The 72,089-nt window shown below is 44.8% G+C and overlaps 1 protein-coding gene across 2 annotated transcripts; it reads right to left on the bottom strand.

Moving 5' to 3' along the window:
• Positions 1 to 15,422: 15,422 nt before the first annotated feature.
• Positions 15,423 to 61,737, bottom strand: LOC147625461 (sodium/hydrogen exchanger 1-like). 2 transcript variants are annotated; one of them, XM_086818797.1, is made up of 14 exons: positions 61,007 to 61,737; positions 60,495 to 60,613; positions 28,872 to 28,969; positions 28,708 to 28,767; positions 28,543 to 28,589; positions 21,175 to 21,369; positions 20,973 to 21,019; positions 18,346 to 18,412; positions 18,133 to 18,233; positions 17,811 to 17,912; positions 17,554 to 17,692; positions 16,431 to 16,493; positions 16,204 to 16,275; positions 15,423 to 16,123 (listed from the first exon to the last, which is right to left on the bottom strand). In XM_086818797.1, exons 1-14 carry the CDS (start codon positions 61,238 to 61,240, stop codon positions 15,761 to 15,763), a joined length of 1,707 nt encoding a protein of 568 aa, XP_086674923.1. In that variant the 5' UTR covers positions 61,241 to 61,737; the 3' UTR covers positions 15,423 to 15,760. The 2 variants fall into 2 exon arrangements, with proteins under 2 accessions (XP_086674923.1, XP_086674924.1); XM_086818798.1 differs by having other exon boundaries at positions 21,229 to 21,369.
• Between the last annotated feature and the right edge of the window lie 10,352 nt (positions 61,738 to 72,089).

Here is a 72,089-nt window from a genome sequence, read left to right as displayed (position 1 = left end):
TCCAACGTAAGAGAGTATTGGGTTGCCAAAAAAATAGAGCCATAGAGCCAAGACAAGGAAATAGGACACTTAAAAGTGTGCTCATCCATGAGCCAATCATTAATGTGAATGACAAGAGAAGAGCCCATATTTATAGAAAGATTTCAAAATGTTTTGAACTACAGACTATGGTGATGGACTTAAATACTCAAAAAACGATCTTCCAAACAACTCATCCTCCAAGGATTTACAACCTCCACAACTAACCACCATTGAAACAGTATTGGCTTCAGATATCTGCAATACTTTAAATCAAGTGAAGATTCCATGATCATCAGAAGATCTTTTCTTCAAGAGATTATCTCTCATGATGTCAGTTAATTCTGATGATACTAGATTGGAAGTTGCAAAAGCCGAAAATGCATGTGGGGTTTATAGAAAAAACTTGTATTCAGCAAAAGTGCATTTATCAAATGAAGAGGATGGAGTGCTATCCTTATCCACATGTTAAAAATAGCCACATACCAGTGGAATCAACCTATGGTTAAGGATCTTATTTTTAAATTTTGGGAATCAACGACCCGGGTCTCTCCAAAAATAAGAAAGATGTTTGCCATTGAAAAAAGATTTGTCATGAAGTATCCAATTCATCTTCTTGATGAGTCTCAAGTTAATTATTGTTTTGAACTGCTTTAAAGCATTTGAATACATCTTAATAGTGCTTTTTACTACTTTACATAGACTTTTACTCCTTTTACATGCATTTAGTTGGTTCAAAAAATGGTTATTACCATATTAAAGCAATGCTCTTCTTTCTTGTGCTTTTTAGTGCTTTTAACTACTTTACAATGCTTGTTATTGCTTTAAAGCAATTTACTGGTTTCATGTGCTTTGCAGTATTTTTTCATTACTTTAATGCAGTTTGATTCTTTCATGTGCTTTTTAGTGCTTTTAACTGCTTCCCATCGCTTATCGCTTAAAAATTTGGCTACTTTCATGTGCTTTTAATTGCTTTGAGTACTTTAAACTGCTTTAAAGCCAGCAGTTGGCTACTTTCATGTGCTTTTAACTTCTTTATAATGCTTATCATCACTGCTTTAAAGTAGTTGGCTGCTGCTTTCAAGTGCTTTTCATGTACTTTTAACTACTTTGAAGTGCTGCTACCTACTTTCATGTGCTTTTAACTGCTTTAAATCAATTAGCCACTTTCATGTGCTTTTAACTGCTTTTAACTGCTTTAAATCAATTAGCCACTTTCATGTGCTTTTGACTGATTTAAATCAATTACCTACTTTCATGTGCTTTTAACTGATTTAAATCAATTAGCCACTTTCAAGTGCTTTTAACTGCTTTAAAGCAGATTGTTACTGTTAAGTGCTTTTAACTGCTTTGCAATACTTATCATCACTACTTCAAATCAGTTGGTTGCTTTCAAGTGCTTCTCATATGCTTTTAATTGCTTTGAAGTGCTTTAAACCACTTTAAAGTGATTGCCTACTTTCGTATGCTTTTAACTATAAGAATATGGCACAACGAAAAGAGAGATAGCAAGATAAAGCACAATAGACAATGCGATAGATACACAATGGAGAGAATTAAAAATTTTGATTATACCAAAGAGGTACAAGTGATGGTGTTGTCCACCTGTGCACTCTCAAGTAGAGCTTAGATGGTAATCTAGGCAGACTCTAGATGGAGGATTGACTAAGTGTAAAAGGGGGTGGATACTCACAAGTATTGGATGCCTTAGCTTATGGCAACCATGTCCATATACAATGTTGTAAGCAGTGTGGTAGACACGTATACAATGAGGGAGGTTACACTACATAGACATGGTCACGGCCCGCGCATCAAGAACATGGCCCACCAACCACCGACCACCGCCCACTAATGATGGACCTAGTATTTGATGGAATATTCCTCATACCAAACCCCCACCAAGGGGCTGCTAGCCCCCCTGGGACTCCTTAGCTGACACGATGCCCTGGGCCCCAACTATAACACTCGTACCCCTGACTATCTCCTAACCATCATTAATGGTCACAATAATGATCCCATCGGCGTCTAAGCCGGGGTTCCCACTAAAGACATATGCACCATGGATACTCCTCATAATGGGGGCCTAACAAATGTGCATTATACATCTAAGTGAGATACATACTGAGAGGCAAGCATTGAGTGTATACTAACACCCCCCCCCCCTCAATGTCCACCTGAAGATGAACTAGGTTTTTGGCCCAACACCAAGTCTATGAAGATGCCAAGTGAGCTGGTCCTTCCCAAGAGCATTGGTGAAGATGTCAGTGCAATTTTTCTCTGTAGAGCAATACTCCAGCTCCAATATCTCATCTCTATCAACTCCCATACATAATGATACTGAATCTCAATGTGCTTCGTGTGTGAGCATGAAACACAGGGTTCTTGGAGATAGCTATGCAACTCTGATTGTCGCACCACAAGAATGTAGCCTCCCTGATATGAACTCCCATGTCAACCAAGATTCTCCTCAGCCATACTGCCTCACATGTAGCAAATCGAGTTGCCTTATACTCAGCCTCTGTGGAAGAAAGTGCCATTGTAGATTGCTTGTTGCTAGTCCAAGAGAAAGCATGAGAACCGAGCGAAAAACAATATCCAGAAACTGATTTTCTAAAATCACAATCTCCTGCCCAATCTGAGCCACAATAACCTGTCAGAGTGGCACCCATGTTGTAAGTGATGCCATACTACTCAAGAGTACCTTTGATGTGCCTAATTGCCCTCATCCCTTCCTTTCAATGGTTCTCTCGTAAGCTTGTTTTGGAAAACTTGCTCCACACCAATTGTGAAGCTAATATCAGGTCTAGTGTTAGTGAGAAAAATCAAACTCCCCACCAACTTCTTGTACTTCCTCATATCAACAAGTGATGAAGAATCCTCTACAGAAAGCTTCACACTCACTTCCATTGGCATAGACACAAGCTTGCAGTTTATCATCCCAAATGTTTTGAGAATCTCCCAACCATACTTTTGCTACGAAATGAAGATTTTACTTGACGCTTGCCAAACCTCAATCCCCAAACAAAAATGCATAAGACCCAAGTCTGTCATCTCAAACTGATGGCTTAGCATATCCATTGTCTTTTGGATCATCTCTTCATTGTCACTTGAAATGTGTTTAAGTCATCTACATACAAGACAGCCAAAACAATCTTGCCATACCTTTTTAGAACATATAAGTTAGCATCACAAGCACTTCTTATAAACCCAATCTTTTTGAAAAATTGGTCTATCATGTGATACCATGCCCTTGGGGCTTGTTTCAGCCTGTACAATGCCTTCTTTAGCCTATAACACCATATTGGGGAATATGGGAATTTTCCACAAGTTTGGGACACGTGGTCAAAAGTTTGGATTAACCATAACTTGAACACCACTAATCGAAAATGAGCGCTTTATAGCTCTTTAGATTCCATTTTTCAAGCACTTTCCAACGATAGGTCATATGATAGGGTTTTGAGAAACTTACAAACATGTTATCCATGTCCCCTTTTTTAAGTATTCAAAAATGGGAATTGGGAAATTCCCAAATTCACTAATATGGTGTTCTATAAACTTTGTTTTCTGATCCGGGCATCTCAAAACCTGGTGTGGCTGAGCTACATATACCTCCTCCTTGAGATGGCCGTTCAAAATGCTGATTTGACATCCATATGAAAGACTGGCCACTTTTTATGAGCAGCCAAGGCAAGTACCGCTTTGATAGTTGTCATACGAGATGTGCGAGAAAAGGCTTCATCAAAGTCAAAACCCTCTACCTGTGCAAAAACCTGTGCAACCAACCTAGCTTTGTATTTTTCAAGTGAGTCATCAGCCTTATACTTAGCTTTCCAAACCCATTTGGTACCAATTACCTTTCTGTTTGGTGGTCAGCAGTCAACTAGCTCCCAGGTGTTGTTCTTTATGATGCTGTCATACTCAGACTACATCGTGGCTTTCCACTTTGGATTTGCTAAGGCTTCATCCAAGGTGTCTTTCTCCTTCACCTTTCCCATTCTCCCAGCCATCAAGGCCATATTGACAACAATGAGATCAGATGCTCTTTTATGCTCCTCTATGCTCCTTTATTATCTGTGTGGTCCATCTGCTGAAGAGGTACTGGATTACGCTTATCAAAGAGCTATTGTGCCCACTTTGGAAGTGGCTTTCCTTGTGGTGCAGCAGCAATAGGCTATTGTGATGTGTGAGAGTCTTCATCCTCTGAAAACTCCTCCTCTTGAGAGGAAATCTTACTGGTGGGTTGGGTTCATGGTGGACTATTTCTCTGGCTGATAATAGAGTTGACAGACCTCCTTCCTCCACTGAGTGTGGCTATTTATTAGCAAATACCACATCTTGACTGGCCAGAATCTTCTTTGCCTTTGTATCATAGAGCTTATATGACTTCAACTCTTGACTATATACAAGAAAGATACACTTCTTGCTTTTGCCATCTAGCTTGGTCTTGGATGCATATGGAATATGCACATAGCATTCACAACCAAATGTTCTGAAATGTGAAACTGAAGGTTTCTTACCAGAGTAGGCCTCTTGAGGTGGTGTAACATCCTTGAGTGCCTTTGTGTAGCTCTGATTGAGGACATAAACTGCTCTGTTGACTACTTCAGCCCAAAAAAGTATTAGGCAAGCCCTTTGCCTTCAACATGCATCGAGCCATCTCCATGACAGTTCGATTGCAATGTTCTACAACACCATTTTGTTGAGGTGTGTGAGCAATGGTGAGTTGGCGCTTGATGCCATTCTCCTTGCAGTAGTTGTCAAATTCCGTTGAAAGGAATTCTCATCCTCGATCTGTACGAAACTTCTTCACCTTCTTTCCTATCTCATTTTCCACAAGCTTATGCCACTATTTGAACTTGCCAAGTCTTATCTCGAAGGAAATAAACCCACATCTTCCTACTATAATCGGCGACTAACATCATAAAGTAAGAAGATCCCCCTAATGCAGTAGTAGACATTTTACCACAAAGATCAGCCTGTACCAGCTCCTCTAGAGGAGTCTTTGCTTGATTACTGCTTTTCTGTGGAAATGCCTTGTGTAGTTGCTTGCCCATCATGCAAGCTTCACATGGTTCTTGCAATTCTAAAAATGTAGGGAAATTTAGCTACCATACCCTTTTTCTACATCCCCTTTAGCACTACAAATCCAATGTGACAAATCGCTCATGCCAAAGCTTGCTTGTGCTTTTATCAGTAGACACTGTAAGGGCACTCAGCTTGTAGAGATTGTTGTGCCTTACTCCTTTGCCGACTACTTTGTCAACAGCATCTGAAAAAGGATGCTTCTCAATATGATAGTCTCTTAATTCAAAGCTAAACTCTAGGCTTGATAAGCTATGCCGTACTTGCCCACTACTTTAAACCACTTGGCTACTTTCAAGTGCTTTTAACTGTTTTGCAGTGCTCAACACTGCTTTAAAGTATTTCGTTGTTTTCAAATGTTTTTCATGTTCTTTTAACTGCTTTGCGGTTCTTGTCACTGCTTTAAAGCAATTGGCTACTTTTATGTGCTTTTTGGTGCTTTTAACAGCTTTTTGGTACTTTGAACTACTTTGCAAGACTGCTTTCTACTACTTTAAACTACTTTTTAGTGCTTGTCACCACCTAAAAGCACCTAATAGTTGTTAAAACCACTCAAAAGCACCTAAAAGAAATGTCTTGAGGAGGGCACTTTACCTCCCTAGCACTCAAAAGCACTTCAAACCACCTAAAAGTAGTAGAGAGCACTTAAAAGCACAAAAAAGCACTTAAAAGCACCAAAAGCCGTGCCTTGACCAACCCACTTTGTCTCTCAAGCAATAAAAGCACCTAAAAGCAGTGTATTGAGGAGAGAACTTTGCCTCCTTAGTGATAAAAGCAATTAAAGTCATCTAAAGCACCTAAAAGTAGTAGAAAGCACTTGGCCTCTTTGTTATGGCTCACCCTAACCCCTCTTGAAACACATCCAATAAGAGATTACCTGATGAACCGCAACTATCGTGTGAGGATCTTTCCAATGGCCGAGCTCGTAACCCTTGAGGTCTCTAAGCTTTACAACTTGTTGAGAAGCAATTGCCTCCCGCAAGCATTGTCACACCATCGCGTTGCACTACGGGTACTCGTCCCTCCTCTCACCTCACATCACTCACACATACTCACACCAACAAGAGATTACCTGGTGAACCGCAACTATTGTGAGGATCTTTCCAATGGCTGAGCTCGTAACCCTTGAGGTATTCAATCTCTACAACTTGTTGATGAGAAGCAATTCCACCATGCCTCCTGCGAGCGTTATCACACCATCACGTTGCACTATGGGTACTCGTCCCTCCTGTCACCTCACATCACTCACACACACTCACTAGCATGTATTAGGGAGAGAGATTAGCAAGAGGATTAACAAGAGCGAGACTTAATAGCACAATGGGAGAGTTTATTGTATTATGACAGAAATTCACTTATATACATGGCAATAAGTGTTCACACTCACTTAAACTGTGTGGCTGGCTGGGCACTTTAGGCTCATAAGAGGCCTAATGCTATTACCATGACTACTCTCATAATATATCCATGAAGTAAATCACTTGGGACTTTATCCTACATACTACCACATGCTCTTGAAAAAGCGAGAATTTTCATAAATACTCTGTCACCATTATGGGCGCACGTCCAAATTGTAGATGCGGACACCATTGCTGTATATCTTGAATGTATGATCCTTTGGTGTATCTACCTTGACTCCTTGATGTAAGATAATGGTGGTAGCTCTTGCACATGCAAATTGTAGATTTGGACACCATTGCTTCATATCTTAAATGTATGACTCTTTGGTGTATCTACCTTGACTCCTTGATGTAAGATAATGGTGGTAGCTCTTGTTAACCCTAGGAATGGGTTAACATCCCCCCCTTCCTGATGGCAATCGCGTCCTCGTGATCGCGTTGAAGACCTTTTGTGGGGAGAATGGACAAGCTTTGTCGATGGTTTTGATGTTAAGTGATGTTCACAATGGTCTTTGTCCCTTTTTTGAAAGGAATGAGAAACGTTAGTTAGTGAATGAAAAGGTTAGTGGTTTATTGGGAATTCCTAACGGGGTAGGGGGGTGGGGTTTTTTGCGAGTGATTACATTTTTATATTTTTTGCAAGCTCTTTTTTTTGTTCACTTTGTTTTTAGCAATCATAAGCAAGGTTCCATGTGATTTGTGTTAGTGGGGATGCTAAGAGATATTAATAATGGGAGAGAAGAGAGGGGAGGATCCGAAGGAATGTAGACATAATCATCAAAATGAGATGGTGATTCTCAGTTCCTCATTTGATTCATTGAAGCGACATTTATCATTTGAAGAAATTGGCCTTTGATGATGTCCCTTTGTGTGGCAGGATTCTTGTCAAATGTTGTTAAGTAGGATATATTCCTACATACTTCTTCCCATGTGCTTTTTATGTTTTTATATATATTTAAGTGCTATTATGAAGCAGATATACATTAAGTACAAGATTTGAGTCAAATAGGCTCTTATTGAAGTGCTCTGTGTTGAAGTAGCCACTGGTTGGTGAGGATTGAAAGAATTACGTCGACTTGCAAGGCTAATATAGATATCTTCACTAAGGATGGTAGCGTCATTTGTGAAGATGGTAGCGTCATTTGGAGAGGTTTGTAATTTGAAGGAAAATTCCAGGCGATGGGTTGTATCATTGATTTGTGAAGATGGTAGCGTCATTTGGAGAGGTTTGTAATTAGAAGGAAAATTCCAGGCGATGGGTTGTACCATTGACCTGGCTTTCGCCCACCATGGCCCCCCCATCCAGAGATATACCTAGAAGTTGTTGATGGTGAGGCTTTGGTGCAAATGTCCTCCAGTGCATGAGTATGGATATGTACTCATGGAGTAGCTGCTACATTAACTTACCCAAAAGAATAGTAAGCTATAAGCTTAACAAGATATAATGGCTATTGAAGATCCTTTAGAGTTACTTGTGACTTCTAGGTAGGCCATATGTGTGACTGCCTTGAGTTTGTGTTTTTTTTAAAAGCTACCACCTTATGAGCAACAGGTTCTTATGGCTACTCTGCTTTTTGAGAGAATGGATTCTTTTGTCTACCGTGTAGCTTTTGCACTTACACTTCACATCCCCAGAAGGGTGAAAAGAGCATTGTGAGTTTGTCTTTGATACACTCATAAGTCTCTGTTATTTTTGCAAACGTGGGAATTGATTCTTGAATTTTTGGCTCAAATTGTTGTCAAGGTAGTAGGTAAGACTGCTGGTTGGTTACCATCGGGGTTGCTAAAACACACAAGCTCTTGTGTAGGTACTGAATGCACAAAAGTGGTTGAGTGACTTGCTTGGTGTTTCTTGGGCCTCCATTTTGTCGAACTTTAGGTGAATCTATTGGGGTTGAAGTGGTGAGGCTTTCTTCATATTTTTTGATTTTGGCAACCATATGATGGGATTACCATCATAGTATCTTTGTTGTTGAAGCACATGCACAGGCACCTATCTTTGATGTACATTATAAACTTGTGGCTGATGCCTTTGGTGCTGAGGTTTGTTTCTTTGAACATGTTGAGGAGACTTTTTGATGTGCTTGGGAATCCAAGCTTTGGTATTATCTTGGTAGTACCCATGTGCTGGTAGTAATCTTTTTGGTACCCACACTTGTGGACTTGGTGGAGCTCTTTGAAGAACTCGCATAGGCTTTTGTGGACGACGACGATGAGCTGTGAGTGTTGGTTGACCTAACAAATCCCATAACTTGAGGGTCATGATATTGTGTTCTCATGTTGGATAAAGTTGTGCTTGAGCTGTGGTGATTTTATTGGAAAGTTCCAATCCAACCAGCATCGTAGTAGGGATATTTTCAGTAAGATATGTTGGAAGTTCTAGCTCCTCAAGGCATGTGTTCTAGCAGTTTAAGAAGGAGCATGCAAACACTTCATCACCAAATGTACCACTTGCATGCCAACGAAGTAGTGGAGTTCTTCCTCCAAGAGAGAGAAATGTACTTGTGGATAGTGAAGAGGAGTACGCATCATCCAATTCCTCGGGGGGATGATACTACCACTAGTGATAGCGGAGGACTCAATAGTAGTGTGAGAGCTACACTGAGCAAAGTATGATTTTTTATTGACATTCCAGTCGTTAATATAAGACTCCAAATTATGGCATGAATTTGTAGTTTTATTCAAGAAGTTGTCAACTTTTCAAGCAACATTTTGTTAAAAAAAAAATCTCAAAATTTTGAGTTTATTTGTCATTTTGTATCATGTCACATTTGTACATAGTGCCCAAAATTTTATCATTTTTCAGACATGCTTTACTCTCATGAGTACAATGTTTTCAAAAAACCCTTTAAAAGGTTCTTTTTTGGAAGGAATCTTTGAAAAATGCCAAATGTTTCTTTTTTAAGAAAATATTACCTATTTTACTCGCAAACGTGTTACGCCTCTAATACCTTAAATAGCTACTATCATCGTCGTAAAAAATATCAATCCATAATCATCATCAGTTACGTCTGCTTGACACCCCCACCCTCCATGCCAAACGAACTTCATGCATCAACTTTCCACCCCAAGCCTCATCCCTGACCGCCCTTCCCTCTCTTTCCTCCACACACCACCCCTCCTCACTTATCCTCGCCACCTCGTTCTCTTGATGCCACCCTCACCCCCTCTTTACATCGGGTTGGGCCCGCCGATGCTCTTTTATGATAAACTTTCATCATCAACGTGCCCACCCACCCTGCTTGATGCATGGCTCTGTACCCAACCCTCTACCTTGACAACCCCTCCCCACTAGGAACCCCAACCCCAACAAATCCCTATCAATAGTCCCCTCGAGGAAGGCGAAATCCCCCCCACAGCCACCACAAGACCAAGAAGAGGTGGATACCCCACCTCTTCTTGGTCACACCGACCCTCTGGATCACACTGAGTTCAAACAAGCCAGCGTGGTCGCCAACTCCCTTACCAAAGTCGCAGATTGTATGGACATAATGTCCTACGATTCTACATCGACGCCAAGGAGGATGCATGGAAGAAGCAACACCCGTGAAGGTAGCAAGGGGGATACACATGACCCAACCCAGACACACGGCCATCACTTTTTCTCTCATGTTCGAACAACTTATCTAGCGACGCCCCTTTTGAAGCCCCACATCTCTTTGGAGTATTGCAAAGCCCCACGGCATATTAACAGCAACCCAACATACCTCCCAATCTACCCGATGATGAGCATGGGACCTGTTTCGCGCTAAGAACAGTAGAACCCAAAGATCCAATTAATCTTCCCATGGTTTAGTCCCCCCCCTTCCAGCCACCCTTACACAGAAGACATCATGATCGCTCAGATGAAAGCCTTCAATGTTAAATACAAGCAAGTGCCTAATCCGGCCATCATCACCACCATCCGATTCTTTAATCTCATCATCACCCTATTAGCCGAGTTTCCAACATGGCATCACTATGATGAAGGCGACCAAGGAATTACATTTGACATCAACAAGGGCCCCACCTCAAGAAACTCGTCGGGTACTACGAGCGCATTCAGTGGATGCCAGCCTCGCAACTTTAAACCTTTGTAGACATGATGGAGACAGGCTTCTAGACAAGCTACAAATCTTTCCACCACTCCCCCCAATACCCCAGATCATGGTACAATTTCGTCTACACCTACTCCCTCTACTATAGCCAGTAAGCTTTTATGTAAAACCGCACTAAGTGATTCATGTAAAAAGATATGGGATGACCGAGATTACGACATATGTAATGTCGGCCATGAGCTAGAAGCTTAAATATACATAGAGCTAGATAACTAGTTTCGGGTCCCCAATAGTCGTAAAAAGTGTAAAAGTGAGCTCTTGTATATAAGCACCTTAAAATAAATATGAAAGGAGATACAATCCCATTATCACATTTGAGTCTTCTTCTTCTTTCTTGCTCTCTTGTGTGGTAATGATTGCGAGCTTGTTTACTTATGCATGCTTGCTTGCTCGATTGTGTGTGTGCTTATAGGTTATACTCTCCATCTCCTCTCCATTCCCTTCTTCTCTATCTCTCTCTCTCATCCTCCTTGCACACATGAAGGTATTGAGGTAGAGGTTAAGCTTTCCATAGCTCCTTCCCTCTTTTCTCTCTACCTAGCTAGTGGTACAAGCGGTGGTGGAATGAGCCCCTAACAGCTTCACATCGAAGAGTTAACCCTCATAGGGTTGGCAGAGTGTATGAACGATGTTCACCAAAATGAACAATGAGGGAGAAGCTAGCAAGCTTCCTCTCTTCTCACTCACTCTCTCTCTCTCTCTCTCTCTCTCTCTCTCTCTCAATCACCTCCACACATAGTTAATGACCTAGTTAATCACCCTCCACACCTAGTTAATCATAACAAGTAAGAATCAAGCAAACTTACTTTAAGCGCGCGTGCACACGCACACACACACTCAAGCACTCACACATGCAAGCAAGCAACTCCTTAAGACTCCATAGCTAACGACAAACATGAAAGCATGCAGTAATTAAAAAGAGATTAAGATACGCAAGAATGAAGGAGCTCGCATACTTGAGCTCAAATATAGATTGTATTATGAAAAGTACCTTTACACACTCCCATAAGTTACTTATATGCGGGTGGGCTTTTCCCAGCCCTCTGCCCACAATTATGGGGTGACCAAAACATGTTCTCATTACAAACTCAAGCCTTATATGGGCCGGTTTTTGTTACAATTGTAGGTCTTTGGCCATGTACAATGTGAAACACCAAAGCTAGGGTGGGGATTACAAGAGGTGCAAAAAAGCAGTAACACTTGTTTTTCCCTCATCGATCCAACACACTCTCACTCTCTCTCTCTCTCTCTCTCTCTCTCTCTCATGTCTATATAAGCTATTATCAGCCTACTATGTTCGAGTTATAGCTTGTGTGTGTTTGGAGCCCCGCATTGAGAGCTGAAGGGAGATGAAGCCGCTATTATATGCAAGAAGCTCCCCGTCCTTGTAAGAATCTTGTGAGCTCTACGCCCAGAAGTGTGACTTCTCTTTTCAAAGACGTTAAATAAAACATGGAACTATGCTATACAATAGAGTGAGGATGTTACCTCTACGCAACAAAGATGTTGTGAACTTCTTCATAGAGCAATATTCTTATTTCCATGTGTCAACCATTCATTAGTCACACAATGACAACATTTTGTGAGTGGAGGTTGGAGTGGACAAAGAAGTTCATTCTACAAAAACGTAGAAGTTGCTTCTCAAGTATTGTATAAGTAGTGGACTCATGGGTGGGTAGCTGCTACTACTAGTAATGATGGCTAAACAAGTAGAGCCATTGGGCTAGACGGGCACTGTTGGAGTTTATTAAGGAGTGGGAGACAATCTGACCACCTCATGACACTTCAGCTAAGGTGGATCCCACTAATCAACACTTGGCACACCCGCTAGTTCTGCTTTTGTAGCCTTCTAACTTTACCAAAGAAAGGAAAGGACTGGTATAGAGGTGGAGGTGGTGTCACTCCTCACTTGGAAGCAAACAAAGTAGTTTGCAATCTCCTCCTAGTTGGGTACAAGGAAAAAAAAGCATGTATAATCGTTGATCAAAATTGGCAGACAATGTGTTACATACTCTTAAGTTATTTGTGTAACATTAGCCTTGAGCTTGTATTTATTTGCTTTTTCATTATATATTTCTACCTGCACCTGTAGAATTCTTTTACTTGTGCATCCACTGGCACATATAGGTTACGGAAACAAAGTTTTCGTATCAGCGGCTAATGCGGATTCGTTGGCGTCAAGCAGATCTTCATGCATTTGCATTTTCACATCCGACTGCTTTTCTAATTTCAAATGCATTTTCATGCCAATTGCATTGCTCTCCTCCTTTGAGTGATTTTCAATGATGTCTTGTGATTGTCTCTATATTCTTTGCTTAAGGCTCTCGAGTTCAGCTGATCTCATTTCTTGTATGACCCGCATCGTGTTGTTGGAGTCAGTATTGTTTGCACTATCTTTTTGCCTTAGTCTTCCTCTTGTTGAATTATAGATTTTCAATTTCTCTTTTGGCTTTCTCTTTTTCAGCCTCAAGGCTTTTTTTCTTTTTTCTTTCTTCTTTTTTTGGGTGTAAATTCTGTACTGACTGCTCGATGGCTATTCAACTAATTTCTTGTGCTCTCCGAATCTTCCACAATGTTTTACTTTGTCTTGTGGGGGCATGAGCAATGGCTTGCATATGGGAGAATCATGAAGTCCTAGATTAGCTTTTCCTGTTTTCCTCCTAGCATGCTCTTTGTGTCTTTGTAATCTCTTATTCCCATACCTGCATCATTTATTTCTAAGGGCAGTTGTGTACTACGCCGATATCTTTATCTTCATTTTTGACTCCTGGATCTAAAGCTTAGCCTTCGTGGGAACAACTCTCTTCTGTCTACTTCTGTAGCTGGCTCCCCATTTTGGATTATTTTTGTGACATGGTCAATTTATTTTTGTTGTTCTGTCTGCTTATGTTGCCATCTGCGTTTCGGCTTCTCTTAGCTTTTGGTGGAGCTCATTACTTGAATCTTTCAGTTCATACACTACAACCTCTAGCTCATCCTCCTTTGCTGAAATGGTCTGCTACTCTTTTTCAAGCACTTTTACTCTCTCTACATCAGCTATAGAAAGTCCTTTCTTTTGAGCTATTACCTCTGCTCAGCAGCCTTGGATTTTGCTTCTTCCACATTTCTTCTAAGCAGTTGTACTTGCTTCTCCAAGTTCTAGACTTGAGCTAAGATTTGTGTGATTCCCGAGTGTTCCATGATGTGAGAACCTACAACACAGCTTGAGATGCCTCCCCAGGGTTCTCGAGGATTTGTTGCACCCCTTCATTGGAGTGTTTACGGGTAGTTGGATTTATCAGGGTAATGGGCCTGCACACTTGAGGTGCTAATGTTGTATTTGCATGCATCCTTGAGCGTGATGCACTTTATGTAGGTCGGTGGCGGATTCACCACTTGCTCATCTTTATCTTGTTGCTTTTTAGGGTTGAGGGCCTTATGTAGAACGGTTTTGCCAATGCCCGCCATTTGAATTTTCTGATGTTCTCTCTTCTTGCAACTTGGTCTTCTTTGGTTTATGTGTGACAACATTCTCTGTCCACACACACAATCTTTTGCCAATAACTGCGTTGGAATTTGGAGACTTGCTTCTTCTGTGTGCATGAGCAGTGCCAACTACAGGATCCCAAGAGTAGAGTACACACGAGATCAGGTGACTCATAAAACACAATTGAACACACAACTGATCACAACACAAATTTGGAATTTAAGAGGCCCACTCATCATGGTAGTAATTTGCTTCCTCCATGAAGCTCTTTCTCCTTAATGATATTGGCATTTACTTTTTAAATGATAGCAATACTTTTCATTGTGGTTGTTTTTCCCACAATGTTTGCACGGCTTCTTTGAATAGCAATCATTTTTTGTACGATTGTTCCCCCTACTTCTTTGTTCTCTGTCTTCTCCTCTTCCTTGATCCCTTCCAAGGTGAGACTAGGTAGGTAATGATGAGAGTTTCATAAAGTTCATCTGACAAACTTCATTCGCACAGCTATGGCCACATCATCTTCCTCAACTTTGGCTGAGTGCAGCAAAGCTGGTTCATCAAAGACTTCATCTTGTTCACATGAGAAGCTCTCATGTGGTTGCACCATCACACCATAGAACACTATTTGTGCAGAGACTTTAGAGTTCTTTCTGTGTGCACCAAAGAGCATACCCAACACCTCATAAGCTTCTTTTTGAAGTCAAGAGATCAACAACGTGGCGCATGAAATTGTTGGACAAGCCTAGGGCCACCTATTTTGGGGGGGAGGGGGGATTGGGAGGGTTAGAAGGGAAGGCATTTTAAGCCACCTTTTCCTATTTAAACAGCCACAATAGCATTCATCTACTTATACAATCAACAACACTGTCAATCGGGAGCTCTTTATTTTGTCATACAATAGGACAAGTCCTAACAAGACCCCTGCACATACCACCAACCCCCGCCTCAACAACTTCAGTGGGCGAGCCAATCTCCCACACCAACCCCTCAGGTTGGCACTAGTCCTCCAGCTCCCAATCTTACAGCTGGCGCCATTGTCAACTACGAGAGCTTGAAGATAAGGAAAAAGGCAACCATGGCCAAGAGTATGAGTAAAATGAATCGCTCAAGCCATTTGGCTACATAGGTGGCCAAAGAGTCGTCGCCCTAGTTGACAACAGCAATACGGAGGACGTGGTCACGGAGCTGCTCAGCGAGCTCGTTTTCCGTTGACCTTGGTGGATAAGCAAGTGAAGGGCTTTAGTGCAAGCATGACAACAAAACATGAAAATAGTTGTCCAACTGTTCTTTTTTGAGACTTTAATTAATGAACAACAAAGATACCCTAACATGTTACTCAGTAATATCTCTTGGATTTGCTCATTGGAACAACTTGAAGTCAAAAGTATATTACTTTAATTCCTACATTCAAAAGCTCAATTGCATATTTAATATTTATCGAGGACTTCAAGAGTCCAAGCAAGGAGGAACGTGTTTATTTGAGCAAAACAAGGCTTCATGTCCAGATTTATGTACATGATTTACGCTACATGTTGCCTTTATCTTGTGACATGATGAAGAGTGTTTTGATGTAACGAACCTACCCATGCAACACTCATAAACAAGCTTACAAATCTCATACTTATGCCCATCAAAAGACGCTGTCAAAACATATCTCCTCGAGGGATACTAATACACGATGTACATGAAATGATTTGCTAGCTTTGGTTGCTCATGTGATCAGATAATCTAGAGTCTTCCATCTCTTTGTTATGTGATCTGGGATGGGGTAGTACAAAACCTCTACCTCCAAACATAGGGCGCATATAGGAGTCATCAAACTTCCTCCACATATGGTGCACAGTCGAAGAAGATGGGGTGCGCAGCAGCATTCGAGCACTGGTATCTCTGTCTATGTTACTGGGCTGCTGCAGTGACTCGCTCTCTTCTAGAAGAGGGACTTGGATTCCTAAACTGAAGCTGGGATTTTTGGGGGTAGCTGGTTCTGAAAGATCCCCATTATGTCTAAGGTGTGGGGGTAGTAGCCATCGCAACAATGGCTTTGTCATAAGCCCGAAAACCTGTGCAAACATCATATTAACACTGAGAGCATGTCCTTACTGATCTAAATAACAATATGAAACCATGGCATCCAACTTACCACTGTGCTGAAAAGTACCACAATGATAGTGCTTGTAATCATGGTTGCATTTATCGAACTGTTTGCCGTAAACTGTGTGCAAAAGACCACAAGATTCTCCACACTAGATAAAAGTGTCTTTAAGAGCTTGACTACTGTCCATTTACTTCAGCTTTCAAGTGCATATAATCTCAAAACTCAGTAGAAATTGCGGTCTTCTGTCACTTAATGCAGCCTTGTTAACTTACTTTATTATAAGCCAAGGCAATAGAAACAGCTCCTCGCATAAGGCCAGCCCACCAAATGATGACCTACCACATTCACAAGATCACATTGCTCAGTTCAAGTACATATAAACAAGTGTGTGCATGTGTGTGGCACATGCACACATGTGTCTGTACCCAGCATATATATGTATGTAATACGTATGTATGTACATGTATATACACACATGCATACATACATACATGCATGGGCCATGTGCATGCATGTATATATGTATGTACACTTACATGTACGTATGTATACACACGTCGTATGTATGCATGCATGTATGTAAGTCATAGTAACAATAAATGGCCATTTTCTAGCCAAAAATGTGGAAACATTTTCTCTCTTCGATCGCCATTTCCGTTTTTGCTTCCCATTTCCTAATCACCTCTCCATTGAAGGTTTCTCTTGAAATTTTTTTCTTCCAAGTCTCGATTTTTCCTCTAAGTTATTCTCCACTATTTCTCTAAACTTTTTCTTTCACTTCTACTAAATTTTACAATTTAAGCTTTCATATAGACTATATAATGTAAAAGACTCGGCGTTTCCTAGACAATTCCATTTTCTAGTGTCAAGCCATTTCCATTTGTGTTTCTGTTTCATGCGATTATAATGTTATGTATGTGTATGGCACATGTGTATTTAATGCATGTTTTTATGTATGGATGTATGCATGCTTGTATGGATAGATGTATGGATGCATGCATGCAGGTGATTGTGTGGATGTATGTACATGTGTATGCATACATATCCACTTTGCATATATACATGCACGCATGTATATGTGTATTGATGTATCCGGATGTATGCATGTAAACATGCATGTGTATGCATACATACACACAAACATGGATACATAATTACATACATATATGTGTATGGATGTATGCATGCATGTATGGACGGATGTATGGATGCATGCATGCATGTATATATGTATTGACGTATGTGTGGATGTATATGTATTGACATATGTGGATGTATGTATGTAAGCATGCATGTGTATGCATACATACATGCATGCATAAACACACAAACATGGATATACATAATTACACATTTATGTCGTCATATACACATAAACACCAGAACGATAATTACCTGCTGACGAGCACTAATTTCTGTGCCAATAGCTCGCCTTATCATGTTGGACACGGCAGATAAAGGGAACACAAATGCTGCTCTACCAACAAGGACTACCAAAACCAAAGTTGCAGACAGTCCAAGTGAGGTTGCAGGACTGCATGGGGCAAAAACACAAATGCAGAAGGATTAAAACCAAGAGGGCAATTCTAACAGGGAAGAGCATGAAGACTTTTTGTCTACACAGAGTTAGTGAAGTATCTTGGTTTGCATACCTTACATCTGTCATATTCCATTTGTCTTTATCCAGTGCATCCATACCAACATAGAGAAATATGAAGGTTTCGGCAATGAATGAAAGTGTTGCAAAAGTATGCCTGGAACCAGAACAAAAAGCAGTGGGAGCTCAGATAACATGACAATCAGACTCCCTCCTGGAAACATCTCGAAGTATATCCTCATGCATCTGAAGAATTATGTGTGTGGCCATCTCGAAGTATATCCTCATGCATCTGAAGAATTATGTGTGTGGCCATCTGATTCTGCATGGTCCATTGGCATTAAAAGTAATCCACTTGTGCCGATTATATACCTCACCTTGTTGTTATTCTTGAGCTCTCTGTCACATTGTGCCATGTATAGTGGGACATAACAATCCCACAAAAGAAGACAGTGAGAATCCCACTCAGATAAAGCAGCTGCAAGAACACACAAGTCTGTGTTAGCCTATATTAGCAATTGAAAATAAAATATTTTATTTTTCTCAAGCTTGACTTTAAAATCTTGACCGAAGCTAAGCTTCGCAATCACCTCCGCAAGCATGTAAGAAAGATAAGCCATAAGTATCATGACTGCAATCTCATGGTCTGTTGAATGCCTGAGTAGACGAAGTATATATATAGAAGCTTTGATTAGAGTATGTTCATACCAATCCCAAGCAATGAAGACAAGCAAAAACACATACCTATATTCTGATAGGATCATATGATGACAATTCAACTCTCACAAATTACTTGACCCTTTTCTAAATGTATAGAAAAGGGTGGCTAAGGCACATCAATGATCTTAACAAGCTGTGCAAGCGTCCCATAGGCTTGATGCATATTGTTGGTAGACTTATGGCCTTGTGTGTGTGTGTGTGTGTGTGTGTGTGTGTGTGTGTGTGTGTGATATCGGCGAAAGTATTTAGCTGTACTTCTGTTTTCTGTGAAGTATTGGTTCACAGAACTTCAGCTTCAACTCTTTTTGCTGCGAGCAACTTCTCCAAGCGCTCTCCATCAGCTATGGATGCAGCTGGTTTCTCTCTTGACACCATGAGAGGTAATCCACTATGAAAGAAGACATGAAAAGTTGACGTCACAAATTCCAAGAAGCCAAGAGACATGAGGAACCTGCTTCGCAATTTCTTTATGATGTGCTGCATCAGGATTTTCAAGGTGCGAAGTCTGGACTGCTACAGGAATCGATCCATTACCAATCAGTAACCAATCGATCAGCACATTGGAAGTCACAGTATCTGGTTCTCCCGCGAATGAATGCACGCAGGTAACAGCACCAATGGTGCTTCGAATTCCCAAAATTCGGTAACAGTTGAAAGGCTTGCTCGCTTAGAGACGGAGAAGCCAAACCCACACTGAAGTGCACTTTCCCAAAGAATGTAATTCTCCCCAAAGTAAAAAAGTTATGTGATTCTCTTCTTTCCAGGCGGGGTGCCCTCTGCAGAGGATGTTGGACAGTGATTAAACATAGTGCCTGCAGGTTTACATGTAGAAGGTGTCTACTATGCACCCATGGCTTTTATGAAGTGGTGCTCAAGTAGCTTGATTTCATGCAGCAATTATTTCAAAAGTCTCCTTTGTTTTATAGTCAACAGCAGATGGTCCATGTGCTACCTCTTGGACCCCTACTATTGAATATCAGGCGCTTGTGCGGCATCGTTGTCTAGTTTGGGTGTCTGTGATGCTCTTCCGTACCTGGCCAACCAAAGTCTTGGCACAGTTATCTGCCCCCCCAATGTCATGGGTCAGTGTAATAAATTCTGTGTTTTGTGGGACATGGATAAACCAACCCTTGAATTGATTAGTATGAAAGTGCATGATGTGCTTATATGGAAAAGATGTTTTGAGCTTAAATGGGGAGCATTTGCAAGAGCTTATTTTCACTATCACAAATTTGGACACTTTGCATATGACTGTCCTACCCTCAAATTACACCCACCTACTGATTCTTTGACGCCGGCAGCTTTGGTTAATGATAATGCCCCTCCATCTAAGATGAGTCAAACAGGACCTATGATTGGTATACAAGAGGAAAATCAGTTGTGCAGCCCCAATTAGCACCCCAACAAGCACAACAAGTAGCAGTGCAAAAAAACATACCTTCTAAGGACAAAGCTGCTCTAGATGTGCAAAGACTTGTTTTGATAAGGACAGATGGCAAACCCCTAATGCCAAAAAGATTATATGGCCACTTCAACTACAACTCCGTCACTAGTCTGATCCTTCCTCTCCATAGACTCGTGCTTGTGCTTCATCTTCTGGTATTGCATCTACCTCTGCAGAGATAGATGCTGGTATGCTCTGGTCTAATGTGGTGAAAGGTGGCATTCGGGCTTTGCAGGGTGATAAAGATATGATGGTTACTTAACCAACTATTTTTTCCTATTCATGATGAATGTATATCATACAATGTACAAGGTTTGTGTTCCTCTGACAAATGGAGACTTGTTTGGGAATACATACATAAGGTTCATCCTAACATCATGTTTTTTAAGAACATAAACAACATAAATTTGCTGGGAAGACCGGTTTCTTTCGTGGTTACTATATATACTAAGCTGGCTTGAGTATAGATCCGTCTATGTAGATAAGTGGGCTTGCGGTCGTGGTGGCATGATTGGTATTTTGGCAAGCACTACCTTCTCCGATCATGCATTGGTTATTCTTTCCCTGGAGGACACTTGGTGGCAGCCCGCAATCGTCCAGTTGGTGGTATGGGCTTCCAGCAAAAGCCAATTATGGATTTGAATGCCCGATAGCATGTCTTCCAAATCTTGGGGATAAGACTGCCCGAGGCTACAAATTTGGTGCTTTATGGCAGGGAGCAAGACAAAGCCCTAGAGCAAGGCTTATTAAGGCCAAAAGAAAGGTCCTCCAATATAAAGCTGACAACGTAATTGAAGTATGCATACAGGGATAAGATAGAAGGCATCTTTACAATATATCTACCATAATCATGTAGAATTTTGTTCCCCTTATGTGTGCACAAGCTTCTGTTTTCCCCCTTACATGAATTGATGCAACTACTCTAGAATCACAATTCGTTGAAGGCGCACATTAAGGGAACTTTACTTTAATCCACGGATCAGATCTAGAACAGAAAGGAACACATGTTTTCTTAGAATTGAAAACACAAAAAAGGATTTCAAACGTGCCTACCTTCCAAAGTACAGCTTCTTGATGACATATGCACTCAAGAGCCCTACCTGCAGACAAGGGCAGTGAATTTTGAGAATCAGCCTTAGATGCCATTCATAGATAAATCCAAACAATCCACGTTGCAGTATTCCTTGAAACGAGTCGTTCCACTCATAGAACCCTAAAGGAGAAGAAACTTATAAAATCAGAAGTTAGGACTTACAACAACACCCAAAAGTGTACTTGTAAGGTAGAGATAGACAAACTCCCCCAGCACCTTTAGGATGGCTAAAGCATCAACTTCAGTCAGATCAATATTTTCCACAGCTCTGAAGAGTACCACAGAGGTAGCATCATTCACAACACCTTCACCAAAGACCAAACTGTAAAGAAGAGGTGTTTCATCTTGATTAAGAACCTGGAATCACATCAAAAAGGTTCAATATGGGCATGAGTCATGAAGATAATGCCAGAACTCACAGCAGAAAAAAGTTGTTGAGCTTGGAACTGAAAGCGCCAGCGCCCCCCCCACCCCACCCCCCCGTCTCCTGCACTGCCCACCCGCTCACTCACTGGCCTCCCTGCCTGCGCCCAGCTCCTCGCCCCCGCCTCTCCTCCCTCCTTCAGTTCCCTCTTTTCTTTCTCTATAGCCCCTCCCACCCCCACCCCCCCCCGGTTCGCTTCATCCCTCGCATGGGTGGCCGGGATTCCATCCCTTCGCGTCTGTATTGCCTCGCCAGAGATAGTGCCTCATGTCAGATCCATTCCTTGCCTTCGGGGAGACCCCATCATTCAGTGGGTGGAGTACTCAACCCTTCTCGGCCAATATTTCATTTGCAGGTAGAGATGGGACACCTCACCAAAGCTTGCCCTCAGTTCAAATCTTTACCAAGGGGTAGAGAGAGAGGCAAGCTCTCGAGCAACTGAGCACCGAGTCCCAACCGTGGACAACTCTGCTACCGCAGAGTGGCAGACCGTTGGCCCACGCCAAGGCCATCAGCTGACTACCAGAGGTAAGTGCGCCGCTGCGCACGCCAGGCTGGCAAAGTACAGGAGGATTTAGTTCTGTCAAAGAACTGTTTCGAGCATTTATCGCAGCACCCACCCATCGTCGGCGATGGGCCCCCTCCAATCACTGCAAGGGTCCCTCTGGCCCCTTCGGTTTGGCAACCATTACCCCGCCGAGATTCCTCCTCCGGTTCTCAGTTTCCAATGAGGCCAGCTGGCCCCACTGAACCCCCGACGAGCCCCTCCCAGCACCCTCCCTCTCCGATGGATCACTCCCAGCCGCTCGCATCTCCCTCTTCTCACCCTCCCCCCTCCCCTCCCCACCCCACCTACCCCCCCCCTCCTCCTCATCCTCGCCTCCAACTCTTCCCACAACAGTCCCTCCTACCTCGTCCTCTTCCTCTGAGCCCACACTCCCTCTGCCTCTCCAAAGCACTCCCGTCGCCCTCCTACAGTGCCCGACCCGGAGTGGAGACAACCGGCGAGCCCCGTCCACTGCTTGATTCATTCGATTCTCGGAGCCGATAGAGATTACCATCGCCACTTCCCCGGTGAGGGCTCTCCCAACACAGCCCCCAGGAGGGCCTCCCAAGATCTTGGGGATGCCAGTGGATTACAATTTCTTCAGATGTCTTTTGGTGGAAGGAACTCATATTTTTGAGGAGACAGCGACTCCCATTCAGATCTGTGTGGTGTTTCATCATTCCAGACCTTCTATGCCAGAGAGTGGCACGATGATCTTCTCCTTTCCCTTGAGTGCAGCCCTAGGGATAGAGTGGGATTCAACGTCGGTGGTGGCTGCCGCCATCCAAGGGCAGGCAGTAGAGCTCTCACACCATCTTCATGATCTACGCACCAACGTGCTCACCCACCTCTGGTCCCTGGCTAGGATGGAGCTAGGAGGCTCAAGCCATAGAGACAAGACGGGGAGCTGGTGTCCTCCAGCTTGGAGGTGCTGCTCTTTGTTTTCCTTCACATCTCAATTGCAATACAACTCTCCCCCTTACAGATACCTCCATTGTGATCAATGGAGCTCAGAGTATGCCTACTCTCACGCTCCGATATAGTGGTGACATCTAGAGGACACGATCCGTGCCCACTTGGCGCACCTTTGCCCCAAGACTGATTGCGATTATTTCCCATCAAAACCCACACCCAAGACTCTTCAAGTGGAGAGCAGTTTCGATAGTCCCGCCTCCCATAGAAATTGATATGCGGAACTATCGAAACTGCTCCCATAGAAATTGATATGCATGGAACATTCAAGGTTCAGGAGGGCCTCAGTGCTTTCAGAGGCGAGACGTCCTCAAAGGAGAGCTTCATAGAGCTACAGTTGGGAGACCCATCGACATTCTTTTCCTCTAGGAGCACCATCTTTCCGAGGGGCTTACCCACCGCGACGAGAAGATTTTACCAAGCAGGAGCCACACTCTCCCTCTTTTGGCCCCTCAGGAACGCAGGGAGGAGTTTGTATTGCTGTCAGTGAAGCAACTCTTGCCGACAGTGACGGGCTCAGGTGTCTTAGTCTATGGGCGTGCCCAGTGGGTTACCAATATGATCGGAGAGGACTCCGTGGGCTTCCTCAATGTTTATGCCCCGAAGGCCGCAGCAGGTAGAGCCATCTTCTAGAGCACAATCCGTCAACCCCTGCGTCAAGCTGACTTTTGGTGCATGGGTGGAGACTGTAACGTGCGGAAGCTCTGGGAGTCTTCTTTCAGCCCTAAACACTCTTGAAAACCTTCTGATGCAAAAACGCACCATCTGATGCAAAAACGCAGGTAGAGAGAGAGTAGAGAGAGAGAGTGAGAAGTGCTGGAATTTCAGTATATACTATGGTACAAAAAGGTACATATCTTTGCAGCCCTTGGCTGCCCTCTTGAAAAGGTGATAACACACCTAAAATCTGCCCTAGACTAGGATCCTAATGACTCTCACCCCTAGTGGGTGGAATGATTAATGCTATGAGCACTTGGTGCCTTTTATAGAATTCTTGGACAAGGTAGGAGCTGGCCGACTGCTGGTCGGCCAGTTCTGAATTCATTAAATGGCTTTTCACTCAGCCGACTTGGTTATCTTAGCCTTGTCATCATGCGCCTTCAGCCACCTTGTTTCCTGGTACTGCCGACAGCTCCTGTACTCAGCCGACTGCCCCCTGGTGCTTCTCCAAGTCCAACCTGGCCACTTCTGTATCTTGTGCTCCACATTCTGACTCTATCTGATTCATACTATTTATCTGTTTGCCCCTTCTGGATTTAGCCCTAGAAATGTCCATGGCATCTGTGATGCACATGACATCCCCCTCTGCTAAACTTGATGACGGGAATCCAACCTGCTCTTGGATGACTGTCATCATCCCAATCCTGTTCCGAAGTCCCTCTGTCATCATCCATCCCTAGCAAACCTTTTTCTCTGAAAATCCGATCTGTTCTCCAAACCACTCTGTCTCTGATGAAGATCTATGCATCTGGTCTTCCTCTAGTCCACAATCCATTCCTGCCCTGACTCTGAACACCGTCTTGGTCTTCGTTCCTGGAACTGAGTCTGGCACTCTCACATCACCCTTGGAGGATCAACCTCCCTTGGGACCGTTCCCTTAGAACCTATCTGGCTCACGGAACTGCCATCCCCATCTGGCACTGTGGAACACCACCAACAAACCTCCTGGGAGTTCTTCCCGATCTGTGTTCCCGCCTTGGGCTTCGAATCCGTGTACTGTCCTGTACCTTGGACTTGTACACCATCATCTGGGACTGAATCAGTGTTTAGCTTTGCTGAGCCTAATGCTCTGATACCAATGTAACGTGCGGAAGCTCTGGGAGTCTTCTTTCAGCCCTAAACACTCTTGAAAACCTTCTGATGCAAAAACGCACCATCTGATGCAAAAACGTAGGTAGAGAGAGAGTAGAGAGAGAGAGTGAGAAGTGCTGGAATTTCAGTATATACTATGGTACAAAAAGGTACATATCTTTGCAGCCCTTGGCTGCCCTCTTGAAAAGGTGATAACACACCTAAAATCTGCCCTAGACTAGGATCCTAATGACTCTCACCCCTAGTGGGTGGAATGATTAATGCTATGAGCACTTGGTGCCTTTTATAGAATTCTTGGACAAGGTAGGAGCTGGCCGACTGCTGGTCGGCCAGTTCTGAATTCATTAAATGGCTTTTCACTCAGCCGACTTGGTTATCTTAGCCTTGTCATCATGCGCCTTCAGCCACCTTGTTTCCTGGTACTGCCGACAGCTCCTGTACTCAGCCGACTGCCCCCTGGTGCTTCTCCAAGTCCAACCTGGCCACTTCTGTATCTTGTGCTCCACATTCTGACTCTATCTGATTCATACTATTTATCTGTTTGCCCCTTCTGGATTTAGCCCTAGAAATGTCCATGGCATCTGTGATGCACATGACAGAGACTTTAACATGATCAAGCCAACAGAGGACAGACTCGAAGACAGTCTCAAGTGCAGAGTACTCTGCATGGGAGGAGTTGATCCTGGCACTCAGGGGACATCACCCATGGCATCTAGCAGAGTTTGGGCGTAGTCTCGAGAGCCTGTGCTTCTCGCGGTCCGATAGGAGGAGCACCGGCCCCAACCTTTCTGGACTTGACAGGTTCTATGTGGATGAGTGGGTGTGCGGTTGCGGGGGCACGATCGGCATCTTGGCGGGCATCACTTTTACTGATCACGCTCCGATTATTATGTCCTTAGAGGATCCCTGGAAGCAAGACAGGCATGCAAGCGCTAGGATTCCGGACAACCTCACACACGACCCTGAGATCTGCAGGAGGATAGAGCAAATATGGGCGGGACTAGATTTTATCTCAAGATCTGCCACGTACACCTTGCATGTGGGCCTTGGGGAGATCAGCAGTGTTTTGCAAGAGGCAGCACAGAGCAAATTGGAGGGATTTCGTGAGCAGGAGAGGAGCCTGAGGAGGGGTCTTGCTTCTCTCCAGTGACTTCAGGAGAGTTCCCTCGATAGCCCGTGGATTGAGTGTCAACTTGATGCCGCCCATATGGAGATCAGATCCATTCAGAGGAGGGTGGAGTACAGGTACCATGCCATAGCTTCCTTTTGGACCCAAGCCGAAGATAGAGTCACGGGGGCCTTCTTTGAGATTGTAAGCCCCCATAGACGGACTCCGGAGAGATGGTATTCGTAGGCTACGTTGCCCATATGGAGCTATTGTTTCTGACCCCCCACCATGTGAGAGCCATCGCCACTGATTTTTTCCCATCCCTCCTCACGGGTTCCCCATTATCCCCACAAGTGATGGACGCGAGCGAGAGGGTCTGGCGACACACGAGATAGGTGGTTCCCCTTGCTCTACAATCCTTCTTATTAACTCCCTTCATAGCAGAGGAGCTGGCAGAGGTATTGATGGCTCTCCCTAGGAGCGAATGCCCGCGAGCGGACGAGCTTCCTGTTTCCTTCTTTCTTCGCCACTGGGATCTCATGGAAGGCAGCCTTCGCCTTCAATGAGATTATGAACACAGGTGCCATGCCAGAGAGGCTTTCAGAGGGTTTAATACAGTTGATTCCTAAGGAGGGTGGTGACAGATTGGAGATCCGACATTGGAGACCCATCACCCTTCTTGGGACCGCCTACAAGATCTTGGCCAAGGACATCAGCCAGAGACTTTCCTCCCTGACTTGATCCATGACACTTAGACAGGTTTTGTTCAGGATCGGAGCATTCTAGACAACATCTTCACCTTTTGGGAGGCGACTGCTTCGCCGAGGTCATGAGCAGTTTCCTCTCAACTCAGGAGACAAAGCATCAGGGATTGCGTCTCCCCCTCCGTACTCAGGAGCTGTTGGACTCAGAGTTTGCAAATGACACAGCAGCATACCTATCCGGAGATGTGGGGAATCTCCAGAGATTCGCTGATGCGATCGAGATCTTTTGTAGCGCATCAGGAGCGCAAATCAATTGGCACAAGTCGTGTGGTTTCTGGGTAGGCACTACACCCGCTCCAACTTGGCGCCCAATTGAGGCTTTCCAGTGAACCCCGAGCAGTCCACTATCTGGGATGTCAAGTAGGCATTAATATCTCTCCGGAGCAACAGCTTGTTCCTCTTCTTCTGAGCATTCGGAAGAAGCTTTTGTACTGGAGCTCTGCGATTAGCCAAGTGGTGGTGGTGAACCAGGTCCTTCTTGCCACCATGTGGTACATTACTTCTTGTTGGGCCTTCTCCTGAGCATGCATTGGTCAGGTACAGCGGGTTGTGGTTTGCTCACTTTTTCTATTGGTCCCATGGCAAACTTGGGAGATCAGAGTCCCCTCTGGAGGATTTCAATGGTTGCACCTTACACAGGGTGAGCGTGATTAGATTTCAAGCACATGAGTGGCACATAGACCCCACATAGACCCCCCCCCCCCCCCCCCCCCCCCCCCCCGGCGGCCAAGGTGGCTAGAGAGAGACTCTGGCGGTTATGGATTTGGGAGAGCTGGCCCCTCACACGCCTCCAGTGGGACCCGAGGGAGTGGACTTGGCGTGATCCAGCTGATCGGGAAGAGACTCTGGACACACCCTTTTTCACATACACAACACGGCTAGGCCGCAAGATTCATATGCTAGAGGTTGATGGCACCCCGATGACAGCAGTATATTGGCAATCACATGGTCTCTCAGAGTGATTTCTCTTAGATTTTTGGAAGAGGCTCTGGGACAGTTTTCAGCCTCAAAAGATCACCCTCTTTCTTTGGCTGATGGCACAGAGTAGCTTGGCGGTTGGCACGTGGTTGGCCATTGGTGATCAACCAGCAGCTTGTCCAAGGTGTGGCCACCCTTAGGTGTCTCAACGAGACAGTATCTTTGGGATTGCCCGAAGGCTCAACAAGTTTGGCAACGGATTCGCCGCATCTTCATGATGAAGAGGACTTCGACCCGTATCATTTCATGGGACACTGTCGCTTGGGCCACAAAGGTTGAGGTTGTCATGGCTTATGAGGAAGGTGGGGGGCTAGCTCTTCAAGTCTCTCACCTTTGCATTTCGGCAATACCAATCCCAATCCCATCTACTAATCGCTGGAGTCCAAGCTCATGCCAGAGATGGGTGATTTGCAGTAGCATTGCAACTTGGCACATATGGAGAGCTAGATGCAACGAAGCCATCGAGGGTACCCACACTCCACCAACGGAGTCCATCAAGAGCATTTGGCTCGACATCATTCATACCCTCCGCGGTCAGTGGGGGAAATTGCAGGGTGGCTTTGACCACATGCGGAAGTGACGGGAAGCTTTCTTGATGCTTTGGAGGCCTGGCCCTTTTCTCACAGATGGAGGTGATGATCCCACTTGGCATTATAGACCAGCTATGTGTTTACCACCCCCCCCCCTCCCCCCTCTCCCCTGTATGAGATAGCCTTCTCCTCATAGAGCGGCCAGCCGGAGGAGAAATGCATCTTTCTCCACCTTTTGATTTTTTGATCCCCGCCCCATACATGGAGGCGAGTTTGTATCTAGCCCTTCGTGGTTGTATTTAGCACTTCGTGGCTAGTTCTTTGTTACCTAATAGAAGGATCTTTTTCTTGAAAAAAAAAAACTCACAGCAGAAAATAGATACTGCAGCACTTGCCTGCAGAGTGCAAACTGAGTCTGTTGCAGAAAATATAACGCCAAGAGCTGTGGCAGAGAGAAGACATTTAAAAGGATTAAAAAATGTCCTATCTGAATCCTTTTCAAATCATATCAAATAATGATTGAGCTATCAAATGTTAAAATAGGGTGCACAATGGCCTACCCATGTAATCTCTAATTCCTAAACCTTCCAAGTTGAAAAGTGGGAATATTAGCCTGCATCCTGCAGCAAGGTTACTGATGAGCTTAGAGACACTATGTTTGATGTGCCATACTTCAAATTTCCATCCACATCTATAAAGCCATTTATGAGATTATTGCATTTACCAGAAGCAATTATTGCGAAGGATATAAAGACACCAGTAACTCCAAAAAGTACAATGACTACAAAATTACGGAAAAATTGTTTCTTCTTTACTTGAAACCTGCAAAAAGGCCAAACAGCTAGTAAAGCTATGAAAAAACTAACATGAGGACTCCTAGAAAGTGGGTAAACAATGAAAAATTAAGCAAAACCAGGAAAAAAATGAAGCATCCTTCATCCTTCATATTGCAAGATAGTCCAATAGAAGGTGGCTCCAAAATCCACCATACTAGGAAGCTGGAGGATACCACACTTCAGTGGCCCTGTAGGTGAACACTATACCTGTACCAATTCTGCAGTATGCCTCAATTGTGCCTGCTTTGGCATCTAAGAAAACAACACAACTCACACAAGTAGACCTCCCTTTTTTAAATCTATAAGTAGAACCTCTCCCCCCATAACATGCCCTATACAAATCTTTTGGGGCAGCCAGCCGAGGAAGAGAAGATCAACCCTTAGTAGTAACAGAAGCAATTAATGCAGATTGTCTGAGGCTTCCTATAATAGTAAAATCTAGTGGTTGGGAGAGGATTACACAGTTTCAGTTTCATACAGAAAATGAAACTTCTATTAAGATTGAATACATTTTTACAACAACATGGCCAAAGGCCACAAGAAAACATCATTCCAAAATGTGCATGTACGCAGCCATGGTGACACCATGAAAGTCCAAAAGGCGTAGAAGAAAGACCGACATGTACGACCACAGGGAAGTAGAGCAGGTGTATCCAATTAATGCTCCTTCCAGTGAGATCATCACATTTGCAAGTGTCGGTCTGGATGGCTAGACCATTTTGTGGAACACCTCAATTAAGCGCGCTTGCGCAGGAACACAATTGGGATGGGTGACCTCTCGGGAAGTGGGAGGATCCATGTTTCCAACATGGTATCAAAGCCCAGGTTGTGATGTTGGAAGCTAAGACCTCAACCAAAGTGTGGCTTGAGGGGGGGTGTTGGAGATGCAATCCACACTTCTAGAGAGAACCAATTCACGTGGTGAGACTGGGTTTGAATCTTGGCAAGTTGAGGTTTCTACAAATTGGATTACCGAAGGTCACCTAACACCTTAAGGTTTTGGGGTCTGGATGGCTAGACCCATTTGTGGAACACCTCACTTAAGTGCGCTTGCGTAGGAACACAACTGGGATGGGTGACCTCCCGGGAAGTGGGAGGATCCATGTTTCCAACAAGTACGGGACCCAGGTATCCAACCTCATCTGGACAGCCCTGCTGCTTAGTCTAGCCGACAGCCTGGACTTCGGTACGGGACTTTTTCTCAGGAAGGAAAGGTACCTCCTCGGTCGTTCGGAGATCCATCATTATCAACCTTGCCGGTGACCGCATCAGGTTCATATGTGCCTTTGAGTATTTATGTTCCTAATTCTACCTGGATGTCTTCTTCTGTAGCACAGGTTCAACATATGGTACCATCAACTACCCTCGATCCCTGGAATTATGTGAACCCAAATAGAGGAGGGTCTAGGAGTACAATTCACTCCCAGATTTCTGGTGTTCAAAGAGGTAACACTGTTTTCTCTTCTGGTTCACCTTGTGTTCGTGCTCCTAATGTGTTTTGGAATATTGCTCAACCTCAAGCACAAAACCCTCCCACCCAACCCATGTCTTTTCCTGTTAGTGTTGGCGTGCAGCCGTTACCGGTTGCACCCCCATTGAGTCCTCCGTATGGGTTTTACCCAACACAAGTATCTATCAGCACTATGTCTTCTGACACTATGGTGCCACCTAGCATTCTAGGGTACCCATCTCTAGCACTACTGCTTTTCCTGCTTATGTGCCCACTCAAGGATTTGTGCCTCAGCCAGGTATTCGAACCAAAACCCCACCCCTCACTGGCACCTCCTAAAGTCATCCGCTATTGGGAGGCTAGGAATGCCACTGCCATAGGGGAGCTTATGCAAGGCCTTTTGCCAAAGTTTCATTCACAACTCCAACAGTTCCCCTTATGTCTCTGATAGATGGACACACCTTGCAGAGAGATATGCAGCACGTGATTGCACGCGTCGCATTGATCTCGAACATCAAATCCAACTTTTCTCTATAAAAGAGAGTGATGACCTGACCGTGAAGGTTGTTGAATACCGACGCCTTAACACGAAGTACGCCACCATTGGCTCCGCCAAGTCTCAAGACTAGGTTATCACTTTACTGAACAAGTTGCCTCCTAGTTTCTTTACTTTTGTCACATAGACCATTAGTCTAGAACCTATGCCTAACCTATATGAGTGTGAGTGCCAACTCTTGCGCTTCGCTCAGTTGCATGCCTAGTTTCATCCCAAGAAATCTTCCTCCGCTACTCAAGAGGGGCCCTTGTGTCCAATACCACCTCTACTCAAAAAGTGCAACAAGGGAAGGGGAACACCTTTGGCATCTCATCTTTCTTCTCTTGGTCTAGCAAGAAGCAGGATACCGTTGCAAGTTCTTCCGCTGAGGCCGAATACCGGGCCCTCTATAACGCCACCACTGAGGCTATGTATCTTCGCTAACTTCTTACGAAGATGCATGTTCCCATTGACACCGCTTCTACCATCTTCGTCAACAGTCAAAGTGCGATTGCCCTTGCTAGCAATTCTATTTTTTCTAACCGTACCAAGCATGTGGGTGTCCATTTTCATTTTACCAGGAAACAAGTTGAGCTTGGTACCCTCACGCTACAGTACATTCATATGGCAGGCAACCATGCCGACATCCTTACAAAGTTCGTCAACCGGCCCATCCTCGAGCGTCTTCGCGAACGGAACGGCATCGGTCCTCCTCCATCACCCTCCGCATATTGAGAGGGGGATCTTCCTCTCCTTTCAGATTTTTTATCATTGTTGTATCAAGCACATGAGTCAGTGAAAACCCCATGAGGGCACAGCTCATGTGAAAACCCTTGCATTCCCTGTGCATATCATTTTGTTTTTTGTGTTTGGGGCACATGTGTGAATGAAAACCAAAAAATGGGCATTCATGCATGTGAAAACCTCTTGCATTGTGGCATTGACCCAGTACCGCCCAAACTCAAAAGCTTCTACACTTGTCAAAGAGCACATGTTTTACACCGTGGACAAACCAAAGCCACATTCCTCTTCATGATCCTCTTCGACCCCTTTTTCATCTTCTCCCATGGTCCCCTTTTGGCCTGAGAGGGGGTGTGTGAAAACATGCCTTAACCTGCCATTTTATCCAGCCCAAAAGGGTATTTTTTTGGCATTTTATTTGTCTTTGCTGCTGGCCGACAGCTCACCCTGACCAACCAGCAGTCCTACAGCATATATAAGAAACTCAACATTATTCACTTCAATTAGAATAATATAACCCCGAGTCTTGCTGCAGCCGGTGCTCCTTCATCTTCAGGCAGTGCATCATTACCTTTAGCTGCTGCCGGTGTTTTCACATCTTTTGGCTGCGCATCCTCTCCTGCTGCTGCTACAGGCTGAGCATCCTCTTTTATCTGCATTTTTTCCTACAGCTATTGTTCTGCAGCACCCTTCGTCTACTGCACTTCAGCAGCGTTTCTCAGGAGCAAATCTGCAGTAGCTTTTTGCCTACAGTTTTTCTACAGCACATGGGACAGCAGCCCTCTCTGCTTACAGTAGAGCTTTCCAGCAGGTTTACTTCAGCATCTACTACCTCGGGATCACGGCCCTCTCCGCCCTCATTCATCATCACTGGGATAGCAGCCCTCTCTGCTACAGTAGAGCGACATTGGGATGGCAGCCCTCTTTGCTCATTTCTTCGAGACAGCAGCCTACCATCTGCCTTGGATTGTGGCCTTCTCCACCCTCTGCATTATCACGGGACAGCAGCCATCTCTGCTCCTTCAGAGTCTCACACTGAGCTCTTGTACTGGATTTCATCATATATATACACTCACTCATTTCATGCTGTGTTGATTTGCTCTGATCTCTCATACATTTGGTCCTTTCGTCCTTTTGCCCTCACAGCAAATCCACGTGAACAACAAGAGTAAGAGATGATGACCTCATGGTCCCACTCCCTCATAAAAGCAGAGCGCTTAGCTAGCGCAAATCTGGAGGTCCCTGTATACGAACCCAAATAGATATAAGAGCATGTATAATATCTTGACAAATGATGCATATGGACTGAATATAATATCTCGCCAAATGATGAATATGGACTGAAATAATAGGTTTGAGTGCCATCTATAGCCTCTACGCATCTAGCCCTCCAAATCTGCTAAGCCAAGATATCGGCAATAATCTCTCGGTAAGTGTCCGCTCTGCCTCTGGATGGCATTAATTCCAAGTTAGCAAATTGCTCTACTAACCACCCTCTAAGCACCAAGAGGAGAGAGTCATGGTCCCTACCCTTATAGAAAACCTGTGGACTAGACTAGGCTAAGCATGCTATAGAGCCCCAAGCTATGTAATATGAAAACTCTGACCCTTGTGAGCCTGCCAATCGGTTTGCCCACATAACACCAAACCATATCGGAGTCTTTGCATCTCCAAATGCAACGTTGTACTAATTCAATAGCAGTTGGGCATCAAGTGATCAATGGGTCCGCAGCAAAAATAGCTCTCCACTTATCGACAGGCAAACCACCATGTAGAAACAATGCCTCCAAGCCAACCGTAGCACCCATGCCTCCTTACTATGAGGTACCAGGTTCAAATCTACCCATCTCCCACTAGGAAGCTGATGGCATTGTAATTTTAGTACCCTATCTTACATTGCAAACATAACTCCTATTAGTGCCAAAATTTATTCCAAACAACTGGAGTGATGTCCTAACTCTCCAAATGTGGACTGAGTAGTCGTCCTCTAAAGCAATGGGATTGTTGGCATCAATCCACTCCCAATCACAAGGACCACAATGAAGTTATATGATCAAGCAACCCCATAAAGTCATAAACTCATGGAATGGTATATTACGAATTTACAAACTGTAACATGTTATATATACCTTCGTAAGGTCAGAAAAATCTGAACTTACAAATTGAGAGATTTGACGAAGAAATAATAGTGAAGAAGGACAAAGACAAAAACAAAGCATTTGAAAGATCAAAAATAAATAAACTAACAAACCTAGCTACTGAGGAGAGGAAATCAAAAGATAATATCAAACGAAGACTTTTAATTAAGACATTGACAAAAAAACAAACAAACAAACAAACAAAAACAAACAAACAAACCAACAAAACAAAACAAACAAAAAAAACAAAAAACAAGAAACAAGAAAACAAAACAAAACAATTACATGAATGAAAGAAGCTTTAAAAATAAAAAATAAAAAACACACACACACAAAAGCATACACACACTTCTTCTTAATAAGAACTTAAACCTTTTGAGCTGAGATACTAAACAACACAAAATAGCAAAACAGAGAACTGTAAACTCTAGACCTAAAGCACTTAAGAGCCAGAACCAAACATTAAGCTAAACTTTAAAAAAGACTTCGACTCAAAAGTGCAACCATTAACTCAAAAGTGTAACATGTTAACTACGTGGAAGCATAATTAATGATAATTAATGCTAAGCAAAAGAGATTTAATGCTGCTCACATGTGCAATGATAACACAAAGACGTGGGAGAGAGATTGTTTACCTAACCTACTCTTATTGTAAATAACCAAAAATGATTTATACAAAATGATTGTTTAGAGCAAAAGTAGATCTAAACACTTGAATGTTGTGCATTAGCTTCTATGTTGTTCCATGTGTTGCAAATTCTCTCCCAATTCTACCTTATATTTGTTGGATATCAATGCTCCACCCACATATTGTACTGTCCAGCTAGCTCATGTTTGTACGGCCCCCATTATGAGAAGTAGCCATGGTTGGGCAACCCAAATGCATCAAGATCCCTGTATTTACGGTTTGGTGGCCTAGGAGACCAAATGGTTTAGAGACAGCTTGGATTAGATTTGGCACACTAGCAAATAGGCCACATGGTACGTTGGACCGTTATCCCATACTCGTCCCCACCTCGAATAGGTAGACATTCCTTTCTTGACATTGTGAGGCCCCAACGGACCCAAGATGAGCTTGGATGGCTATGGGAGGTGGGATAACTACAGAACAATTTCTAGTGGCCGAGTCTACACCACGGACGGTGGCACAGACTATGACTGCAGACCTACACAGTCATGTCATGGTCACCTCGTGTCTACATGCCTATATAAATACACGATCAACATCTTCTCTACACAGTTCATCGGAGTGTGGGTTTATTCTCTAGCTTCTACTAGCATATAGCCTCCATCTTAGCAGTTCCGGATCAACCATTGAAGCTCTTTTCACAAGAGCATACGACTGTGGGGTTTGCCATCTATTGAAACACTTCAATAGTAAATATTGCGAAAATCCACAAAGCAACAATAAACCCGTTGGTGTCGTGCTATGGCCTCTTCTATGATAGCTCAAAGGGTGAAGATGTGATCCAAAGTAGAGAATGACCTGCAGAAGACTGCTTGCCCTGATGCTCTGTGCCCATGTCTCTCTGCTAGTGTGTTGAGCTCAATCTCAAGTACCGACACATAACCTTTGGCCAATGTGTGGCCAATCATAATAGTCCTATAATTTTTGGGGTCCATGGGGTCTCCGACTTTATGGATGGGGGTGATGATATGGGCTATCCAAGTGGGTGGAAAGCCTTCCGAAAGAGCCCGGTTAAACATATGGGCCAAGAGGGGTGCCAGAGTTTCCCCCGCATGGGAGATGTGCTCAGTCAAGAGGCCCTCGTGGTCCTGTGATCTACCGTTATTGAGTCTCCAGATGGTTCGGGGTACCATGGCAGGTGTGAAGAAGGTGGATGTGATGGTGGTTGGATGGGGGGCTGATCTGGTGCTTCGTAAAAGGATCGTGCATATGTGTGCCATATGGATGGAGATGTGATGGGTGTGGGTGGGCATTTCTCTCATATTTTCTTCCAGCCCTCAGTACAGTTCACACCTTTGAGAGATTGGTATAAGTCCTTGTATTGGCCCTTAACATGTGCTCATTTCTTACATCTGCTTGTGTATTGGTTAATCCAGCATAGGAGACGCTCACGTGTTGTGCGGCATTCCTCGTCATACCAATCGTTTTGGGGGCATGGTGCTGGTGGGGTGTCTGGCAATAGATCAACTGATGGATGGAAATGCGGCTATGGCAAAGGTGTCTAAGATTGTGGTGAACTGAGAGGTGAGGTCGGCTAGTGGGAGATTGGGGTCTACACATGTTAGATGTGAAACTCACTCTGTCGTCAGATCTCCAACAGAAATTGTCCGAGACAACGCTGATCTGGATAATCCATAACCAGAGATAATGGTCCAAATCCCTCTCTGAATAGGCAGTGGAATCTCCCCTTGATCCCATAATACACCAAGCACTGACAAATATAATGCTCCTCAAACTCTACTCCTCCATGGCACAATCTACAGAGTGCTATCTCTAGGGGTCCCTGTTGCTCTGCCAACCTCACTCTCGAGCCTATGAGATGAGACCCTAAGCTGTGCTATCCTCATGGCATGTGACATGAAAACGTCTATGTACCCTAGCCACTGTATGAATCCATCCTCTATAAGCCTCAAAAAATGGTCACTAGTGTGCTGCATCTTGGGTGGTAGGGGCTCCCCTGAGGTAATCCATGTATCTTGAATGTGTAACTGCAGCAAGTCATATTGAATTACACGGTTCATGTCCACATGTTTGAGCCTGGTGTAGGGGGAGTCTTGGTCATACTGAAATTGGGGCAGTCGGCTCATCTATAGTCCGTGTGTGGTGAACCATGTGAGGACAGAAGCATACGAGGATGGATGCACCCCTCTCTCCGCTATCGTCAGAGAAGACTAGTGTGCCAAGTATGGTAATCGTGACGAATCCATGGATAGTATCCTTTGTATATACGTGACAATGTGGAATAAGGCCTCTACCACCATAGGTGCTGTAGTTAACTCTGCTCGAATGATATGGTGACGGACAGATGGTTTGCTACGTATCAATCTAGATAACATCAAAATCTGTGGATGCCCTATGTGCCGCCAATCTGCCACGCTGGTAAGCCTAGTGCCCAGAATGGGGATGCATACATCATCACTGGAGTCACTAGTGTGTCAAAAAGCCAACCCTTCGTCTTGGGCTCTTTTTTTTGGGAAAAGATCCTTATGTTCGTTAATGAAAAACAGCCACGAAGGGCTAAGTACAACCATGAAGGGCTAGATACAAACTCGCCTCCGTGTACGAGGCAGGGATGAAATAATCAAAAGGGTGGAGATAGATGCACACTCCCTCTGGCTGGCCACTCTATGAGGAGAAGGCTATCTCATATAAGGGGAGGGGGAGGAATAACAACACAGGTGGTCTATAATGCCAAGTGGGATCACCAACTCTATCGGTGAGAAAAGGACCAGGCCGCCAGAGCCTCAAATTCGTCTTGGGCTCTTGGAAGTGTGTTTGGTGGCACTACCTCTTGGAGGGCAAGTGCAGCATATCCCCTAGTCAATCTGTCCTGTGATGTCTATCTCATGGAGAAGTGTCTGCCAGAGCTCATGAAAGTGACCCTCAAGTAGACACATGAGTTTGCTACCTCCACCCGGCTGCCCATGTAGGTGATCTCTATATGTTTCCTCACAATAGGAAAAGTATAGAAGACCATGACCTTGGTCATCCCAAGGTTAACTAACAAGCCCCTCTGCAAACATGAGTCTTGTAGGGCATCCATGTGCTTCTGTAGTCCCTCTTCTGATGTCTATCTCATGGAGAAGTGTCTGCCAGAGCTCATGAAAGTGACCCTCAAGTAGACACATGAGTTTGCTACCTCCACCCGGCTGCCCATGTAGGTGATCTCTATATGTTTCCTCACAATAGGAAACGTATAGAAGACCATGACCTTGGTCATCCCAAGGTTAACTAACAAGCCCCTCTGCAAACATGAGTCTTGTAGGGCATCCATGTGCTTCTGTAGTCCCTCTTCTGAGTCTACAATAAGCACTATATCATCAGCATATAAGAAAATAGACACAAGTATGCCTGTTAGGGATGCCCCTCCACCTCCCACTCTGTTACTAAAGTCTGAGATCTCATCAATGCATAGCCCGAAGAGGGTGGGGGATAGCACGCAGCCTTGTTTAACCCCGATATCTCCTCTGAGAGTCCTCCAGGGCATATCACCCTCCCAACCACTGACTCGTATAAAGCAATAATGCCCCAAATCACGTCTGATGGAGAACCCCAAGGATCTGTAGGCACTGTAGTAGGCGATCACGTGGCACCATTTCAAAGGCTTTGCAGAAATCCACAAAGCAACAGCATCAGTGTGAATATGTGATCCAGGGTGGAAAAGGTCCACCTGAACCCTGCCTGTCCTTGTGCTCTATGCCCCTCTCAGAGACACCTGGATGCATTACAGGCTTTCTGTGCGGATAGAGATCTGACAGTGAACCTTGGGAATACCAAGGTTATGGTGTTTAACACCACACAGGCATGGGTGACGAGATCAGAGCCTCAGTTCACTTTCCGAAGGGTGCCGGTTGAGTACGTCAGGTCATATGTCTACTTGGGAGTTACTTTCACAGGACCGTGTTTCTCCCTAAAGGAGGCAACAGCAGCTAGATTAGCTCGAGGGCATGCAGCCTTGGGGGCACTTGAGAGGCAGTGTGCACACATACAATTTTAGGAGCCGTGCACCAAATTGTGGCTATTTGATATGATTGTCACACCGACCCTCCTGTACAGAACTCCAATTTGGGGGCCCAACATACATCACAGATCTCAGAGAGGGACGGATGAGGGATGGAGGCAAATGGAGAGACCACTGATTATGATGATTGCCCGCATAATTCGGATCAAATCATCAGTACCACATGAGATTGTTCGGGCTGAGCTGGGTGCCCCACCAGTAGTGACCGAGGCCCTATTCCAGGCAGTTACCTTTTTACAGCGGCTATGGGAGCTCCCTCAGCAGAGGTACTCCCAATTGGCATTGACCTCATCCATACAATTGGCAGAGGATGGAGATACTCATTGCTGGTACGCTCAGATGAGATCATGGTTTGCGGATAGAGGCACTACCACCCTTTCAGTACAGTCTGGATTGTCCATTTTTGGTCTCACCTACTCAGAGCAAAACCGCGTGATCAGGATGGATATCATCAGAGTGGACACAAAGAGGACATGTGTTAGATATCATCCCCTACTTGATGGCTTCCTATTTGGTGTCCTATTTTAGCCTCTAGGGATGACCATGTTATGTATTTTACCCATATTTATTCTCCATTTATGGTCCTGGGTATTTTTTCCCAGTCGTGGAGATATTTATCTCCAGTCGGCTGCCTTCATGTAGAGGTATATATAGCTGGCATGCCTCCCTCATATTTCATTGCTTGCCTAGCTTGTCTGCTACAGTCCCTCACTTACAAGGTTCTCCCCTCTTGCTCGGGACATGTATTCCTTTTGGTGATGATATTGAGAGCAGGTTCTCACTTGTGTTTCCTCTCCATCTCTCTCACAGAGGGGGGGCGACAGACACAGATTACTACATTTTTTCAGAGATCCATACCCCTCCCAGCCCCTACACGGCAGGGAATTACTCTCCAGAGAGCAGAGACACTTAGAGCCCGCAGGAGACAGAGGACACCTGGCTTTCGGACACCACGCCTATACCAGAGAGAGATGACAGAGATCAGAGCTCAGTTTCACAGAGAGGGTGCGGAGCGACTGGCTCGCTTCAGAGCACACCCAGGCATGTTCTTCAGGGAGCTGTGGACACCCCCTTCAGTGATGTATACCATTTTATACCCCCAGTATGGTACAGGATGGAGCTAGCTAGGTTGCATATCATGATTGTATACTCCATGCATATAGCTTTGCATTCTCCTAGTAATAGAGCTCCATCCCTTGCACACCCAGATTCAGCTTTTTTATTCAGTACTTTTTCATTTTGTTGGGATGACAGAGGATACCCCATACAGGTACTCCGATTTGTCTCATAGGCCGAGTTTGGTCTTTTGGAAGACGTTAATAAAATCTCTCTCTCTCTCTCTCTCTCTCTCTCTCTCTCTCTCTCTCTCTCTCTCTCTCTCTCTCTTGGAAGTTGGGAGTTACTTTCACAGGACCGCGTTTCTCTTGGGAGTCATATGTCTACTTGGGAGTTACTTTCACAAGACCGCGTTTCTCCCTGAAGGAGGCAGCAGCAGCTAGATTAGCTCGAGGGCATAGCCTTGGGGGCACTTGAGAGGCAGTGTGCACGCATACAGTTTCAGGAGCCACGCACCAAATTGTGGCTATTTGATACGCTTGTCACACCGACCCTCCTGTACGGAGCTCCAATTTGGGGACCTAGTATACATCACAGATCTCAGAGAGGGATAGATGAGGGATGGAGGCAAATGGAGAGACCACTGATTATGATGATTGCCTGCGTGATTCGGAGCAAATCGTCAGTATCACATGAGATTGTTCGGGTTGAGCTGGGTGCCCCACCAGTAGTAACCGAGGCCCTATTCGAGGCAGTTACCTTTTTACAGCGGCTATGGGAGCTCCCTCAGCAGAGGTACTCCCGATTGGCATTGACCTCATCCATACAGTTGGCAGAGGATGGAGATACTCATTGTTGGTACGCTCAGATGAGATCATGGTTTGACCTACATGGTTTGCGGATAGAGGCACTACCACCCTTTCAGTACAGTCTGGATTGTCCATTTTTGGATCTCACCCGCTCAGAGCAAAACCGCGTGATCAGGATGGATATCATCAAAGTGGACACAGAGAGGACATGGACTAGTCCCCTAGAGCCCTTGGGCACGAAAATGGCTCATTACAAATGCCATTTTCTACACCTCTCACCAGATGATTTTATCACCCGCCCGACGTACATGGATGTACACCTATCACATGGGATACGTTGTGCCATTGGACAGATCCGGACCTCATCACACCAGCTGCCGATTGAGACAGGGCAATATGTGCATCAGATCTTGGATGACCGCATTTGTCAGCTATGCTACCAGGAGGTAGAGACAGAGGAACACTACATTTGCCAATGTACAGTCTATTATGAGATCCGAGGGAGATATCACTGCCTCTTCCGAAAGGGTTTTGGGCCGTTACGCAAGGTCATAGAGTTTGAGGATCAGAGATGCCTGGGATTGTTTCTACTTGAGCTCAGGAGAAACAAAGAGACTCTCTTGGCAGACAGGAGGCCAAGCCATGATGTACCTAGACAGAGAACCTTGATAGATTTCTTCGGCACCAGCACCACCAACCCAGCCCACACACCTCCTAATACCTCCTCCATTGGGCCATCAGGGCACCGACCACACTCCAAGGGAGTCACCACTGATAGAGAAGTTATCTTATGTCGTGCTCGTCGGCCACGCCCACCAGGATCCCGACCACGGCATCCTTACCATCACCAGCTCGGCATCGGAGGCGCCTACCTCGCTTCTACGACCTCTCCATTCTAGACAGCCCCATGGCAGAGATACTTGATCTAAAGAGAGGGAAACACTTCAACTAATCAGCATACATGGATCTACCTGATATACATTTTTCAGTATTTTCCAGTATTTTCTACTCAGTATCATCTCGGAGTCTTACAGTTCTGTTCTTTTAACTGTAGGACAATCAGTTTATTGTACTTTTTAGTCTCATTTAGTTGTTCTCTTTGATGAGACACCAACTTTAGATGTACTCTCAGTTTTGGTCGCATAGGCCACTATGGCCTCTTAGAGACGTTAATATATCATTTCATTTCTCTCTCTCTCTCTCTCTCTCTCTCTCTCTCTCTCTCTCTCTCTCTCTCCAGACATTGTATCAGATCCACCATGATGTAACTTTTGGTCTCATAGGTCATTATGGCCTTTTGAAGACGTTAATATAACATTTCATTTCATTTCATTTCTCTCTCTCCCCCCCCCCTACCTACATGGATACTCATCTTTCTGATGGGGTACGGTGTGCTATTGGTCAGATCGGCACATCCTCACACCAGCTAGAGATTGAGACTGGCAGATTCAGAGGAGTACCAGCTGAGGCCAGGATTTGTCAGTTGTGCCAGATGGAGCCAAAGACAAAGTTACATTACATATGTCACTGTCTAGTATATTATGAGATACGAGGCCATTTTCACTACCGTTCAGAGAGGGTTTCGGACCACTTTCCAGAGTCATGAGATACCAGGATCAGAGATGCCTCGGATTATACTTGCTGGAGCTGCGTAGACATAGAGAGGGTCTCTTGAGAGGGAGGGGATCAGAGAGGGAGAGACACCTACAAAGGCAGATTACAGACTTCTTTCGACCAGAGATTGAGCAGTCAGGCCAGCAGGCATTGCAGCTAGCCCCAGAGTATAGCCGCACCAGAGGTACACTGATTGATCGGGCTATAGAGCTGGGACTGGGGCAGTCCAGGCGCCCCAAGATGAGAGGCCCATCCGGACACCGGCGGAGACTACAACAGAGGATCAAGACCACACTAGCACAGCATGGGAGACGTCCAGTCAGAGTAATCACCATGGAGGACATTGAGGATATCCGCCATCGACCGATGAGAGACATCTTTGGATAGTGATGTATATGATGCTTACCTTTGTTGCTGGAGTTTTCCTTCCCAGATGTTATCCATTAGGAGCTCATAGTACCTTACTTTTCCTCATAGTTGTTGTTTCAGTTTCAGTTTCAGTTCATTTCATTTCTCTCTCTCTCTCTCTCTCTCTCTCTCTCTCTCTCTCTCTCTCTCTCTCCTGTGTTTCCACTTTCCCTTCTTCCGCTGCACATTCTATCATGGTATCAGAGCGCCAGTGATTTTCAACGTTGGATGCTCCCTCCTATACCTCTTCATATCTGCGTTTTTCCGCCCATGGACAGATCTGCATTTTTGTGTTCATGCATTGAAGCTTGCGTTTCTTCAAGGGCTGATTGATACCCATTCAGTGGGCTGCAGTTTCCTCTCTTCAGGGTGTCAGATTTCAGCCTTCTTGGCAGCCTGACAAGGGTGTTTTTTCTGGACAGCATACCTGTCCTTCTTGGTGGCACCTTCCAGGGTTCTCAGGCATTTTTTTCAGGTCTCGACAGCAACATAGCTGTCCCAAACAGGCTGCATTTTTTGCCTGTTTGGGCTTGCTTTCCTAGCCCTGATCTTGGAGCTCTCTGGGCTCCCTTTTGCCTATCCTTCCTGGTTATCTTGTGCCATCCCTCCCACCCCTAATTGTTCTCTGCAGCAGTTCTTGGTCTGAGTTCACTTGGACTTCATCTGTTGGACCCGAAGGTACCTTCTCTTCAACATTTTTCCTCATAGGAGGTGTGGACACTGGTTAGCCTGAATTTTCAGGTTTGTAGCCCTTGTTTGGCTGCGTTTTCTTCTCCAGTGGACACAGATCACTTGCAGAGGGGGTTTCTTGATTGGATTGTGGCTTTGGAGGCAGTTTGGTACTTGAGGAGGATTCTGAATTTCAGTTTTCAGTCAGCGTTTTGCTGATTTTGGAGCATCTATACCTGTGTTTTGTTCCTGGCCTACACAATTTCCCAGTTTCTACATGTTCCTTGCCTTCTGTTGGCGGTGGAGTGCTATTTTTTGCTGGATAGCAGTGTTTTGGCTGCGTTTTGCTTCCCACAGGAGTTTTCTACACTCAGAGGGGGCCTTTCTCCAGCTACTTCACTTGAGGATCAGTTTCGGGAGCTGTGTTGTATCTGTGGAGACTTTCTTCTTTGACAGGAGTTTACAGTTATTTGGAGGAGAGCAGTGATCTTTTCAGAGATCCTAAGCAGAGTTTATTTTGTCCAAGCTTGTGTTCTTTGCAGTATTTGCAAAACAAGGAGGGTGTTTTGCCCTTTTGCGGTGTGATCCTTTCACATGGATCCTTTATTTGTTGCTGATTCTTGGGATTTGGTTCTTTTGTAGCTGAGTTGATGAGGAGATCGCTTGTGGAGCTTTCTTGGTACCTATTTTTCTGCAGTCTTTCATCTTTGATCGAGAACGGTGTCTCTGGCTTCTTGGAGTTTGATCAGCATCTGGTGCTAAGAGGGGGTGTTAGATATCATCCCCTACTTGCTGGCTTCCTATTTGGTGTCCTATTTTAGCCTCTAGGGCTGACCATGTTAGTCTGAGAGATTGGTCACCCCTCACATGTATTTTACCCATATTTATTACCCATTTATGATCCTGGGTATTTTTTCCCAGTCGTGGAGATATTTATCTCCAGTCGGCTGCCTTCATGTAGAGGTATATATAGCCGGCATGCCTCCCTCATATTTCATTGCTTGCCTAGCTTGTCTAGCTGCAGTCCCTCACTTACGAGGTTCTCCCCTCTTGCTCAGGACATGTATTCCTTTTGGTGATGATATTGAGAGCAGGTTCTCACCTATGTTTCCTCTCTCTCTCTCTCTCTCTCTCTCTCTCTCTCTCTCTCTCTCTCTCTCTCTCTCTCTCCCCTGTGTTTCCACCTTCCCTTCTTCCGCTGCACATTCTATCAACATGGACTAGTTCCCTTGAGCCCTTAGGCACGAAAATGGATCATTACAAGAGCCATTTTCTACACCTCTCACCAGATGATTTTATCACCCGCCCGACGTACATGGATGTACACCTATCACATGGGATATGTTGTGCCATTGGACAGATCTGGACCTCATCACACCAGCTGCGGATTGAGACAAGGCGATATATGCATCAGATCTTGGATGACCGCATTTGTCAGCTATGCTACCAGGAGGCAAAGACAGAGGAGCATTACATTTGCCGATGTACAGTCTATTATGAGATCCGAGGGAGATATCACTGCCTCTTCCGAGAGGGTTTTGGGCCGTTACGCAAGGTCATGGAGTTTGAGGATCAGAGATGCCTGGGATTGTTCCTACTTGAGCTCAGGAGACACAGAGAGACCTCTTGGCAGACAGGAGACCAAGCTATGATGTACCTAGACAGAGGACCCTGACACATTTATTCGGCACCAGCACCAGCAACCCAGCCCACACCCCTCCTGATACCTCCTCCATTGGGACATCAGGGCACCGAACCACGCTCCCAGGGAGTCACCACTGATAGAGCAGTCATCTTATGTTGTGCTCGTCGGTCACGCCCACAAGGATCCCGACCACGGCATCCTCACCATGGCCAGATCAGAGCCATTATTGCTCGGCATCGGAGGCACCTAGCTCGCTTCTACGACCTCTCCATTCTAGACAGCCCCATGGCGGAGATATTTGATCTAAGGAGAGGGCAACACTTCAACTGATCAGCATACATGGATCTACCTGATATACATTTTCCAATATTTTCTACTCAGTATCATCTCAGAGTCTTACAATTCTGTTCTTATAACTGTAAGACAATCAGTTTATTGTACTTTTTAGTCTCATTTAGTTGTTCTCTTTGATGAGACACCAACTTCAGATGTACTCTCAGTTTTGGTCTCATAGGCCATTATGGCCTCTTAGAGACGTTAATATATCATTTCATTTCATTTCATAGGCCAATCTGGCCTTCCATATAGTGTCATTAGAGAGAGATACACCACCATCTTCACTGGACATCCCTCACTCCGCCAGATCATGGAGTCCGCAGATCAACGCAGATTTGGCCAGTTCTTGCTAGAGAGACACTGCTACAAACTCATACGTCAGGGAGAGGTGGGCAACAGCTCCAGCTCATTGATTTCTTCCAGAGATCTATCCCAGTGCCCACCATGACACAGGAGGGGGTTACACTTCAGCGCGCTACGGACCTCCGAGCCAGACGGAGACTGAGAGCATCAGGCTACCAGACTCCCAGACTACATCAGAGGGAGATCACAAAGATACGGCTTGACATCACCACCATATCCAAGAGCAGCTAGCTCACTTACACTCACTTCAGTCATGGTCCATGGATGCTTTGGAGACAGAGTTTGAGATGACGGATCTTGGCCTTCTGCATTATTTTCTTGGCTTTGAGATTTGGCAGACCCCGAAGGAGCAGAAGTACACACGGGAGATTCTTGATAGGTTTCAGATGACTGGATGCAAACCTGTATCTTCTCCTATGGATACTAATGAGAAGCTTTCTCTTCTTGATGCTTCTCCAGGGATTGATCAGGGACAATATCGGGTTCTCGTCGGTTGTTTGGTTTGGTTGACCTACTCCCGATTGGACGTGTGTTTCGCAATCAGCTTATTGAGTTCCTTCTCATCCAAACCTCGTCAACAGCATTGGTGGTGTGCTCTCAGAGTTCTTCGGTACTTGCGTGGTGTCTGACTTTGGCATCTTTTATGGCCAAGGATGCACTCTTCTTGGATGGTTTGATTCAGATTGGGCTGGAGATCCAGATACTTGGCGTTCGACCACTGGTTGTGTTTTTTCACTTGGGTCTAGTGCCATTTCATGGAGCAGTAAAAAACAGGCTACTGTGGCACTTTCCTCTACAGAGGCAGAGTATCCTGCGGTTTGTTATGCTGCATGTGAGGCGATTTGATTGCGGAGATTATTGGAGGAGCTTGGCTGTCCTCCTACCGGATCTACTCTTCTTTGGTGTGACAATCAAAGTTGCATCGCCATCGCCAAGAACCTTGTGTTTCATGCTCGTACGAAACACATTGAGATACAGTATCACTATGTTCGTGAACGGGTTCTTGCTGCTAGAGATTTGCATTTGGAGTATTGTCCTTCAGCGGAGAATGCTGCAGATTTGTTCACCAAGCCAGTTTCTCAAGCTTCCTTGGCTCCTCATCTTCGGCTTCTTGGAGTATGTTCAGCATCTGGTGCTGAGAGGGGGTGTTAGCACATTCATCCCTAGTTTCTGCCCATATTTGGTGTCCTTTTTGGTCCCTTTTCATGGCCCTTGATTGTGGGCTGGCCACCCCTTTTATTATATATTTTTTGGGATTTTTCCCAACTTGGATGTATTTTCCCCAGTCGGCCAGCTACACTATATCCAGTCAGCCAGTTTATCATGTCCAGTCGCCCAGCCCCTCTTACCTATAAATAGGTGGGCTGGCCTCTCACTTTTTCATCTTGCCTAGTCTTTCTTTTGCTCCCTCACTTATGACACATTTTGTCTCTTGCTTGGGACTGTATCACTTCACTATATTCAGCATAGTTGCTCATCTCTCTCTCTCTCTTGCACTCTCTGCTCAGCACACTCTAGTGCTTAGTTGCTTCCGCTCTGTGCACTCATTCAATGGGTACAGGTGGTGGGCTCTGATGTCGTAGTAGAGGAACTGTTGTGGGCAGCGGATACCGATGTGGATGTGTGTACCATAGAGAAATTTGTAATGGCTCTCTGTGAGGTGTCGTGTCACAGCCGGGGTTGTCTCTCAGCATGCTACCTCGACACTACATCCCTGTGTCGTTTGAGCTCCATCAAGTACATGCTTAAGCACCTTTGATCCTCAAATTGTATCACCCATCGAGAGAGAGAGAGAGAGAGAGAGAGAGAGAGAGAGAGAGAGAGAAAAAGCTGTATTAACCTCTACTAGAGACCGAACTCGACCTATGAGACAAATCAATGTACAACTGTCAATGTCCTCTCGATGTCTAGAAAAAAAAAGGACAAAATGAACATGAAATAAACTATGAAAGTGCTAAACTAGTGGGGGGGTGTGATGGATGGAGCACTACTGCTAGAGGCTCAGTATGCTGCAATGCAGATCCGTCTAGCTCCAACCAGTACCATAATGGGGGTGTAATATGTGATACATAGGCGATGGCGAGGCAAAAATACCTCGGAGCATTCGAATCTGCATGAGAACGACGCAGGCCGAGCTTCTGAAAGAACTCATCAATCTGCTGGTACCAAGCCCGCGGAGCCTGCTTCAGACCATATAAAGCTTTCTTCAGCCGCTACATCTAATCCTATTTGCCTGGAACAACAAATCCCGACGGCTGATCAACATAAACCTCCTGTGAAAGCAAGCATTCAGGAAAGCCGACTTGACGTTCATCTGGAATACGGACCATCTATGATGTCCTGCAAGAGCAAGAACGGTGCAAACGGTAGTCATCCGGGCCGTTGGAGCAAAGGTCTCATTGAAGTCAACCCCAGGGCGCTGAGCATAACCCTTGGCAACCAACCTTGCCTTGTGCTTGTCCAAGCTACCATCAGCTCGGAACTTCGATTTGAAGATCCAGCGCACACCAATCACCTTATGCTGCAGTGGCCTAGGCACCAATCACCTTACGCTACAGTGGCCTAGGCACCAAAATGCAAGTGCCATTCTGTTCAATAGCATCCAGCTCTACCTGCATAGCACGACACCAAGGCTCATGTGAAAGAGCCTTGTCCACAGAAGAGAGATCAAAAGGACCATGAATGATAGAGGACATAAAAGCATAGTTAACAAACATGTTGCCCTCATGAATTTGTTTCCCTGAAACTCTGGAAGATCGCCTGAGAGAACCAGGCGGAGGAGCAGAAGGAAGCTCACGTAACCCAGAATCACAAACTATCTGAAAATACCATCCAAGCACAGATCTGCTCAAACTCGCTGGAGGAGGAGCAAAGTCGTCATCATCTGACTGAGAATCCACAGCTGGAGGTGTAACAGAAGCAAAGGGAGAAGGAGGAGGAGGAGGAGGCAGAGGAAGAAGAAGCTCACCACCCCACTCTAAAGATGTAGGAGTCTTGTCGAACACCACATCACAACTCACAACAACTTTGCCGTCCTGCTGATCATAAAGACGATTGGACACAGTGCTGTATCCGAGAAAAGTGATGCGCTGAGTCCTCGAGTCCAACTTGGAGCGATGCTCCTTAGGCACATGTACATACGCCAAACAACCAAATACACGGAAATGAACAACAGAGGGCTTCTCACCATGGAAAGCCTCATACGGAGTTTTATCTCGAAGCGTAGCAGTAGGAGACCTGTTCTAAATGTAGACAGCAGTGGAAGCCGCCTCAGCCCAGAAACGTCGAGGTAATGAAGAGTGCTCAAGCATAGCAACCATCTCCATAATGGTCCTATTCTTCCTCTCTGCAACTCCATTCTGTGATGGAGTATATGCTGTAGTAAGCTATCTCCGAATGCCATGGGTCCTACAATATTGCTGGAACTCCTGGAATGTAAACTCACCCCTTCTGTCGATCCTGAGAGCCTTGACAAAGGAACCGGTCTCTTTTTCCACCATAACTCTCCAATTACAAAAGTGCAGAAAAGCCTCATCCTTGGACTTCAGAAAGAAGACCCAAGTATATATGGAGAAGTCATCCACCATCATGAGCATGTACAACGCCTTACTCAAAGACGCGGTATTCATAGGACCACATAAGTCTGCATGAACAAGAGCAAGTGATGTCGAAGATCTGTGTGTCGCCTCCTTCGGAAAGGCGGCTCGGTGTTGCTTCCCTTGTAAACAAGAGGAACAAACAGAAGATGGAGCCTTGATGGTAGGTAAACCCTCAACCAACCCATCCTTCAAAGCTTGCTGTAGAAGTTGATAGCTCAAATGGCCAAACCAAGCATGCCAATGAGCAGAAGAAGAACCAGAAGAAAGCAAAGCGGTCAACTTGTACAGACCACTATCTTGGACTCCCTGAGCCAAGATGCTACCAGTCTCCTTATCACGAATGGTAATCTCATAAGGAGAGAAGATCACCTCCGCACCCTGAGCTATAAGAGCACTCACTGACAAAAGGTTAAATGCCAAATCTGGAATGTACAGAACGTCAAAGAAGTACCTCTTGTCCTCGGAAGAGCAGAAGATGGGGACGGTGCCACGTCCATGCACTGGCACAAAAGAAAAATCACCCAAAGTGATCTCGCCTAACCTGGCAGTGAAGTCCTCGAACCAATCTCAATGGGGTGTCATGTGAGCAGTAGCACCGCTATCCACAATCCACGACCACAACTGAGAAGTCACAAGAGTAAGTACACGACGAGTACTTGCTAATAGAAGAATACCATCATCCTTCTTGGTCTGAGACACCACTGTAGAGGAAGAGTTCTTTGCTTCTTCATCCCGCTTCTTCTTGTGACATTGGGGCGATTTATGACCCTTCTTGCCACAATAATGACACTCAATGTCCTTGTTTTTAGAAGATCTACTTTTGTCTTTATCCCTGTCATTATCCTTGGAGTTCTTGTCAGAACCCCCTTTCCCTTTCTTCTTGATTCTTCCCTTTATCTCATGCAGCCAAAACTCCATCAAAACCACTAGAGGTGCCAGTCTGCTCCTCAAAGCGAGACTCAATCTGCAAAATGGAGGGGAGAACTTCCTCCCAAGTAACTGGAACAGGACGAGGAGAAGAAATAAGAGACTGAAAATAAGCATCAAATTCCGTACATACAATGAGGGCTGATTTTGTTGAATTTATTTTCAGCCCAGAAGCCAATGCAAAATTATTCCAAGCTTTCATTGCTCGATCTATATTGGCTTTTTCGGCCCTGAGAAACATAAAAGTGTCATCCGCAAGGGCTTGAGCAACCAATTGCTTGCCATGAGGGAGATGCAAACCAACCACTTCACCATGCGATGCCATAGCATCTAGGCGAGATAACATAGGATGAGTGGCAATGGCAAAGAAAAGAGGGCTAAGAGGACAGCCCTGCCGGAGAGAACGGGTGAGAGAAATACCATCCGAAAGTCCTCCATTGAGCATAATCCGCGTGATAGAGCCAGAGCCAAGTAAATGCACCAAATTAGCCATTTTGGGACCAAAGCCCATGGCTGTCATTAACTGAGAAAGGAAAGACCAGCTGACATGATCAAAAGCTTTTTCAAGATCTAGCTGCACCATCACAATCTCTTGCTTCTTTGCCTTGGCATAATCCACTCCAATTTGAACATTAAGAATATTATGCAAAATATTCCTGCCATGCACAAATCCATATTGATATGGATGAATAAGAGTAGGAAGCACCTTCTACAAGCGATTGGCAAAAATCTTTGTAAAGATTTTATACATAATACCCATAAGTGAGATCGGGCGCCATTGAGCCAAAGAAGTAGGCGAAGGGACTTTCCCAACTTCCAATCGACAGGCATATATCCCTCATCCCAAACCCTTTGACAAATAAGCGTCAAAGGCTCTGCAAGCTAATCAGCATATTTTCGGAAAAACTCATTTGTCAAACCATCCCAACCAGGGCTCTTTCCCATGGGAAGTTTGGAGAGAACAGCTTCCACTTCCCCTTGAGTAACAGGAGCATCAAGCTGAACCGCGACATCAGGGTCAACTTGATATCTTACTTCAGCAAACAATGACTCCCTTGCAGCCAGGACAGCCGGCGAGACATCCTCTCGAGGGGCAAGTAAATCTTCATAAAACCTGATGAAATGCTGAATAACCTCAAAAGGTTGAGTAACAAGGTTGCCTTGGACATCCATCCATCAGCCTAACAATATTCTCACGCATATGTTTTTGATGCAACTTATCATAGAAGCGATGAGATTGACAGTTAGCATCCTGCAAAGCATCAAGACGTGTAAGTAGTTTAAAGCGAACATATTGTGCTTCCTGCACCCTAGATAGCTCCTTTTTCAGCCATTCTATGGCATCCACAACTTCAGCATTCATAGAGTCAGTAAACATGAACGCCTGCAAGCCCTTTAAAAGCGACTCAAGAAGAGCCACATGCTGTTTTTGTATAGAGGCATTAGCAAGACCATAATGCCGCGCTAATTTCCGAGTGTTGGTAAGGAACACTGGCCAAGCATGATAATCAGCCATGGACACTCTTGTGGAGAAATGTCGTATCAACTGACGCATATAAACATCAAAAACTTCATGCTCCAAAAAAGTGTGATTTAAGCGCAAAGGCAAGCGTCCCAACAAGCCTTTATATGCATCCACAGGGTGATAGACCATTTCAAACACAAGCGGCCAATGATCCGACAAAACCTGTTGTTGCTGATAACCATCATAGTAAGAACCTCTGCCAAAAAGAGATCTTGATGTAAAATATACATCCTATCCAATCTAGCATAAGTGCCCCGAAACTGTTGTGAGGCATAAGTGTAACCCCTTTCATCTGGATGCAGCCAAGACCACATGTCTTGTTTTAGCGACCTTGCTGCAAAAGCTTCCCACGCCATTCTCTCCGGGCCATCCATTACAGAATGAGGCGACGTGGCTTGCTCCCTGGAGACACACGTATTAAAGTCTCCCATCACAAAGCCAGGATGAGAGATTGAAAGAGCACACAAGTCATTCCACAGCAAACGGCGTGCACGAGCATTATTTGGAGCATATACCCCTAACAACCATAAAGGCGTATCATCCCAAACAATCTGTATCACTAGAAATCTTCCATGAACATCTTGAATCACAAGAGAAGGCTGAAACTGCGAACGAACAGCAAACATAACACCTGACTACGAAGCAGGATGTCCGCTGTAGAAAACATGAAACCCCTTATATACATAGGCTTTGCCAGCCAACTTCTGCTGCTTATGTTCAACTGCACACAAAACATCCCAACCATGATAAAAAGTTGTACGCCAAAGCCTGAACTGCTTTTGGCGCGAAGAAATACCCTTTACATTCCATTGTACAATTTTCATAAGCCTTCCCAGAAAAGGAATCAACAAGGCCGTGTACTAGGCCCAGGACAATCTGCCAAATCACGAACCTTTTGAAGCATTGCATTTTTAGACATGGTATTTGTGATCTCAGACTGCCCTTGGAGTTCCCGAGCACGTGCCGAAGGGTAATGACCATCCCATGGCGAGATGACCTCACCCTTCGAACCAAACACAAGAGGCAATTGTTGTTGTGCTTCTTTTGTTAGGCGACTTCTAATAGGATACCGTTCTACTCTATCCACCCCAAGAGCCCCTGTACCCTGAGAAAGTTGGCCTCCCGGCCTCTCGATCCTGGTCTGTTGCTGGGCACCTGAACCCAAAGGGCGATGAGCATATGTATGTAAGGACCCCTGATGAGTACGCAAAGGCCCCCGCCAAACAGCATCTCTCTCTCACACACACATAACACCATAAGTCTGTCACAATCACTCTTTTTCAATTCAACTCCAACTCTCTTTCTTACATTAATCAGATTACATCGAGACGTTAATGGTCTTACATAGCTTTAGGCTAAAGCTATACTTAGCTTTCCTAAAAGCTAGCCAAAATAAACACTACTTTCTCTTTTTACAAGAGTCCTCTTATAAGAGCTTAAACATTACATACTTAGCTTTACAAAACTTGCCCTTCAGGCGGCTGCAGTAGAAACACATGTCCATTTACCACCCTACCTAGGTATACTGAGAGCTAAGACCAAGGGTAACAGTAGCCAAGGCATCTGAATGGGAGCATCCTAGATGACATCTTCGCTATTTGGGAAGCAACCGCCTGGGCACAAATGAGGTAGAAGGATATGGCATTTCTCCTTCTCAACTTTGAGCAGGCTTACGACCGAGTTGATTCAGCAGATAGTCAAGTCCACAGTTAGGGAGCGGGCGGATAACATTTTCCCATCTCTTGCTGGGAGCGCCAAGGCTACCCCTTGACTCCTTTTCTCTTCCTCTTCATTGTGAAGGCGATGAGGAACTTTCTGCAACCACCGGACACAAGTCTCCAAGGTCCAACATCCCCATTCTCACTTTGGAGAAGCTTTATAGAAGGCGGAGTTTGTAGATGACACTGCAGCCCTACCTTTTCAGCTCGGCAGAACATCTATAGCACTTTGCAAAGGCTAAAGAGATATTATGCCTCCCCTTTGGAGCTTAGATCAACTGGCACAAGTCGTGTGGTTTTTGGGTGGAATTACCACTTGAAGGAAGCTACTTTACTCAAGCTTGGCTCAGTTGTCCCCAACAAGCCATGTTGTGACTTCTTATGGTCTGACAGTAGGTGGCCAGAGTTATTGTCCAGCCCCTCTACAAGGAGGATTTGACATCATTGATCCTGAAGTTCATAGCAGAGTTCCAACCACAAGGAGAACTGTGGAAGGATTTCCTAGTCGTGGTTGGACTGTGTCCCCTGAAAGAGTGCACAGAGCGGAAGCAGAGTGGCACTAGAATGTGCTGAACAGAGAGTGCAAGAGAGAGAGAGAGATACGGAGTAAACTATGTTGAATATAGTGAACCAAAACAGTCCCAAGCAAGAGACAGTGATAGTCTCATAAGTGAGGGAGCAAATAAGTACAAGACTCAATGAAAAATGAGAGGCCAGCACCCACTATATATAGTGGGGAAGAGCTGGCCGACTGGAGCTCAGAAACAGGCCGACTGGAGCTGTTGGACATGGCTCACTGGAAAAATGCCAGAATGGCTGGGAAAAATCCCAGAAAAATACTAAAAAAAAGGGGTGGCCAGCCCACAAGCAAGGGCCATACAAAAGGGGACCAAATGGGCACCATACAGAGCAGAAACTGGGGATGAAAGTGCTAACACCCCCTCTCAGCACCAGATGCTGAACAAACTCCGAGAATCCGAAGATGAGGAGCCAAGGAAGCTTGAGAAACCGGCTTGGTGAACAAATCTGCAGCATTCTCCGTGGAAGGACAATACTCCAAACCAAATCTCCAGCAAGAACCCGTTCACGAACATAGTGATACTGAATCTCAATGTGCTTCGTACGAGCATGAAACACAGGGTTCTTGGCGATGGCGATGCAACTCTGATTGTCACACCAAAGAAGAGTAGATCCGGTAGGAGGACAGCCAAGCTCCTCCAATAATCTCCGCAACCATATCGCCTCACATGCAGCATAACAAACTGCACGGTACTTCGCCTCGGTAGAGGAAAGCGCCACAGTAGGCTGCTTTTTACTGCTCCAAGAAATGGCTCCAGACCCAAGTGAAAAAACACAACCAGTGGTCGAACGCCGTGTATCTGGATCTCCAGCCCAGTCTAAGTCAGACCATCCAACAAGAGTGCGTCCTTGGCCATAAAAGATGCCAAAATCCAGAGTGCCACGTAAGTACCAAAGAACTCTGAGAGCACACCGCCAATGCTGCTGACGGGGTTTGGATGAGAAGGAACTCAATAAACTAACTGCGAAGCATATGTCCAATCGGGAGTAGGTCAACCATACCAAACAACCGACGAGAACCCGATACTGTCCCTGATCAGTCCCTGGAGAAGCATCAAGTGAAGAAAGCTTCTCACCAATATCCAAAGGAGAAGATATTGGTTTGCACCCAGTCATCTGAAATCTGTCGAGAATCTCCCGAGTGTACTTCTGCTGAGAGAAGAAAATGCCCTTCGAGGTCTGCCAAATCTCAAAGCCAAGAAAATAGTGCAAGAGGCCCAGATCCGTCATCTCAAACTCTGTCTCCAAAGCATCCATAACAGAACGGATCCGCACAAAATAAGAACCTGTAAAGATGAGGTCATCAACATAGACCACAATGATAACAATCAACCCCCTCTCAAGGAGGATATAAAGGTTCGAATCTGCATGAGAACGGCGCAGGCCGAGCTTCTGAAAGAACTCATCAATCCGCTGGTACCAAGCCCACGGAGCCTGCTTTAGACCATATAAAGCCTTCTTCAGCCGGTACACATGATCCTGTTTGCCCGGAACAACAAATCCTGGCGGCTGATCAATATAAACCTCCTGTGTAAGCTCTCCATTCAAGAAAGCCGACTTGACGTCCATCTGGAAAACGGGCCATCTATGATGTCCTGCAAGTGCAAGAACGGTACGAATGGTAGTCATCCGGGCCGTTGGAGCGAAGGTCTCATCGAAGTCGACACCAGGGCGCTGAGCATAACCCTTGGCAACCAACCTCGCCTTGTGCTTGTCCAAGCTGCCATCAGCTCGGAACTTTGATTTGAAAATCCAACGCACACCAATCACCTTACGCTGCAGAGGCCGAGGCACCAAAATCCAAGTGCCATTCCGTTCGATAGCATCCAGCTCTGTCTGCATAGCATGACGCCAAGACTCATGTGAAAGAGCCTCGTCTACAGAAGTGGGATCAGAAGGACCATTAATGATGGTAGACATAAGAGCATAATTAACAAACATGTTGCCCTCATGAATTTGTTTCCCTGTAACTCTGGAAGAACGCCGAAGAGAACCAGGCGAAGGAGCAGAAGAAAGCTCACGTAACCCAGAGTCACGAACTGTCTGATAATACCAACCAGGTACAGATCTGCTCGAACTCGCCGGAGGAGGAGCAGGGTCATCATCATCTGACTGAGAATCCTCAGCTGGAGGTGTAACAGTAACAGCAGGAGCAGGAGGAGGAGTACGAGGAGGAGAAGGAGGTGCAGGAAGAAGAAGCTCACCACCCCCCTCTGAAGATGTAGGAGTCTCGTCGAACACCACATCACGGCTCACAACAACTTTACCCGCTTGAGGATCATAAAGACGATATGCCTTGGACACAGTGCTGTATCCGAGAAAAGTCATGCGCTGAGACTTCGAGTCCAACTTGGAACGGTGCTCCTTAGGCACATGAACATACGCGGTACATCCAAATATCCGGAAATGAACAACGGAGGGCTTCTCACCATGGAAAGCCTCATATGGAGTTTTGTCGGGAAGAGCAGCAGTAGGAGACCTATTCTGAATGTAGACAGCAGTGGAAGCCGCCTCAGCCCAGAAACGTCGAGGTAATGAAGAATGCTCAAGCATAGCACGGGCCATCTCCATAATGGTCCTATTCTTCCTCTCGGCAACTCCATTCTGAGATGGAGTATATGCTGCAGTAAGCTGTCTCCGACTGCCATGAGTCTTGCAATATTGCGGAAACTCCTGGGATGTAAACTCACCCCCTCCATCGGTCCTGAGAGCCTTGACCAAGTGACCGGTCTCTTTTTCCACCTCGGCTTTCCAATCACAGAAGTGATGAAAAGTCTCATCCTTGGTCTTCAGAAAGAAAACCCAAGTATATCTGGTAAAATCATCCACCATCACGAGCATGTACAACGCCTTACTCAAAGACGCGGTACTCATAGGACCACATAAGTCTGCATGAATGAGAGCAAGTGATGTCGAAGATCTGTGTGTCGCCTCCTTCGGAAAGGCGGCTCGGTGCTGCTTCCCCTGTAAACAAGAGGAACAAGCAGAAGACGGAGCCTTGATGGTTGGTAATCCATCAACCAACCCATCCTTCGAAGCTCGCTGCAGAAGCTGATAGCTCAAATGGCCAAACCGAGCATGCCAAAGAGCAGAAGAAGCACCAGAAGAAAGCAGAGCGGTCAGTTTGTAGAGGCCACTATCTTGGACTCCCTGAGCCAAGATGCTACCAGTCGCTTTATCACGAATGGTAATCTCATAACGAGAAAAGATCACCTCCGCACCCTGAGCTGTAAGAGCACTCACTGACAAAAGGTTAAAAGCCAAATCTAGAATATACAGAACGTCAGAGAAGTACCTCTTGTCCTCGTCAGAACAGAAGATGGGGATAGTGCCATGACCATGCACTGGCACAGAAGAAGAATCACCCAGAGTGATCTCGCCTGATCGGGAAGTGAAGTCCTCGAACCAATCTCGATGGGGTGTCATATGAGCAGTAGCACCGCTATCAACAATCCAAGACCGTGACTGAGAAGTCACAAGAGTAAGTATATGCCGAGTACCTGCTAAGAGAAGAATTCCATCATCCTTCTTGGGTTGAGACACCGCCGTTGAGGAAGAGTTCTTTTCTGCTTCATCACGCTTCTTCTTGTGACATTGGGGTGACTTGTGACCCTTCTTGCCACAATAATGACATTCAATGTCCTTATTCTTTGAAGATTTGTTGTCTTTATCCTTATCGGAATCCTTGGAGTTCTTGTCAGAACCCCCTTTACCTTTCTTTTGTTGAGACTTCCCTTTATCTCGTGCTGCCAAAGCTCCATCAGGGCCACCAGAGGTGCCAATCCGCTCCTCAAAGCGAGACTCTATCTGCATAATGGAGGGGAGAACTTCCTCCCAAGTAACTGGAACAAGACAAGGAGAAGAAACCAGAGACTGAAAGTATGCATCAAACCTCTCTGGAAGTTTGGAGAGCAGCCGAATAGCCATATCCTCTGTGGAGATGTCCTTGCCACAAACAGCAAGCTCGTCCCGGAGATCTTTCATCTTTGAGATGAAAGCAGATAAAGATGGAAACGCAGAAACTGATAAGTTCATAAGTTGCTTTTCCAATGCCAAAATCCGACCCGGAGACTTAATCTCATAGAGATCTGCAAAAGCCTTCCAAACTTCATGTGCAGCATCTGCTGTATGCACATGAGAGAGAACAGCATCCTGACAGTTCAACATCAAGAAGGAGAAAACACGTCGATCATTCGACTGCCAAATATCAATCTGTGCCTGAGTCACACCACCGGAAGCAAGGGTGGGAGGGGTGGCATTGGCTGGTGTAACAAGCCAATCCCAGAGATCCACGCCACGCAAGGCCGATTTCACCTTCACCTTCCATAGGGTGTAGTTGGAACCATCCAACTTGGCAGACTCAGCAAACATATGAAGAGAAGTGGGAGCAGCCATCACAAGAGCTTGGGCTCAATCTCAAGAAATGGGAGCAGCCATCACAAGAGCTTGGGCTCAATCTCAAGAAATGCACAAACTCTGAAGAAAAAAGGTGTCCTCCACAGGTACCAAGAGTGCCACCAAAGCCTGCAACACCACAAGCCCCCTCTGCAAAGGGAAAGAACCACTGGAGAGGAAAACGCAGCAATGAAGAAGTGCTGTCCTGTAGAAAACAGGCCGCCTGCAGTCCAATCTCCAAGTGGGCAATGAAACGCTGATCTCCAAGAGCCAGACGGCTGAATCGGTGAAGCCAATCTGAAGAAAAAACGACCAGCAGAGTGCTGTCCAGAAAACGCAGTAGCAAAAGCTATGGATCTGGAAGAAAACGCAGAGGAGAAGGTGCTGAAAACAGGGCTGAATCTGGGGCAGCAGAAAGGTTGCTAAACCTGGAGCGATGATACCATGAAAGAGTGCACAGAGCGGAAGCAGAGTGGCACTAGAATGTGCTGAACAGAGAGTGCAAGAGAGAGAGAGATACGGAGCAAACTATGTTGAATATACTGAACCAAAACAGTCCCAAGCAAGAGACAGTGATAGTCTCATAAGTGAGGGAGCAAATAAGTACAAGACTCAATGAAAAATGAGAGGCCAGCACCCACTATATATAGTGGGGAAGAGCTGGCCGACTGGAGCTCAGAAACAGGCCGACTGGAGCTGTTGGACATGGCTCACTGGAAAAATGCCAGAATGGCTTGGAAAAATCCCAGAAAAATACTAAAAAAAAGGGGTGGCCAGCCCACAAACAAGGGCCATACAAAAGGGGACCAAATGGGCACCATACAGAGCAGAAACTGGGGATGAAAGTGCTAACATCCCCTTCCTCCCTGCAGCAAGGGGGGGTTCCTGAATTAGCTTCCATACTCTCCCCCCCCCCCCCCCCCCTTCCTCCCTGGAGCAAGGGCCAGGCTTCAAATGCAAATGAAAGCTGCCCTCCGCAAGATTTATCTAAAAATGCTCCCATCGGCCATAGAGTAAGGCTTTCCCCCTTTTAAATGAAGGTGTTTGCCTAAGACCAAGAGGTCTTGCTCAAGTGGTGAAGGTGTTTGCCTAAGACCAAGAGGTCTTGGGTTCAAAACCCCCCTTGTGCTTCCTTGGCGGCATCGCCTACAGGTGGATAAATAAGGGCCTACAAATGGTGAAAAATTGGTAACTATGGGAGGATCTTGGGCCAAAGTCCAGTTGAAAAAAAAAATGAGCATGTAGGTGATAGGGGTGATTTCTCGTTAGCTAGGCTGTCCCCATTGTAAATCTGACCCCCCCCCCCCTTCCCCCCCCACCCCTCACATGTAGAGAGCGGGTGGAGAGCATTTTCCTATCCCTTGCTAGGAGCACCAAGGCTACCCTTGGACTCCTTTTGTCTTCCTGTTTATTGGCGAAGGCGATGAGCAGCTTCCTGCGAGCACAGGACACAAGCCTCCAAGACCTAACCTCGCCATCCTCTTTCGAGAAGCTTTGAGATGCAGAGTTTGCATATGACACTGCAGCCTACCTACAGCACTTTGCCGAGGCTAAAGAGATAATATGCCTCCCCTTTTGGGACTTAGATCAGCTAGCACAAGTTGTGTGGTTTTTGGGTGGAACCAGCATTCGACGTGGTTTACTAGAGTTTGGGTCATTTGTCCTTGGCAAGCCACGTTGTTGTGACTTCGTATGGTCTGGCAATGATAGCCACGCAACCAGAGCCAAGGTGGCCTAGGAAGTTATTGTCCAGCCCCTCTACAAGGGGAATTTGACATCATTGATCCGACAGTTCACAGCAAAGCTCCAACCACGAGGAGACCGTGGAAGGATTTCCTCCTCGCCTGCACCCCTCACATGGTGGAACATGCACCAGGTGGATCTTCCTGCAAACTTAGCACCTCCTTTGAGGATACGTGGGTTCCTAGATTCGCTTCCGCGTGCCGCCCAACACCCCCCTAATTTGCTTTATTGATACATATAACAGAATGAAAATTATTATGGCATGGGTCAGCTTTTCTTCTATGTTGTATAAAAGAGAGACTAAATATCTCTACAAATGAAAAATGAGATTGATTAATAGATAGTATCCACAGTAACAGAACACCGGGGGCTTGCATAGGGTAAAATACAGCCATGGTGTGATAGTACTTGGCATTCACATTCAGCTGCAGGGAAACCTTACAAACATGCAAAATTTGCATCAGACTTGTTTTACACCACTACATCCACCATCAACTGTTACCGTCCAACAAAGCTAATGAGAGCTGCAATTTTAAAAAGAGAACTTCTTACCCTGCATTGAATATGATGGGCGGCAAAAGATAGATGAAAAAGAGCTCTTCGTCAAACTGTAGGATGTGAGAATTGGTCCCCTTGGTGGAAACCAAGACCACAACTCCAGCACACAACCCCTGTGCAGGATCAAGAGAGTCAAGATCTTGACATCAAATAAAGCATGGCATGTAAAAATGTAGATGGTGCCATCAATGACACATTATATTGATGTTGAACGAGCATTGATGAACGAGCATTGAAAAGACGTGATTCACATAACCCATGCCATTGGATGGCTCATCCAAGTCAATACTCGGGCCATGCATGATGCAAATAAATAGCTAATAACATTGGATCCATAGGCGATTCCCCAGATGGTCTATCATACTGTATCATATGTGGGTTGGCGTTAAAAAAGATGTGGCCACATAGGCCATGCCATAGATTATACAGTAAAAACTAATGATGTGATTTTGCAACGAGCTACATGTGAAGATGTGAATTAATTGCATAGGTGGATGATTACTCACTAAGACTAGGGCGGTGATTGATTCGTTCATCCATCGGTTCTCCTCGAGGAGGTGGCCAATGACCATGCAAGCACAGAGGAGAGTGACCATGAGTGTGATGGCCACCACCAGGGAGTAATCAGTGGTGTCAGAGAGCTTGAAGAACCCCAGCATTGGCGTGGCCAGATTGTTGGTGGAGAGGCGAGGCACGGCAACATGGGAGCCCAGTTGAGCTATGGTAAAATTGGAGCCCATTATGAGGGTAATGCAGAAAGGCAACGTGAGCTCGATCAAACTGCTTGGCAGAAATTCATCTCACTCTTGTAGCCTTCGAGAGAAGGCATGCTGTCAGCACTAAATGGTTGGTCCAAAGAGCATCAGGAATCCAGGGGGTTGACGCGCGAGCGAGAGAAGGAGAGAGAAAGAGAGAGGGGGGAGGGGGGGGGGAGGGAGGGAGGTGAAAACGAATTAACTCGATGCAAGATTCTCACGTAGCGCGCGTCCCTGCCTTGCCAGTATCCACGCGCCACGTCGTATCGCACTGGCAAATGAGGTGGCTTCACGAGAGGCTCCATTGGCGCGCGCACTAACTCGTCAAGTGAGGTGGGTGGCTTCTCCTTGCTTAGGCTAGCTGTCTAGAGGCTCGCTCATGGAATCACGAGAGGCTCCATTGGCACTCGTGGCTTCGGGCTCGCTAGAAGCTCACGAAAGCCTCCTTTCGCGCTCACATCCCTCAACTCAACCTTAGCAAGAAATGTTTCTTTATTGTGAGGAGTCCACAATAACACTTACTTCTTCGAGTTATAATTTTACTCAAATAATAAATTTATGTTGGGTCGGCAAATTGGATTGCTACTCTCATGTACTACCAACAACTGCATTTCCACCCATCTTTTAGTACTTTGTAGATACCTTGAAAGTGATTGACATGGTGGATTACCTTTCTTTGATGGAGCTTAAGGTTTGGTACCCTTCTTAGAATTAGCTTGTGAGGAAGCTATGGTTTTGTGGGTTTGGGTAGCATTGATGATGAGGTTTGGGTTTCTAGAAGAGGGGCTGCCGATGATGTTGTCTATTAAAGCAAAAAAAGGCTTCTCCTCCTCAAATCCTTCAATGTTGTGTAGTGTTAGTCGTCAAGCTGACAAGCTCAAGGGATGCCACTCTCTCTATACATTTATAGTTTTAGTGGGTTTCAATAGCATCAATGATGAGGTTTGGGTTTTTTCGAAAAGGGGTTAATGGTGTTAAGGTCTATTGAAGCAAAAAGAGGCTTCTCCTCCTCAAATCCCTTAATGTTGTGTGGGGTTTTTTCATTGAGCCGATGAGCTCAAGGGATCCCATCTTCTCTTGTGGAGAGCTTCTTGCTTCACTCCTTCTTGCTAGCGGCTCCGTCTGCATGGGTAGTGCCCTCTCCTCACCTCACACACACACTCTCTCACACACAAGCACATTAGCATGGAACACACACTCTCTCTCTCTTTCACAAGCACATTAGCATGGAACACACACACTAGCCTAGATTTAAAAATGATTAGCAAGAGGGATAACAAGATAAAATCTAAATTGTTAAATGGTAGGGTCCTTTTCATTAAGAGAGAATTTGGTATATATACAAGGTCATAAGTGTTCACACTCACTCAAAGTGTGTCCACCACTGTGGAGACCTATGACAGAGGTTGGCGCATTGGTTCTCATAATACATGTGTGAAGGACATTCACCAAGAATCTCTACAAGCTTGTTGCCACACGGTCTTGAAGCACAAATTGCAATAGCAACACTTTGACCATCAAGGGCACCCGTCTATTATTATAATGGTGGTTCTCATAATACATGTGTGAAGCACATTCACTAAGAATCTCTACAAGCTTGTTGCCACACGCTCTTAAAGCATGAATTACAGAAGCAACACTTTGACCATCAAGGGCACCCATCCATTGGTTGATGTGGATACCATAGTCTATCTCCTTATAGCTCATGGTGTTGGTGTGTCCACCTTGTGTAACCAATTTATAGAAGTAATACTTTTTGACTATCAAGGGTGCCCACCGCACCCATCCATTAGTTGTTGTGGGAACCATGGTCTATCTCCCGATAGCTCTTCATGTTAATGTGTCCACATTTGGGTAGTTGGAGCAGTGTTAACAAATGTGGTTAACATACTCCCCGTCTTATCAATCTTGTCTGTGATATAAGAAAATGTAGTACAAGTGGAAATTTGAATAAAGTGTGGCTCGATGGTGGCATTAAGGAGTCGTTGTCAAAAGGACAACCTATTGGTTCAAGTAATCTAGGCAATGGGTCGTACCATGGACTAGGCTTTCACCCACCATGACCTACCCATCCAAAAGAAGGATTTCAATATAGAGGCTATATTGTAAATTCATGTGTACCTTACGTACTTTAATAACCACACGAGAAATTTAGAGGTTGTAGCTTGCAATGATGAGATTGTGGAGACACTTAAGAAAGACGTTGTTCATGAAGACAATTTGTTTCCCTCCCACAAGACGGGTTCTTGTGTTACTGCATTGTTTTTGGATACATGTTCTTGTGATGCCACACCAAAATTGAGGAATCCTTCCTGACTTTTCTACATGTGAGTCCTCGTTTAAGGGAACAAGTAGTTCATCGCCAATCACACAAGAACTGAGCAAATATTAACGCATGAGCATCAACTAAGATTTTCCCTCAAAAGTCCTAAATCGAAGTCCTCAACAATAGCATCAAGCAAATTTATCCACCCATGATGCATTTGTTTTTGTCGGTGCGGCCCTAACGCCTCATATAGCAACTTCTACTACTTAAGGGTTTGGTGAATCAATGGTGGTTGGATGTGTTGATAGTAAGATGGGATTCAATGGTAATATTGATGTCTACAAGTGTTCATATTCCACTACTTGTTCAAGCACATAGTTTAATTCAACCTAGACCTCTTTGACCAACTCTCACACCTTAAGGTGAGATTTTTCCAACTGTGAGTTGTGGTACTCCTTTGTGCCTACTCCTTTTTGTCTTTTGTTACACATGGTTGGTCCATTGGGGCTTATCCTTTGTCAACCCTAGATTTAGGTTTGGGTTCCATAGGATCACATTCACAATGATCAAGATGAAGTGGTTTCTTCATCGATGATGGGACGGTTGACCAGATTGTCACCCTAACTTCATCGATGGATGGTTGACCAGATTGTCGCCCTTGCTTGTATGCTTAGAACAACACTTCTTGCCCTTCTTGGTAGGTTCATGGTTTACATTGGTTTTCCCTTGTTAACTACATCCTCAAAATTTATATCCTTGCTTTCCTTAGGTTTCAAGGGTTTTGGGGTTTGATTCAATTTAGCCTTTATAGCATGCTCCTTCCCCCACTGAGAAGTTGCTTCTTAGGTGTCATTTTTGTTTGCTCCTCTTGCTTGTGCTTGTAAGTCAACCATCCTATACAATTAAGATGTTGAGTTCTAGGTCTTTATTTGGATTTGATAGTGATTCTCAATGAACAGTCTTTATGTAGATGCTTGGATCCACATTCGTTCACAAAGGGAATATGCAATGTTAGCAGAGGCTTTGGAGGGTTCCAATTTGGACACTTCATAATCATGTGTAGTCCACAATAGTGGAAGCACTGTAATGGTAGCTTTGCTAATGGTTCCTTCCCCTTGGTTGGTTTCAATCTTTGTTGATGGGACTTGATTTTTTAGCGTAGTCCAAGTTGGTCTAGGGGGTTGGTTGGCCCACAGACTGTATCATTAAGAGGTTAGCTTTTCTAATGCAGGGAGTGGTGCATAAAGTTCTAAGGGTTTCAGGCCAAGAGGAAGTCGAGGAGGCCCTTGCATATACATACAACATGGAAGAGGACACTATGAGGTACTGTGGTCCCACACCCTTATAGCAATAGCAGTAAGGGTCATCTGGAGTATTGGATTAAGGAGGGAGTCTAAAGAGGTTTGAGGGTTGATTCTGTTGGATGGGGGAGTAGATACTCTGCACACACACACACACACACAGTTGTATCAAGCTTAGAGAGCGAGAGAGATGAGATGTGATAGCTGGAAGTACTCGATAGAATGATTAGAAATGAATGGAGTACAAGATACTTGTAGTCCTAGGGCTAACATGCCCAACACACTAGAGTGTGTTCACATAGGAAAAAAAACCCCTACCAATTTAGGGTAAAAAGTGCACGTGAGTAAGAATGTTAACACCATGACCTCCCGAAGGTGAGAGGCTAACAAACCCCCCTGAAGTGAATGGTGTGAACGTGTAGAGGGTGTAGCAGACTACCTTGGTTGAGGTAATAAGTTTAAAGCTTTGAGGAAAGCTTCAAACTTTTCTCTCAAAAGAGACTTGGTAAACCCATCTACCACATTGACCTGTGTAGGCACATAAGTCAAGGCTATCTCTCCTACATGGAGCCTCTTCTTCCTGACATAATGATAATGCACCTCAATGTGCTTTGTTTGTGCATGAAAAACCGAATTCCATGCGACTGCTAATGCACTCTGGCTGTTAGTGAAAATGGTGGAAGAAGACGGCTATCTAATACCAAGATTTGCCAATAGACGGCAAAGCCATGCACACTCCACAGTAGCTATGAATGTTGCCCTATACTCAGCCTCACAATTAGAAGTGTCCACTATCGATGATTGCTTCTTGCTGAGCCATGAAATGCATGAACTTCCAAGAAGGAAACAATTACCACTGGTTGACACCCTCGTCATAACATCCTATCTAATCACTATCAGTGTAGGCGGTTAGGATGGTGGTCATACGTGAAGTAGGCACAAAAGTTATATCATAGGCAATGCCCTCTCTCTGGGCATAGCTTTTGGCAACTAAATGAGCCTTACCATTTACAATACTTAAAAAAGTAGGTAGTATTGCTTATAAGTTAGCTTTATTAGAAAGCTCTAAAGTTCATCTAGTTTTTCACGTCAGTGGGGAGTGAAAAAGAAGTTAGGTGATGACGATAATCTTGTCAGTCCAAGAGATCCTAGTTGAGCTTATTGAACCCCCATCCTTACCACACGAACAGAAAAAGTCTTGGATTTCCAAGAGAAAAGAACTCGACACTTTGTATGACATGAGTGTTTAGTCAAGTGGAAGGATAGACCAGAAGAAGGTTCTACCTGGGAAAAGGTAAGCACACTCAGAAAGAGGTTCTCAAATTTCATTTTCGAGGACAAAAACTCCTCTTAAGGAGGGAGTAGTGTCATGACATCGGAATTATCGGGAGCCTAGAGAGCTCGACCATCCGGGCAAGGCACGGGGGTTTAGGGGAGCCAAAAGACCAGTTATGGACTCTAGGGTGACGAGGCACTAATAAGAGTGTCCGGGCATGTGTGAAGAGCACTTTTTCTATTAAAAGAGTTTGGGTCTTCATATAGGAACCAGGGATATGCTTTTGGTTATGGTTGGGTGGTGGAGAAGAAGGAGCTCTCAGCACTCTAGTCCTGGGAAAGAAGTTGTGTAGCACAGGCTGCCCTTACATTGTGCCGATAGCATGCTTGCCTGTAGGTAAGTCACATAATTCCCAAGTAGCTTTATTTTCAGTGGGGATGCCAACTCTGAATGCATGGCTGTAACCCAATTGTCATCCTCCAATGCATCAAAATGAGAAAGTGGCTCCTCATTTAATGTGGTAGCAACAAGGGCCGTATTAACAAAACGAGATGCATGTCAAGAGGCAGCACATGTCTGACCTGGCATAAGTGTAGGTAGCTTGTTGTCACACAAGGTGGCATGGAGCCAATGGTAGGGAACTCTATGTAAGTCACCAATGGCTGCATCCTCTTCAATTAATACATCACCCAAGGCATCATGATCAAAGTGTGGTTGATATGGAGAAATAGTGTTAGGTTGCTGAATTTGCTAATTGTCAATAGTAGTAGAGAAGAAGGTTGATTTGGAGCCAAAGGAGGCTTAGTAGATTCAGCACATTACCAAACAATGGCAACAATGTATCAAAGACATGTGGGGCATCAATTCATGGCTGGAGCTGACATGAAAGCATAGGCTGGCATATTCATCAAAGATGACATATCTGGATATAATAATCTTCCTAGTGGAAGGAACATATAGCCGGTATCCCTTGCTTTCATTGCTATACCCCACAAAAATACATTTCAATGCCTTTCCTTCAAGTTTATGTCTATGTTGTGCTAGTATATGCACGTAAGCCAGACATCCAAAAACATGCATATGAGTGACTCCAAGCCTCATAAGTTGTCATGGATTTCAATGTTTTAATTGGATAGCAGTTCAGCACATGATTGCTTCAAGCCAAAATCTAGTTGGCGCACATGATTGCTTCAAGCCAAAATCTAGATGGCAAATCCGTTTTTTTTTCAGCATACATCTTGCCATTTCCATGAGTGTACAATTATGGCGTTCAGCCACACCATTCTGCTATGGTGTATAAGGAGTAGTACACTGATTAGAAATACCACACGTGATTGCATAAAAGCTGTAAACTCATGTCACAAATATTCCCCCTCTCGATCGATACTCCAAGTCCAGAGCTTAGGGCTGCAAGCATTTTCAGCCATAGGGAGTAATTGATGGAAAGCTGAAAATGCATTTGATTTGGCTTTTAGACCATACACCCAATAGAAACAAGTGTAATCATCTCAATGAAAGTCATAAAGTATAGATGTCCTATAAAAGATGGTGCCCTCGTAGGGCCACATAAAGCACTATGCACAAGGTGCACTGGCCGAGTAGCTCATGTTGCCATATATATATATAGGCAGTGATGTGTGTGAACACACTTAGGACCGTCGGGGCACTTTTTCCCTCTTTAGGAGGTTTTTTCCCCCGGCTTGTATATACGCCCATCATTCTAGGGCTAACTTATCTTTGTACATTGACACAATCTAATACATTGTGTGTTGTGTGCATTCTTGCTTCTTCTTCTCCAAGCTTTGTGAGCTTTCCTGTAACCGTAATTCCAACAATTGGTATCAGAGCAGGCATCGGCTCCCAAGGCTACGCCGCCAGCACCCTCCGACTCACGTTCTCCGATTGAGGTGAGCTTTCAAGAGTGCTTGCAGGTCCCTATACTCTGCAAATCAGCTCGTAGGGCTACGCGTTCTCAGAAATCGCATCTGAGGTCGTTTCGGGCTCCGTTTTTGCATTGCAAGTTCTGCATAGGTGTTTTCGTCATTTTCTGCAGAAATTTTGATAGTGCAGTTTTCTGCAAAACAGGCATACGTATTCTATTGTGGATCGTGCTACATAGCACGAGTTGTTCTCTGTTCAATCTTTGCTTCATTTACAAGTAGCTTTTGCATCAGTTTCAGTCAGTGGGACCATGGCTGATAACAGCAATGATGTATTTCGCATGTTGTCTGGTGCTGATGACAAACTGGATGGAGACAGCAACTACCCACTTTGGGCATACATGATGCAGCATGTTTTGGTTACAAAAGGAGTGTGGAACATTGTGCAGGGTATGGATGTACGTCCAGGTTGTGTGGATGTAGGTTCTGTTGAGGATGTTGCAGGTTCTAGCAGCTCTATTATTGCTGCTGTTTTACCCACTGTTGAACAAGCTCGTTGGGATGGTAAAGATGCGCAAGCTCATGCCTTGATTGCACTTTCTGTCAAACGTAATGTCACCCCACATATTCATTCAGCTAAAACAACAAAACAAGCTTGGGATATTCTAGCTGGTTTGTATGCAGGTCGTAAAACGAGGCAAAAATCTCTTACCTGCGTAAAGAGCTAGAATCGAAAATTATGCAGGAAGATGATGACATGAATGTTTTTCTTGCTGAGATTAAAGATCTCAAGGAACAGTTGATTTCTGCAGGTGAGATTATTCCTAATCATTCTCTTGTGCAGACTATTCTTGATGCTTTACCTGAGTCATATCAGACTTTTGCTTCCTGCTTCCACGTGGAGACTTGTTACTGATGAGGACAGACCTAATGTTGTCAAGTATGATACTTTAGTCAACAAGCTCTTGCAAGAAGTGCAGTCCAGGCAAAACAGGGCTAGGCAGCGTGTAGTTGATCAAGCATTTGTTGTTACTGCCCAGCAGAGAAGAAGTGGTAAGGCAGCCCCTTCCACTGTTTCTTCTCCTATTAGTAGGTCTGCAACTTCTTCTCCTTCCACAGGTAGCAACAATAATAGGTCTGAGAAGGCTCTTGATAAACGCAAGAAAAAAATGAGGTGCAACTATTGTAAGGCAACTGATCATGTCATTAAGAATTGCCCTAAGCTAAAGGCTAAAGAGGCAAAGAAGAAAGAGTCAAATGCAGCCACAATAGCAGATGCTTCTACAAATGCAGATTCTGCAAATGTTATGCAGGATACAAAATGGGCGTTTAGCGTGTATTGCCAGTATGACCCATCTGTACATAATGCATGTTTGGTAGTTTTTGTTGACTCTCATGTTTGGTATTTTGACAGTGGTGCTACAAAGCACATTACCTCGCATCGTGATATGTTCACTTGTCTTGAGGCTGTCTCTAATGGGAATACTGTCACATGTGCCAATAATGCTTCTTACCCAGTGAAGAGTGTTGGAAAAATTATGCTTACTGCTGCAAATGGCAGCGCTTTCACACTTTCAGATGCTTTGTATGTGCCAGGGAGGATAAAGAAGAATCTATTGTCTGTCTTTGCACTTGCTAGACTTGGACTTGTAGAGTCAAATTTGTGGATGATAGATGTACTGTTTATGATTTGACTTCTGGTGATACAATTATTGCATCTGGCACCTTGTTTCGTGGGCTATATAGGCTCAATTCTTATGACAAGTGTGTGGAAGATACAGCAAATGCAGTTTCTGATGAAAAGGCAGTTTCATATGCAAAACTATGGCATGCTCGTTTTGGTCATCTAAACTTTGCTAGTTTGCTGCATTTGCAGAAATTTGATATGGTCGCTTCGTTGCCCCCTCTTGAGGCACCATTAAAACATGTTTGTGAAGGCTGTATTTTGGGCAAAATGCAGCGTTCTGCGTTTCCAAAGGATGCTTCTGTGCGGGCCACTTGCAAATTGCAACTTGTACATAGTGATGTATGTGGGCCTATGCAAACTCCGTCATTTGGTAAACACTTGTACTTCGTGACTTTCATTGATGATTACTCAAGGCATGCATGGGTATATCCACTGAAGGCAAAGTCCGAAGTGTTTTTGTGCTTCAAACAGTTTATGCTTATGGTTGAAAATGTATCCAATTGTACTGTGGGCACCCTCCATTCTGATCGAAGGGGGGAGTACATGTCTAAAGAGTTTGATGCATTTCTGGCTAGTCGTGGGATAAAATCCCAATGTACAGTGCTGTATACCCCTCAGCAAAGAGATGGCACGATGTATGGTCAAGAGCCAAGCTTTGCCACATGCATTTTGGCTTGAGCTGTCATGTGTGCTGCATATGTACTCAACAGGTGTCCCACTAAGGCCTTGCAGTCTATTACTCCATATACGAAGCTTGGCATGGCAAGAAGCCTTCTATTGGTCACTTGCGTGTCTTTGGTTGCTTGGCCTATGCTTTAGTGCCTGTGCAATAACGTAAAAAATTGGATGATAAGGCTGTCAAATGCATTTTTGTTGGTTACAGTGCTGAGAGCAAGGGTTACAGATTGTATCATCCGCAATCAAAGCATATCTTGATTAGTCGAGATGTTGTTTTTGTGGAAGATGCTGTGCAGCCTTTGTTATCATGTACCAAAGAGACAGGTGGTGTGAGCTCACAAGATGTATTTGATACATTGTTGCCTTTGTTTACAGGTGGGAATTCAAATATAAGTCCTAATGAGGTAAATATTTAGCCTATGTAGATTTCAAACGACATCATAGATCAGCCTATTTCTAATGTAGATTTACAGGATGTAATTTATGAGGATAGGGCTGAAAATGAGCAGGCTAGAGGTATGCCTAAATGGCTGGTGCAAACCTTGCGTGATAGTAAAATTGATGCACCTATGTCTAGTCGTACTCGTTCAGGTTTTCAGCATGCCTCTTATGCATCAGATTGTTATGCTTTGGCTGTGTCTAGTATGTGTGAAGAGGAGGAATCTCTTTCATTTGATGAGGCACAAAAATCAGAAAATTGGTTGGCTGCAATGCAAAGTGAATATGATGTTATAATGAAGAATGGTACATGGTCTTTGTGTGATTTGCCTATTGGTAAAAAGGCCATTGGATGTAAGTGGGTTTTTAAGTTGAAACGAAAGCCAGATGGCAGTGTTGATCGCTATAAGGCTAGACTTGTTGCAAAGGGTTATGCTCAAGAAAAGGGCATTGATTTTGATGAGACCTTTGCTCCCACTTGTCGTATGACTACCATTCGTAGCATTTGTGCATTGGCAACTCATAATGGTTGGAATGTACATCAGTTGGACATAAAGACTGTGTTCTTGAATGGAGATTTGCATGAGGAGGTGTATGTATCGTAGCCTCGTGGTTTTGTTCAAAGAGGGCAGGAAAACAAAGTGTGCAGGTTGAAAAAGGCTTTATATGGTTTAAAGCAAGCTCCATGAGCTTGGTATGAAAAGATACATGCATATTTGACTGCACATGGTTTTCAGAATAGTCCAACAGAAAGCACTTTGTATGTTAAACATGTGGATGATGTACATCTAATCATTGCTCTCTATGTCGATGACATGCTGCTCACAGGACCAAATGAAAGTCATATTGCTGATTTTAAGGCTGATTTGAATGCCTCTTTTGAGATGTCAGATTTGGGGCATTTGCATCATTATTTGGGTATACAATTAAGGCAGTGTGATGGAGGTATTGCTTTGTGTTAGACAAAGTATATTGAGACATTGTTGCAGAGATTTGGCCTTGAAGACTGCAAGCCTATTGCTACTCAAATGGAGACAGGTTTGAAGTTGAGTCTTCATGATGCTGGAGATCACTTTGATGTCACACTCTATTAGACAACTGTTGGTTGCCTCATTTATGCATGTATTACGAGGCCGGACATTCAGTTTGCAGTCTCACAGGTGAGCAGGTTTATGCATAGCCCAGGGTCTCAGCATTGGAAGGCAGTTAAATGCATCTTTCACTATTTGAGTGGCACCATACATCTTGGGTTGTTTTATCCCAAGGGGGGATCATTGCCGCCAGATTTACATGCTTTTTTGGTGGTTG

Source organism: Cibotium barometz, chromosome 24 (assembly GCF_041138505.1).
Source record: "Cibotium barometz isolate CiBa-2024 chromosome 24, ASM4113850v1, whole genome shotgun sequence".
Classification (NCBI taxonomy): domain Eukaryota; kingdom Viridiplantae; phylum Streptophyta; class Polypodiopsida; order Cyatheales; family Cibotiaceae; genus Cibotium; species Cibotium barometz.
The sequence above is the reverse complement of the archived record's forward strand: the minus strand, read 5'-3'. Positions and strand labels throughout refer to the sequence as shown.

What these genes read in the sequence shown, in the direction of transcription:
- LOC147625461 (XM_086818797.1), bottom strand. Translation starts at nt 61,240, where the DNA reads ATGGGCTCCAATTTTACCATAGCTCAACTGGGCTCCCATGTTGCCGTG. An exon ending in GTACACTTTTGGGTGTTGTT is followed by an intron (nt 21,020 to 21,174) that starts GTAAGTCCTAAC and finishes CCTTGTCTGCAG; the next exon opens with GTAGGGCTCTTGAGTGCATA. An exon ending in TGGTACTTTTCAGCACAGTG is followed by an intron (nt 16,124 to 16,203) that starts GTAAGTTGGATG and finishes ATGTTTGCACAG; the next exon opens with GTTTTCGGGCTTATGACAAA.